Raw genomic sequence first — 72,089 nt, 5'->3', positions numbered from 1 at the left:
AATTATTTTTAGCAGCAAAACTATGGAATTTTTCAAATAGCAAGAAAATCATCCTCTTAATCACCAATGACCAATTTGCAGATTGGCTTGGTACCTGGTTACTTTAAAAAAATCAGGAGTTCTTCATTCAAACCATCACTTTATCCAGAAATATTTCTATAGAGTGCATAATGTTGCTATTATTAAAATGCATTTATACATAAAGGTGGCATGGTAGCATAGTAATTAGCATAATGCTAATACAGTGCCAACAGCCTGGGTTCAATTCCTGCCGCTGTCTGTAAAGACTTTGTATGTTTTCTCTGTGATCACATTGGTTTCCTCTGGGTGTCCTGGTTTCTTCCTGCATTCCAAAGGTGCACATGTTATTAAGATTAATTAGTCACTTGGGTGCAATTGGGCAGCATGAGCTTGTTGGGTTGAAAGAGCCTATTACCATGCTGTATCTCCAAATGAACCATAGAACCATGGAACATTACAGCACAGAAACAGGCCTTCTGGCCCTTCTTGGCTATGCTGAATCATTTTTCTGCCTAGTTCCACTGACCTGCACCTGGACCATATCCCTCCATACACCTCTCATCCATGTACCTGTCCAAGTTTTTCTTAAATGTTAAAAGTGAGCCCGCATTTACCACTTTATCTGGCAGCTCATTCCACACCATAAGACAAAGGAGCAGAAGTCGGCCATTTGGCCCATCAAGTCTGCTCTGCTGTTTTATCATGAGCTAATCCATTCTCCCATTTAGTCCCACTCCCCCGCCTTCTCACCATAATCTTTGATGCCCTGGCTACTCAGATACCTATCAATCTCTGCCTTAAATACACCCAATGACTTGGCCTTCACTGCCGCCCGTGGCAACAAATTCCATAGATTCACCACCCTCTGGCTAAAAAAATTTCTTTGCATCTCTGTTCTGAATGGGCGCCCTTCAATCCTTAAATCATGCCCTCTCATACTAGACTCCCCCATCATGGGAAACAACTTTGCCACATCCACTCTGCCCATGCCTTTCAACATTCAAAATGTTTCTATGAGGTCTCCGCTCATTCTTGTAAACTCCAAGGAATACAGTCCAAGAGCGGACAAACTTTTCTCATATGTTAACACTCTCATTCCCGGAATCATTCTAGTGAATCTTCTCTGTACCCTCTCCAACGTCAGCACATCCTTTCTTAAATAAGGAGACCAAAACTACCTACAGTACTCCAAGTGAGGTCTCACCAGCACCTTATAGAGCCTCAACATTACATCCCTGCTCCTATACTCTATTCCCCTAGAAATGAATGCCAACATTGCATTCGCCTTCTTCACCACCGACTCAACCTCGAGGTTAACCTTAAGGGTATCCTGTACGAGGACTCCCAAGTCCTGTTGCATCTCAGAACTTTGAATTCCCTCCCCATTTAAATAATAGTCTGTCTATTTATTTCTTCTGCCAAAGTGCATAACCATACACTTTCCAACATTGTATTTAATTTGCCACTTCTTTGCCCATTTTTCCAATCTATTCAAGTCTCTCTGCAGACTCTCTGTTTCCTCAGCACTACCGGCCCCTCCCACCTATCTTTGTATCATCATCAAACTTAGCCACAAAGCCATCTATTCCATAATTCAAATCGTTGATGTACAATGTAAAAAGAAGCGGCCCCAACACGGACCCCTGTGGAACACCACTGGTAACCGACAACCAACCAGAATAGGATCCATTTATTCCCACTCTCTGTTTCCTGCCGATCAGCCAACGCTCTGTCCACATATGTAACTTCCCCGTAATTCCATGGGCTCTTATCTTGTTAAGTAGCCTCATGTGTGGCACCTTGTCAAAGGCCTTCCACCACTCTCTGTGTGAAGAAGCCCCCCTTAATGTTCCCTTTAAACTTTTCCCCCTTCACTCTTAACCCATGTCCTCTGTGTTTTTTTCTCCCCTAGCCTCAGTGGAAAAAGCCTGCTTGCATTCACTCTATCTATACTGATCATAATTTTATATCCCTCTGTCATATCTCCCCTCATTCTTCCACGCTCCAGGGAATAAAGTCCTAACCTGTTCAACCTTTCTCTGTAACTGAGTTTCTCAAGTCCTGGCAACATCCTTGTAAACCTTCTCTGCACTCTTTCAACCTTATTAATATCCTTCCTGTAATTTGGTGACCAAAACTGTACACAATACTCCAAATTCCACCTCACCAATGCCTTATACAACCTCACCATAACATTCCAACTCTTATACTCAATACTTTGATTTATAAAGGCCAATGTACCAAAAGCTCTCTTTACGACCCTATCTACCTGTGACACCACTTTTAGGGAATTTTGTATCTGTATTCCCAGATCCCTCTGTTCTACTGCACTCCTCAGTGCCCTACCATTTACCTTGTATGTTCTACCTTGTTTTGTCTTTCCGAAGTGCAATACATCACACTTGTCTGTATTAAACTCCATCTGCCATTGTTCAGCCCATTTTTCCAGTTGGTCCAAATCCTTCTGCAAGCTTTGAAAACCTTCCTCACTGTCCACTACATCTCTCAATCTTTGTATCATTAGCAAATTTGCTGATCCAATTTACCACATTATCATCCAGATCATTGATATAGATGACAAATAACAATGGACCCAGCACTGATCCCTGTGGCACACCACTAGTCACAGGCCTCCACTCAGAGAAGCAATCCTCAACCACCACTCTCTGGCTTCTTCCATCGAGCCAATGTCTAATCCAATTTACTACCTCTCCATGTATACTTAGCGACTGAATCTTCCTAACTAACCTCCCATGCAGGACCTTGTCAAAGGCCTTACTGAAGTCCATGTACACAACATTCACTGCCTTCTCTTCATCCATTTTCCTGGTAACCTCCCCGAAAAACTCTAATAGATTGGTTAAACATGACTTACCATGCATAAAGCCATGTTGACTCTCCCTAATAAGTCCCTGTCTATCCAAGTACTTGTAGATCCTATCTCTTAGTACTCCTTCCAATAATTTACCTACTACTGACGTCAAACTTACTGGTTTATAATTTCCTGGATTACTTTTAGAGCCTTTTTTAAATAACAGAACAACATGAGCCACTCTCCAATCCTCCGCCACCTCACCCATAGATACCAACATTTTAAATATTTCTGCCAGGGCCCCTGCAATTTCAACACTAGTCTCCTTCAAGGTCCGAGGGAACACCCTGTCAGGTCCAGGGGATTTATCTACTCTGATTTGCCTCAAGATAGCAAGCACCTCCTCCTCCTCAGTCTGTATATGTTCCATGACCTCACTGCTTGTTTGCCTTATTTTCATTGACTCCATGCCAGTTTACTTAGTAAATACAGATGCAAAAAAAAATTAAGTTCTCCCCCATTTCTTTTGGTTCCATACATAGCTGACCACTCTGATCTTCAAGAGGACCAATTTTATCCCTTACTATCCTTTTGCTCTTAATACACCTGTAGAAGCTCTTTGGATTATCCTTCACCTTGACTGCCAAAGCAACCTCATGTCTTCTTTTAGCACTCCTGATTTCTTTATTAAGTATTTTTTGAACTTTTTATACTGCTCAAGCACCTTATTTGCTCCCTGTTTCCTATACATGTCATACAGCTCTCTTCTTCTTTATCAGAATTCCAATATCCCTTGAGAACCAAGGTTCCTTATTCTTATTCACTTTGCCTGACAGGAACATACAAACTCTGCACTCTCAAAATTTCTCCTTTGAAGGCCTCCCACTTACCAATCACATCCTTGCCAGAGAACAACCTGTCCCAATCCACGCTTTTTAGATCCTTTCTCATTTCTTCAAATTTGTCCTTTTTTCAGTTTAGAACCTCAACCCGAGGACCAGATCTATCTTTATCCATGATCAAGTTGAAACTAATGGTGTTACAAAATAAAATAAAAATCTATGATAATAATATTCAAAGTAGTCTTGATATAAAACAATTTTCAAATTCCTAACTTGTTTCTGGTTGAACAGGATAAGCATACATCTGCAGCTGGTTTGAATTCAATTAGTAAAGACGGTCAATCAAAAATTTTCTTCAGATTTATGATTGTTTTAACTTCAGTGATAGATTAAAGAAACTGCCAATTGACAATGTGGAACTGCATGAAGTATAGTTCAGGGTTTCCATAAGTCACACACACAAATCACCCAATGAAATTAAGTACACTTACAATGTGCCAAAGAAAACCTATCCAAAAATATGGAAATTACAAAACTCAATGAAATTCAAATGCTATTCTCTTTTAGAGATAGCTTATGATATTCACTGTTAAAAAAAACAGTTTCAGTCAACAAAGGTTCTCAGTAGTTCTCAGATCTTCATCTATTTTTCACAGAAATCAGTAAATTACAGAAGTAAAGCATAAATATCTTATAAATTATATAATCCATAAATAAATTACACTTTGCTGATGAAGAAGGCAAACAGTTAAATTAAATACATGACAAGTAAGAAAAAAAGTACAGTACATCTTCAGAACAATTCTTCTTAAAGTGTATTTTAACTTTATTTTACAGCCACAGCAATTCCGTTCTTACACAAAGATAGGTTTGGATGTTTTATGATCATCTTTAACACGGACAAAAGAGAACTTCAAGAATGATAGACAAAGTTACTAGATCTGTAAGGTGTTCCTTATGAATAATTAAATTTGAAATGTATTGCTATTGTCATCTGTCATTATGTGTCAGCTAATCAAATAATCATTGATTGTAGTCTTATTTGTTGCCACTTGATAATATAAAATGCAGACAACAGTTTTAATCCCAAGAAGCAGCAGGGGAGGTATCCCTCTTGATGACAGATTCACATTCGTTTAGTGATTAGTGAGACGGGCAAACAAAATGACATCGGAATAATCTCATTCATCAGGCTCCACGGCCTCCAAAGGTACTTCAGTAGAAATGATTTTAAACTATAAATGAAAACAAATTTCCAGATGTAGCACATCATGGAGTTACCACGACATCAGTTGCTATGCAGGCTCAGTGTTCTCTGCTCGAGTGGCAGAATAACATGATCGCACCAGTACGAGCAATTAAAATCAGAGACAAGGTCAGCAGATCAGCTTGTAACCCTCAACTGATACTATTAGGAAGCCAAATATTCAGTTTCTTCCATCCATTATTCAAGTTGCTTCCCATGTTCACTGATGTCAGATGGGGACCGATGAGTGAGTTATACTGGAGACAGTAAGCGGATGTTAACTTCCCACAGAGAGAATTTCTCCAGGTCGAATAAAAATGTTCCACTAATCATCTACCCCATGAAACTGCCAGCTGTGGCCTCTAGTAGGATTATAATTCTCATAGACCTCTTATGGAGCTTTTAGCTAAATGAAAAATCTGCCATAGCCTAGGGAAAAGGGAGCAAGCAGATAAGAAGCAGAGTGTTTACTAAGAAGCTGTGCGACATAACAGGTTTTTGTGATGTAAAAATCATAAGGAAACCATTAGGTTAAAAAAAAAGATCTATGTATTTACACGTTTCATTTGCAGCAGTTTTATGGGCTCATTAATTTAACATTCCTCTGTACTTCTTCTCAGAGTGCTATCCTTAGGGTGTCTCTGATTTGTTATTCTGTTGCACTTTTTCTGTAGCAACACTTGACTAAATAGTGTAAATCTCTGCATCTCTGTCAAATTTCACAAAATTGCAGAACACAATAGACCCTAATTTCCATCGGTATGGTTTCCAATTCCAGGCAAAATTTTGTGAAACTAAAGTACATCAAGGCAGCAGCAAAAAAATGCTCCAACAGCTGCCATGAAATAATTATAGCAACGATGTTTCATGAATTATACAACCTGTTTATTTCCTAAAGCAAGATCGAGTCTCCCCATAAGGTTTTAGTGGACCGTCAGGAAATAGCGATGGAAAACACAGTGCAAAATTAAACACTTATTAAAGGCATGGGCCCAGACAAAACGAGGGACAAAATTCAGGAGCAGATGCATTGGGTTTGCATTCAGTTGAGGTGTAATTTTCAGTATGCTGCAGAGGAGCTGAAGCTGCGTGCAAATCATTTACAGTTTCACTTATCACCTGCCACCTAGTACTTCTTCCTCCCCTCCCCCCCATCTTCTTACACTGACTTCTTCTTCCTTCCTTTCCAGTCCTGATGAAGGGTTTTGGCCCAAAGCATCGACTGTCTATCCCCATCCATAGATGCTGCCTGGCCTGCCGAGCTCCTCCAGCACATTGTGTGTATTGCTCTCGATTTCCAGCAATACCTGTCGTGTCCATCATCTGCAGCATCTATAGTTCCTGCTGTGGTAAATTCCATTCCTGAGAGGAATGGCCTTGGACAGATTAATATGATCCATGTGATTTCTGCCCCTCTTTTAATTTAATATCAGGGAAGGGAGAATTGTCCTAGCAAAGGGTGAATTCCCTCAGGGGGGAAACAGTCAATTCCACTTTTTTTAACATTTCCGTTGGACTATTCATTGGATGATGAAATTATTAATATATTGGTTACCCAGTACCCTGGTAACAGCATGTGAGTTTGATCTAAATTGCGTGGCAACCAAATCTATGCCAATGCTGTGCAATTGAAAGGAGCTGCCTAGTAGGTCCTTTGTGCCAATTGTAATAAATCAATACATGCCAAGCACTGGTTTCCTGTACTATTAATTTAAACTAAATAGAAATGTATTTTCCTTAGTGAAAAAAAAATCCCACTGTTCAATGTTATTATAGGAGTGCCAAACCCATTGGCCAATGTCTCCTACTTACTGCCTGTTACGCCACTGGCATTTAGCGCAGGAATGAAGGTCCTCTGTCTCTCTCTATTCTTGGCCATACTCAGATGTAGAAGGACTCTTCATTGCTGTTTCCGTAGCAGTTTTGTTTGACCGGTCAGGTTTGGTAGCCCTGAGCTGAACCACTGAACCTGGTGGACTGGTGAACCACTCTTAGTCTGGCTTTTACCCTTTGACCTGTTTGGCATGGGCGACCCGACCAACAGCCAAAACGTAAAGCCCTGACTCCAACCAGCAAAGCTCTCCAGGTCACTGAGGCACATAAGCCTTCAAACCAGATGTGGTCATCTTGGATGTTCTTCATTATTTCTGTTAAACCAGAACTTGAGGAAGTTTGAACTCAAGATTGTTTGGACTGTTATTCTGGGAAAATGCTGGGTACTGGAATCAAAGTTTCTTGATGCTTAACATCTATGGATACTAATCTCTCATGTGCTCAAGTAATGGTTTTCAAGATACTATTAAGTAGTCTCATTAGTAGCTTAAAGTATCTTAAAGGTGAATGTAGATCAGGGGTTCCCAACATTTTTATGCCATGGAGCCTTAACATTAACGAAGGTGTCCGTGAATCCCAGGTTGGGAAACCCTGATCTAGATCCTTGTAAGCATGTTCTAGTGTAGGACAAGAAAATTCCTCCCTGTCCTTATTTAGGTAATAAACACTTATACCAGCTGTACGAAGAGTTTTATCAGTTGGCTGAACAGTTCTTTTTGTTGACATATTTCATTGAAATCAGTGGGGTTATTGCTGTAACTGCACTCAGAGAGGTACCTCTGCTCTCAAGATAGACCACTTATGAGTGGGAACAGTAGCTGACTGCATCTGTAGAGCCGGTCCATGGCCAGTTAGTCTGAATTACCCTGAAACAGGAATTCTAGTGAGTTACAAAAAATTCCTTCATATCCTTCATCAACCAGTCCCAATGAAGGGTCTCAGCCTGAAACGTCAGCTGTTTATTCCTCTTCATATTGCTGCCTGACCTGCTGAGTTCCTCCAGCATTTTGTGTCAGTTCCATTATCTGCTGAATCGCTTGTGTTTATCCCTTATTTTGTTGGTGTTAACAAAGAACCGTGCTTCTTTCTGTTGAAACCAAAAAAAAAGAGAACTGTTATCAAGCACATAGTGATTGAGGGGTAGGCCAACCCTACCTCTTAAGCTTGTTCTGCCATTCAAAATGTCCTGGATGACCTGCCTTTAACATTAGTCCCATATTCCCTGTTTTCATCTGAGTTAAATTTGTCTTAACTTTCAATACACTCAATATCTGTGCAATAACAATACTACCAATGATTTAGCAATGCCTCTGGTCAAAGCAACGAAAAAGATATTTCATGTTAGTCAAACAGCGAGGCTGCTACTCCACTGATACTTGACTCATAGACTCCAAGATTCTAAAACTGTAAGACTCTATGAAATCTGATATTTTTCTGCTCACACTCTAGAAGGCACAAACATATTTAATGTTAAGTTACGGGAAAGAAAGGGGGCTGAATGAATGCTAAGATTGTGTGAACTGGAGTTAAAAGCTTAAAAGGAACCAGGCAAATTATATGAATGAGATAGAGTGAGATAAATTGATTACCGGAGGAAAAGAAAATTAGACCGAGTAAAACAAATGATTCTGAAGGGAATTGCCACCCCCTGCTTTTCGATTTTAGTGGCATGTTGAGTGCCTTTTCTGCCCATTTATATTTGAGGTTTATGTTTTCCAGAGCATTAAACGAGTCTCTTGGAGAAGAGCAATGCCAAACAGTAGGGTTGAGCCTCTCAGCTTGCAGACAGCTGGAGAAGATGGTGGCTCCTCCCCTCAATGGCTATGCTTAAATTTCCCACTGGGAAACTCGGCCTCCAGATGCTTCACTGAAACCCATCCACAGTCCCGCAGGTCGCAGTGCTGCTTCATTTAGCTCACAGTACAACAGGGGGAATCGGGTCTTTCACCAGTTACAGAGCTATGTGATAAATGCAACACAAGAGCTAGTCGATGCCATTGCACACTGGTTTATTAGTCTAAAAAAATCCACTAATGGACAAAAATGCCATAGGAGCCGTTGCACACTGATTGACTTTCTCCAGGTTAGACAGTGTTCAGATGTGGTGTTAAGCAACACAAACTTAGATAAGGAGCAACCCTACAGTGACTATTCCCCACATTGCATAGCATATCAAGGCTTAAATCAAATAATACTCTGCACACAGCTTTATAAACTCTCAGTTAAATATTAGTCAACACACAGTCTCCAGTGACGAGTGTGGAATATGCAGGAACCACTTGGATAGGAACAACAATTTCCATTTAATACCTGGAATATCAGTTCTCACCACTGAATCCTCATCTTTGTAAAGGATTTACTGTTGAGAGCTTGTAAACGAGATTGAAGAATCGGAGAGGGTGCAAGTGGATGCTGGTGGTATCACTGTTGAACTTGTTATACACTTAAACCAAAGTAGCTGATGAGTGTGTCTTCAGGACTGATGGACAGCTTCATAAATGATTTGTTTTCACTCCCTGGCAACGAGATTTTGGGCAGAACCCCAACGTGGGGCAATTTGCATAAATAAAACATCAAGAAAGCTCTGTGCTATTTTAACTGAGGACAGAGAATGCTAGACGTGTATATTAAAAGATGTACTGTGCTGCTTCAGTTGGAATAAAAACAGTAAATGTTTGAAACATTTATAGACACAAAAGATTCTGCAGGTGCTAGGAATCTTGAGCAACACCCACAAAATGTTGCAACTGAGCTCATATCTGCCACTTCTGCTGGCAACTAGTTCCACACTCACACCACAGTCTGAGTGAAGAAGATCATCAAGTTCCCCTTAAACATTTTACCTTAAATCCTTAATCAATTACTTTGAGTTCTTGCCTCACCCAACCTCACTGGAAAACGCCTGCTTGCATTTGTCCTATCTGTACCCCTCATAATTTTGTACAACTCTATCAAATCTCCCCTCAATCTCCTACACTCTAGAATGAGTCCCAACCTCTTCAACCTTTCCTCAAGTCCCAGCAACATCCTTGTAAATTTTCTCCGTACTCTTTCAATCTTACTGATACCTTTCCTATGAAGAAAGAGAAAAAAATAGAAAATTCAGTCGTGCCTCCTGTAGGCTGGAAAGTGCCCAGATGAAACATGAGGTGGTGTTCTTCAAGAGTGTATTAATCCTTCTAGTCATGGGGTGAGGTCCAAGTGGGATTGTGAATTAAATCAGCAGAAAACTGGTAGCTTGCAGTCACTACTGAAGATAGTACTCAGGCAATTCACAAAACAATCACCCAATCTGCATTTGGTTTCTCCAGTGTAGAGCAGGCCACATTATGAATTCTGAAATGCAGTCCCCAAGACTCGATGAAATGCAAGTGAATCATTGCTGTGTCTGGAAAGACGGTTTGTGTTCCTGGATGGTGGAAGGTGAAGGGAAAAGTATTAAACTTTCAATGGCTTCATGGAAAATAGCAGGGAGCAGTAAATGGAGATGGAAGAACGGGAAGGTAGGAAGGGAACAATCCCTTTGAAATTTTGAAAGGGGCTGTTAGGGCAATCTTCATTAAACCATCAGATAATCCGGTGAATGCAGAGGCTGGCAGCTGGAAGTTAAGGACCAGAAGGAGAAGGGTGAGAGGGGAGGTATAGAAAATAGATTACAGTTAACTAACTAGTTAAATTGGGGTTGCTGGAGTGTTTGATGCTTGAGTCCACAATGCCATATACGGCCTCTTCCACACTCAGTGTATCAATGGATCCCTTTTCTGCTGAAGGAGAAGCAGAGCTTCATATTTTCCCAGCTGTACTGCATGGATAATGTCACCAAAATTGTAGCCTGGTTAAATTCTAATAAACGGGTTTGCCAAGAAGCATTCAACTTGAATCAGGATTATTCATAGAGAAGAGATTCCATGAAATGCAGATAAAAATGGCTAGATTGAAAAGCTGTGCTGGAGCCCATTAAATTATTCATTCAGGAAACTGCATATAAACAAAAACAACACAAAAGAATGCATTTAACAAAGAAAGCGATCAGACTTTTAAAACGTGCTGTTATCGAAAGCTAAGGGTTGGCAGTGGTGTGGTAAGTAGAAGAAAGCAAATAATTCAGAATTGTTTGAGGGTTAAAGGATTTTCTGTGTGCGATAGGATCATCAGAAAATCACTGAAATTCAGCCTAACTAGTTCAGTCTATTTTAAACTGGTGCTTTTTCCTGCTGGAATTGGTCAAAAGTGTGTTTGATGCCTCTTGTACGATCAGTAGGAACACACAGGTAAAGTGGCAGTTTGAAGATCAGTGCGGCACATAGAAAGTTCTGCAGGGCCCTCCTGCAGTGATTACTATCGGTTTGCTTCAATAACTGTGTATAAACCAGACATATACACAAAAGAGTTGCTCAAGCATGATTTATGAAGTAGCTATATTGACCTTTTATAGCATCATTGTAAAATTCTCTCAGATGTCAGCGTGTAGTCAGAATCTTTTGTGGTTATTTGTAGCTCACTATCCTAATTGTAAAATTAGAGCACCCAAAGACAATAACATTCCTTTAATGGCATTCCTTAAATTAGACAGTAGATAGAAACAATTAAAATACATTTGGAATACTCAGTGTTTCACTACTCGTTCATTGTTACAGAATTCTGTGTAACTGTGACCTCGTGGCACACCACATTAATATACTGCCATACTGTGGCAAAGAAGAGTAGGATGTATGCTTTTGATTCGAAGAATTCTTAAACTTTCCTAGAGTTAAAGTTGGAAGGAAGACTGTCATAGCCATCTTTCTTTTAGCTTAAAACCAAAACCAAAGCACTTACATGATATCCGTTTTGATTTATGAACCTCAGACTTCTAGTTAACAAATGGATAGACTTTCAAATTTCTACCTCATTTCACCTGTGTCCTAACTACTAGCCTAAAAGATCTAACCTAAATATTTTTGGGCAGTGATCATTAATCAAAGATGCAGCAATTAATTCTAAGATGTCCCTTGCTCATGAAAAGCAACTTAGGAATATATGTTTTCCTTTTTACCTGCATCCAGGGAATTATCAGTCCTCTGGTTTACCAGACTGCTGCCTGGATTAGAGGGCAGATGCTTTGGATAAACTATGGTTGTTAACTCTGCCATGGCAAAGGTTTATAAAATTATGGGAGACATATATAGGCAGCTGGTATGTTTTTCCCAAGGTCAAAATGTCCAATTCTAGATGGCATTCACTTAAGGTTCAATAAGTTCAATAGGGTTCAATAGGTTCATTTAATACCAGAGAAATGTATACAATATACATCATGAAATTCTTTTTCTTTGCAAATATCCTCAAAATAGAGGAATGCTCCAAAGAATGAATGATGGTTAAACATTAGAACCCCAAAGCAACCCCCACCCCCATGATTTCTGTTGGTGACAAAGTCACAAGTACTGCTAATACTACTGTGGTTTGTTGCCTACAATCATAATTAGACAAAATGCTAAATTTCAGTCAGAGGTCAGTGAAAACAGACATGTAATTTTTTTTCCCATTGAAATTCATGGACCCCTGGAATCTATCCACTGAGATCCTGAGATCTGTGGACCTCAGTTTAAGAACCTCTGACATAAGTTGAGGGGCCAAAATTCAAATTCAAAAGAGAGATGTGGGGACAATTTTTTTAACACAGTGAGTGATGGCATACATTGGCATAGTTAGTTCAGTACAACATCATAGGACAATGAGTTGGTTCCTGTGCAGTACTGTTCTATATTCTATATCCTTAATGATGAGCTCCATCAATGAAAGGTATTACTTTCACTTGGCATTTCATCAGGTCCCTCAACACCACCTCTTTCGTTCAAAGTTCAAAGTACATTTATTATCAAAATATGTGTGCAGTATACAATCCTGAAATTTGTCTTTCTCACTGACGGTCATGAAACAAAGACAAACCATGGAACTAACCCGCCCAAAGAAAGCATCAAGCATCAGACCCCTTCCCCCACATCAAAAAATTTGTGCAAACAGCAACAAAGTCCAGCAAAAACGCAGAATATAAAAATACAAAATCAAAAGGCATATCTTGCAGTTCAGCTCAGTGTACATTATCAGCAGGCCAACCCCGCTCAAATATCACCCAAAAGTAGTAAGAAAAAGAGCAACCGGAGCTTAGGGTGCGTCATAAACCTGAGAGTCCAAATCCACAATCTGCGTCGATTAAACTGTGCTACGGCACCATTCGCCAGCAGTACTGAGGGGGAGAGAGGCCTATCGAATGCAAAGACCTTCCCTCGATAGCAGCATGTCAAGAAGGAACATCAGCATCTCTGGTTTCTGAGGAGATTAAGGTGAGCGAGGCTCCCCCCACAACTCCAACCCCCATCCCCCCCCCCAAATTCTAACCAGTTTTTACAGAAACGTCAGTGAGAGTGTCCTGACCAGCTGAATCACCCTTCTGTACAGGAAATACAAGGCATCTGGCTTCAAGTCCCTACAAACAGACTTGCTATGACTGCTGAGAGGATCACCGGGGTCTCTCTTCCATCTGTCAGAGATATTTATCAAGAGCACTGTGTACGCAGGGCTCTTAGCATTGTCAATGATCCCTCCCATCCATCCAACAAACTCTTTGACCGCCCCCCCCCCACCATCAAGCAGGATGTGCCATACCATTAGGACAAAGACTGTTAAGATGGGAAATAGCTTCTTTCCCCAGGCTGTGAGACTACCATGTCTCATCACATAGGAAATGCCAGTAGAACTACTAGGACTTAATATTTCAATCCCTATGGTAAGTCGGCACTCTCGATTTTGGCAGTGGGCTGTGACAAGGAGGGAGGGTAGGTATGTCATCGGGGTCATCAGGTGGGCCCCCTCCTTCTTTGACGTTTCGTTGATAAGCCCACGACATCTCCAGAGGGCTCAACGGTGCTACCTGGCATCCCAAATACACCCCCCCTCAGTTCCATACCCTCCTGTCTTCATCTTGCAGCCCAGTTGTTGTCTTTACTTTTAATCCAAATCCAATTGCTGCTTTCTTCTGCTACGTTTGACAAGGACTTGATTGCTTGTTGGAGGGAGTGACCCCTCACCCCTATCTTCTTCAATAGACTGTTGTATTATACTGTTTACTTTTTAACCTGTGTTGTAAATGCACCTTATTATTTTCTAATTGATTTGTGCGAATATTACCTTATGTGTTGTGTGTGTACTTTGTTGTGGTCTGGAGGAAAGTTGATTTATTTGGTGGTATAAATGTATTCAATTGAAGACCAAAAACTTGAACTTGATGAAAGTGTTTTGAGATTATAGTCAGTTTGTTGAGGAAGTTTGTACTTTCCTATCATGATGCTATTATCCTGACCCATTTTCAATTCTACCCCATTCACACCCAGTCCCACACCATCAAGGGGGCAATTCACTCACTGGTTGTGATTAAGAGATATTTTCTATCCTTGTGTTCACTGACCCCTTTCAGAAATCTTACCATAGATAAAAAGAAGCATGTAAAGCAGTTTGGGAAAATTGGTAAACTGGTTTACAACAGTCACATGCATCAAGATACAATCGAAATATTGGGCTCAAAGGCTGATTGCTTATTCCCCTCCATAGATGCTACTTGACCTGCTGAGTTACCCCAGAAACTGTGCGTGTTGCTCAAGATTTCCTCCCTCTGCAGAATCTGTGTAGATGACACTTCCCTTATGGATGAACCCAGGACAAAAGGGTAGAGCTTCAGAATATGGAGTTGTCCAATCAAGATGAGGGCAAAGAGGACTGTTTATTCTCTCAGAAAATTATGAACCTTCGGAATTCTCTAACGTTAGAGAACTAAAGAGGTTAAGTGTATGCAGGGCAGATTGTAAGCAGGTTTTTGGATTAGTAACGTTATAAGGAACAAGCAGAATGGTCAAGTTCAGATCATCATGATGCAAGGAGGTCATATGGTGCTTCTATTTCGGCTTTGACTTAATTAGCTTTGAGTACAATTTCCACTATGTCCATGCACAACATTGATTAGCAGGAGCAGGGAAGCTGTAAGTAAGAATGGCCTAAAACCCACTGAGAACCCAGATTAAGAACAATACAACAGATTCAAAAACTAGAATGAAGCATACACTCTGTAGCCATGATGTAAAGAAGGTCGATGACAAGATGGTTCACTGGAATCACTGCTGCCTGAAGAATGAAGCAGTATGACCTTCAGTGAAGAGACTGAGTAGATTCATGACTGGTTGAATTTAGAACTGTACATTAAGGTGAATAGTGGACCAATTATATAACTTTGAAGTTCAAGGTGTAAAGTAAATTTATTATCAACATATGCATACATTTTACAGCCTGGAGGTTTATCTCCTTACAGGCACCCACTAAACAAAGAAGTCCACAAGGGCCAATTAAAAAAAAGAAAATCAACAAACACCAATGTGCAGAGAGAGAAAAAACAGAAATTGTGGACATAATAAAAGTAAGCAAATAGCATTTAAAATGAAAGTGAGTCTTCAGACTCGAAGCCCAGAGCAGTCGGAGAAGGCCCAGACCCTCAGCCTCAGGTTAATTGAGAGTATGAGTTTGCTCTATATATAGCCCATAAATATATGTACAACATATTTAAAAACTTATGACTGATATATTGTTCTACCCATCAGTCTGTTCATTTGCTTCTGCAAAGAGCAACACAGAGGAATTTACCATTGCCATAAATTTGGTGCTGGAGTTATATCAAAAGTATAAATGGCAATAAGAGCGGCTAATTGTCATTCATAATGGAAATCCTGTGGTACTTCCTGACAGACCACTCAGAAGTCAAGGACTGAGGGTGCAATCTCCTCTACGGTATCTGGAATCTAACACCAGGCTCCACATCATGAATAAACATCATTTTGACGCTGTAACTTATACTTTGGCCAAGCACAACTAATTCTGGCCAGTATCTCAGCAGAATCCAGAACACACGGGTGAGTTAAGTCTTTTCAGAATTTACCTTTCAATATCTGCATGAATAATTTGCTTTGAATTTATAAGGATGAGCTATCTTGTTAACTTGCATCAGTGTTCAATAGGTTAAGCCATCCTACCTACCCCTCAAGAATATAAGCACAGCTGTTGCCAAAGCTGAATGTTTCATATTTATTAACAACACCAGATTGTCCAGCATCTGCAATGTTACAGAATCAGGGAGGACCCATAATCATCTTTTCTTCCTTTAGGAATTAAGCTGTTTCCTTCACATCAAGTGACCTAATACCAACAATTAAAAAGGCAACTACTAACTATGTCCTGAGAACGGTATGAATATGGAACGTGACTAATTATATGCTATCGCTTGATGCTCCTTCTGACACGTACATACCACTTTGGATGCAAATGTCTTTGACTCCCGGTAAACGCTGCTGTTAGCCAGTCGTGCCAAGTTTGATTCATTGCAAGCTGAACAGATAATTTCAATGATCATCTCAACATCTGTTTTGTTTGGTAAAGGATTTTTTGTAAAAGGAGGATTTCAGGTCTGTTAGAAGTAAACAATTTAAAACTACAGTAATGTTTCCAGCTTCAGATATTAAATAAATATTTTGCCCCAATTTTTTTTAGGTGCTCCCAGGTAGAGAGAGCAAATTTGATTGTTTGAAGCATTCCATAGAAATAAGGCTGGGGTTGAAACATTTAAATTGTTTCTTTCTGAGCTAATATCTTTGTAGGAATGGAAGTGACCCGGCAAAGGTCTCAGATATCCCAGTGGAAAGCTCGCTATTACACCTATGGATGACAGTCTGGCACAGCCAAGAGCCTCTGCTTCTGTACCAGAGACAGAAGCTCAAACCTGACCTCAGGTAATATCTGCATGGATGACTGCACACTTTCTTTGTGACCGCTAGGGTTAATTGTGAATGTTTTCTTTCCCCACATCTCAAAGATGACGGGTTACGTGGAATACTACCGCACAAGACCAGGCCCTTTAGCCCTCAGTGCTGTGACAAACCAATTAAAGGGCTACAAACACAAGAAAATTTGCAGAGGCTGGAAATCCAAAGCAACAGACACAAAATGTTGGAGGAACTCAACAGGTCAGGCAACATCTATGGAAAAGAATGAACAGTTGACATTTTACGACCGAGACCCTTCTTCAGGACTGAGAGGGAAGTGGGAAGATGCCTGAATTAAAAGGTGGGAGGAGGGGGAAAAGAGGTTAGCTGAAAGGTTACAGGTGATGCCAGGTGGTTGGGAAGGGTCCAGGGTTGGCGAAGAAAGAATCTGATAGGAGAGGAGAGTGGATTATAGGAGAAAGGGAAGGAGGAGGGGACCCAGGGAGAAGTAATAGGCAGGTGAGAAGAAATAAAAGGTTAGAGTGGGGAACAGAGGAAGGGGGTGGGTGGAAATTTTGCGTCAAAAGGAGGAATAGATATTCATACCATCAGGTTGGAGAAATAAAAGGGCTGGTAAGTTAATTGGTCACTGTATATCAGTGAGTGGTGGAATCCTGCCTGGGCATTGTTGGGGGTGGGGGGTGTTGATGTTGGTGAAAACATGGGAAGAGGTAAAAATGGAATTAATGTAGGATGGAGGGACAGAAAATTCAATCTATCATTAGAACCTGCTGAGTCCCTCTAGCATTTTATGTGTGTTACTCTGGATTTCCAGCTTCTGCGGAATCCCTTGTGACTAGAATCAATCTTGCAGGTTCAGATTTAGATTCTGATTCAGATGTTCAATATTCTGATGAGCATCATGGGCTTGCAATGTTCGTACCGGAAAACATATCGACACTTGTAGTCTTCCCCTAGCACATCCTTAGGAGTATTAGTTATTAATGCAAATGACACTTGTAGTCTGCCCCTAGCACATCCTTAGGAGTATTAGCTATTAATGCAAATGACACTTGTAGTGTGCCCCTAGCACATCCTTAGGGGTATTAGTTATTAATGCAAATGACAACATATTAAGGTATAGATCTACTGTACATGTATGTTAACACATGGTAGCGTAGTAGTTAGCACAATGCTTTACAATACAGGCAACCCAGGTTGGTAGGTTAATTAGTCATTGTAAGCTGTCCTGTGATTACGTTACTTTACTTTATACTTTACTGTCGCCAGACAATTGATACTAGAACGTACAATCATCACAGCGATATTTGATTCTGCGCTTTCTGTTCCCTGGATTACAAATATTAAATATTAAAAGTAGTAAAAATAGTAAAAATAATAAAAATTAGTAAATATTAAAAATTTAAATTATAAATCATAAGTAGAAAATAGAAAAATGGAAAGTAAGGTAGTGCAAAAAAACCAAGAGGCAGGTCCGGATATTTGAAGGGTACGGCCCAGATCCGGGTCAGGATCCGTTCAACAGTCTTATCACAGTTGGAAAGAAGCTGTTCCCAAATATGGCTGTATGAGTCTTCAAGCTCCTGAGCCTTCTCCCAGAGGGAAGAGGGACGTAAAGTGTGTTGGCTGGGTGGTCGTGTCCTTGATTATCCTGGCAGCACTGCTCCGACAGCGTGCAGTGTAAAGTGAGTCCAAGGACAGAAGATTGGATTGTGTGATGTGCTGCGCCCTGTTCACGATCTTCTGCAACTTTTTTCGGTCTTGGATAGGACAACTCCCACACCAGGTTGTGATGCACCCTAGAAGAATGCTTTCTACGGTGCATCTATAAAAATTAGTGAGGGTTTTAAGGAACAGGCCAAATTTTTTTAGTTTTCTCAGGAAGTAAAGTGGGATTAAACTGGGATTAAATCAGGAATTGCTGGGTGGCGGGTCTCAAAGAGTCAGAAGAACTTATTCTCAATGAAATAAAACAAAATAAATAAAATATGTTATCTAACCCTGAATGTGAACCTGAAACTTTTAGGTTTCTGACCTATCATCAATCTGAATTTTTAAGTCCATTTATGTCTCCACAAATACTGACTGACTTGTTAAGTATTTCTAGCATTTTCTGTTTGTATTTATCTTGCTGGCTGTGCTTGGATCAGCTGGTGAGTGATCATTTATAGGACTGAGAGTAACTTGCAAGCTCAGGTCAAAGTCTGACATACCCTGATTTCACTAAATAAAAAGGCCGTCTGCCACTTTTGTCAGAATTACTGGGAATGTGTGCAAGAGTTCCGAATTTTTGCTCATCTACGTTCATTAATTATCTCTGCGTTTTCAGTCTTTTCAAACTGAGGTAAATCAAAATCTGCATTTCAAATGACATTTTGCCTTGAAGTCAGCTCTGACTAATAACACCAACAACATTCCCCAGAGTATCAGTATATTATATTTTTAATGCACACTGAATGCTGTTGAATACTAGAAAATTGAAAAAGCTACAACATTTAAAAAAAAAATCATTTTCTATTTTCTGTTTTTATACCATGTTGGCTCATTTGTCCTCATTCTACTTCTCTAATTCTAGCCTATTGAGTAGGTCCCACTACGGTACTATTGACACCTTACATAGACCAAGAAGCTTAATGTGCTGCCAAATGATCCTATTAAGCCATTTGACTCATCCTACCATTGACATTCCCTTTGTTCAATGCTCCCTAATATTCTCCCCTATTATAAAAAAACCTACACCTCTCTCTTTCCCAGATATGACAAATGGTTTTGGACTTGAAACATTGCTTCTTGCTCTTTCTATATATGCTGCCTGAGTTTTCTAGCAATTTCAGCTTTTGCCACAGATTTGCAACGTCTCCAGAATTCTTTTATTTTCATTTTCTAGAAATATAAGTTCATCCCTTCAATGGTATTCAGAATATATCTTCGTGCTCCTTATCCAAAATCACAGTAGAAGTACCTTCACCAGCAGAAATGCAACAATTCACATAGGATGCTCCTCAGTAGTGATTAGGGATAGGTAATAATTCACGATCTGCTATCAATTCCTCTGTCATGGTCATAGTCATACTTTATTGATCCCGGGGGAAATTGGTTTTCGTTACAGTTGCCCCATAAATAATTAAATAGTAATAAAATCATAAATAGTTAAATAGTAATAAGTAAATTATGCCAGGAAATAAGTCCAGGACCAGCCTATTGGCTCAGGGTGTCTGACCCCCCAAGGGAGGAGTTGTAAAGTTTGATGGCCACGGGCAGGAATGACTTCCTATGACGCTCTGTGTTGCATCTCGGTGGAATGAGTCTCTGGCTGAATGTACTCCTGTGCCCAACCAGTACATTATGTAGTGGGTGGGAGACATTGTCCAAGATGGCATGCAACTTGGATAGTATCCTCTTTTCAGACACCACCGTGAGAGAGTCCAGTTCCATCCCCACAACATCACTGGCCTTACGGACGAGTTTGTTGATTCTGTTGGTGTTTGCTACCCTCAGCCTGCTGCCCCAGCACACAACCGCAAACATGATAGCACTGGCCACCACAGACTCGTAGAACATCCTCAGCAACGTCTGACAGATGTTAAAAGACCTCAGTCTCCTCAGGAAATAGAGACGGCTCTGACCCTTCTTGTAGTCAGCTTCAGTGTTCTTTGACCAGTCCAGTTTATTGTCAATTTGTATCCCCAGGTATTTGTATTCCTCCACCATGTCCACACTGACCCCCTGGATGGAAACAGGGATCGCCGGTACCTTAGCTCTCCTCAGGTCTACCACCAACTCCTTAGTCTTTTTCACATTAAGCTGCAGATAATTCTGCTCACACCATGTGATAAAGTTTCCTACCGTAGCCCTGTACTCAGCCTCATCTCCCTTGCTGATGCATGTAACTATGGCAGAGTCATCAGAAAACTTCTGAAGATGACAAGACTCTGTGCAGTAGTTGAAGTCCGAGGTGTAAATGGTGAAGAGAAAGGGAGACAAGACAGTCCACTGTGGAGCCCCAGTGCTGCTGATCACTCTGTCGGACACACAGTGTTGCAAGCACACGTACTGTAGTCTGCCAGTCAGGTAATCAAGAATCCATGACACCAGGAAAGCATCCACCTGCATCGCTGTCAGCTTCTCCCCCAGCAGAGCAGGGCGGATGGTGTTGAACGCACTGGAGAAGTCAAAAAACATGACCTTCACAGTGCTCGCTGGCTTGTCCAGGTGGGCGTAGACATGGTTCAGCAGGTAGACGATGGCATCCTCAACTCCTAGTCGGGGCTGGTAGGCGAACTGGAGGGGATCTAAGTGTGGCCTGACCATAGGCCGGAGCAGCTCCAGAACAAGTCTCTCCAGGGTCTTCATGATGTGGGAGGTCAATGCCACCGGTCTGTAGTCGTTGAGGCTGCTGGGGCACGGCGTCTTTGGCACAGGGACGAGGCATAGGAGCAGAAAAAAAGAATGTTCTGTATAATTTTCTAATCCTTAGTTCCATGCAAAGATGAGCTTTCAGTGTTTATTTTTGAGATACAGCACAGAGTAGGGCCTTCCAACACTTTGAGCTGCACCGTCCAACAACCCTGAATTAACACTAGCCTAAACACCGGTCAATTTACAATCACCAATTAACCTACCAACTGGTTCGTCTTTGGACTGTGGGAGGAAATCGGAAGATCCGGAGGAAAACCATGTGGTCACAGGGAGAAAGTACAAACACCTTACAGGCAGCAGCGGGAAATGAACCTGGGTTACCTGTGCTGTAAAGCGTTGTGCTGTCCCACTGCACTACTGTGCTGCTCTTTACAAATAAGATCTTAATCTAGGTAGAGATAATATTACAGAATATCACTCATTGTGAAACGCTAAGACAGCAGGACCTTGGTTTAGGTCAATCAGAAAAGGTTGGATTTCTCCTGATACAGCATGGTTTGATTATATAACCTGTTAGTAATTGCAGCACATCTGGGGGTGAAGGGCGAGGGGTGTTGAATGAGAAAGATCTGTCAACTGTTTTTCATTCACCAGTGGCCATACCTTTGCTTCTAAACACTTATTGAGTGCAGCTGCCTAAAGTAGTAGAAAATTGTGAGCTTGTGAGTGGAGTTTAATTTATCTTTCCCTAGACTTATTAGTTCCTTAAGCTTTTTTAAGCCATAAATCTGCTAGGTTGATCTCTGTTCCTGAAGATCAATCTGTCCTTTTTACTTAAGCATGAGGACAAATGTATTTATTTAAGAGTACGAGGAAGCTATCCTTCATTTGGAAAAGGGAACACTTCAAATTATGAGCATTTATATCTCTTTAAAGATAATACAATGTGATTAGGAAGAAAATATATAGTGACAAGATTTACCAAAATAATGTAGACTGCTACAAAAATATCTGAACAAATTTGTTTTGTATAATTAAGAACCCATTAATTATGTAACTTAAATAAAGCAAAATATTCTATTCTGTGTAAAGTAAAATAAAATTTGAAAAAGAGAAGCAGGTGAGTAATGACAGTTTTCGGGTGATGTTTTTCTTTCATTAATTTCAACACTCAGAGATCGTGCTAAAATGTACTTTCTAAAGTTAACCCCAATAAGAAAATATTGGAACTGTTAAGCCCTTGTTCAATGCAATCTAGAAAGACTTGTGGATTGTACATTGGGATCAATACAAAATTTATTACTTATTATAACTATTAATTAGCTTTGAAAATGAAGTTTAACCAGACTGCCAGGAGAATTGAGTTTTAATTATTTTATAGGGCAGCACAGCTTTCAAGAGAGGGAGGCCAGAAAACTCAAACCATAATAAATGCATTACACATGAAATAGGCCGTTCACCATCATAGAAACATTTCAAAAGTAATTCATGAGCTGCAAAGTACTTAGGGACATCCTGAAGGCTTGTAAGGTGTTATATTAATGCAAGCTCCTTCTTCCTTTTTTTACTCTAGGGAGTATATTTACAGCAATAAATCCAGCTATCTCACAGATAAACGGGGTATGAGGGCACTCAGGCTCAATAGGGAAGCTGTTATTTTTTTTAATGTGCCACTAGCCCATGATGGTCTGCAGGGACAGTCAATGAAGCACTATACCTTATAGCAGTAGAGTTGAGTAATATCTTCATTTTGCATGCACAAGGTCTTCTAAGTTACCCACAAGAGAAGTCATAATAGTAAGACACCACAATAACCACTACTTCATGAAAGAGCCATATCTATACTTTCATCTATGCAAACTTAAGCATGGACATCAACTGAGGCAAGGAAATACGTTGAGCTTTTTTCTAACTTACCCAAAGTGAATCATTATAGATCTTACACCACCGCTATTTTCCTTGAGAAATATAACAATGTTACTGCAAACAAAAATACCAAAGTTGGGAGTATTTACATTAATTCATCTGCACTTTTGAATCTAATATTATGAGTAGGTATTTGTCACCAATTATTAACCTAGTCTTAGAATCCAAGGGTATATATACAGATCCCATCAACTGGGAACTTTAACTTCAGTTACTTGACTGAACTTGGAATAAAACTGAAGAAGGGTCTCAGCCCGAAATGCTGACTGGTTATTCATTTCCATAGATTTTACCTGACCTGTTGAGTTCTTTCATCATTTTGAGCATTTTGTGTGTGCTGCTTTGGATTTGCAGATTTTTTTTTGTGTTTGGAATAAAGCTTGTCAGTAATGGAGACCATGAAGCACTGAACTTTCATTAAAAATAGCCTGGCTCACTAAGGTTATGTATGGAAGGAAATCTTCCAACCTTATTTAGTATGACCTGTGTATGCCCCCAAAATCAGAGCAATATCCCTGAAATCTACTGGAAAAAAACACTTTGCCAAATTTGATTTACATATATACCATAACATTCATATGAGTCCTGATGAAGGGTCTTGGCCCAAAACGTCGACTGCACCTCTTCCTAGAGATGCTGCCTGGCCTGCTGCATTCACCAGCAACTTCTATGTGTGTTGCTTGAAATTCCAGCATCTGCAGATTTCCTCGTGTTTACATTCATATGGTGTTGGCTTCGTCTAGTTTGACACAGATAACAAAAAAGGGAACAACCAGTTTGATCAATGCTCTGAAGTCCTTCATAGCAACATCTGGGATGTGCCAAGTTGGAGGAGCTGTCTATAGACAAGTTACCTGACAATTATTGACTTGCTATATCCCAATTCCAGCCAAAATCCCATGTTCTTCCATCAACAGCAATTAAAATACTTCCCCATCTTGAATAAAGTCTTCTAGAGGAAATGGTATGGTGTACTGGAGTGAGAAGATAATGTATATTTTCAATATCTCTTCTGACTACTAACATACCATGGATCCAAGTCCAATGTTGGGAAGGTAATCTCTTGATAATTATTTTCTTCCCTCAGCTGACACACTGTTGTACTGTAGCCTATCAGTAAGATAAATTAAAGAAGCTTTAAGAAACCACCTCCTCTTCCCAGCATTGTACTGACTGAAAATTGTACCATCATAACAAATATTGGGTCAATGTCTTTGAAATCTCTATCCAACCCATTAGATAGTGGGGTGGAGGTATGTCTGTACCAAAGGACGTGCAAGGCACTCCTTTTTTCCGCTAGCCTGCAGGTAACCATCAAGCAAGGTGTAGTACCTGCTTAGCACCACCCCCAACCCGATCAGGGTCATGTGACCACTGATGCCAGGCAGACAACCTCTGAAGTATTGATAACGGCTGAGATCAGCCATCTTGTAAAGGCACTGCCCAGAAGGAGGCAATGGCAAACTACTTCCATAAAAAAATGTGCCAAGAAGAATCATGGTCAAGGAAAGATTGGGATCGCCGACATCATATGACATGGCACATAATGATGATGATGATGATCCAGCAGAACTTCACCATATGGATTCCAAGGTTCAAGAAAACAGCACACCATTATCTTAACAAGTGTACTAATCACAGTCAATGAATGCTTGTTTTTACTGGTAACAGTCATAGTCTGTGCATTATTATTTATTAAAAGTAGGACTTCTGGGAACTTTTGTAATAAATGAAGTCAGCACTAACTTTGTAAAGCATTACCTATGCAAGATATAACAGCTGCATTGATACACTTTCCAAGATCGAACCAAAACTACTATTCTAGTAAACTGGTCAAAAAATTTAGGCAATAAAAAGAATAAATCATCCATCCTATACTTTTAGCTAACTGATATCCTTCCTCTTCCTTGAGAAATGGTTTTGTCAGCACTGATTTTTAAAGTAATAATTCTGTTTTTTATAAGGAAATCAATGAAATGTTCTTTCCCAGTGTAAATCAATGCCATTTTGTGTTTTGAGTTATTTTTTCTTTCCCTGGCAATTCTAAATGTCAAGAGTTAGAAGGTTAAGGGGAGACTTAATAGAGGTGCTCAGAAATATATGGGGTTTTGATAAATGGGGAGAAACTGTTCATAGTAGCAGGGGAACTAGAAACTAAAGGAGACAAATGTAATTTAAAAGACAAAAAAAAGGAGAGAAAGGAGATTTTTTTAAACATAGGAGATTGTTACAATTTCAAATACATTTGATTGAAAGGATGGAGATAATAGATTATGTAAGAACATTCAAATGAAATAATAACAGGGCAATGAGAAATGAAAGGAAATGACATCAAATTGACTGTTCTCTCAAAGAGCGAGTCATAGAGTTGGGTTGCTTGACCTTCCATTGTAATATTTCTAGTTCATACAATCTTTGAAGTTAATCCTCCATCATAATGAAATCCAATCAAAGTAACAAATAAGAGACAACTCAGTTTTGAGGCCTGGAGTTTAGAATCCTGTCATCAGCTAGTCTGGGGGTCAATATCAAAGATCAAGCAGAAGTTGATGGCTGAAGCCTGGACACTGGGGACTGAAGATTGGAGATCTGGAGGCCTGTCTGATGGCTGAATCCTGGAGAATGGAGATTGGAGATTGCAGGCCCAGAGATCTGGGTGGGAGGCAGGGAGAAAAGTGGCTTGTTTTGTTGATTGTTGTGTTCTGTGTTGTTCCGCTGAGCAATGTGGGAATGCTGTGATGGCGCTGGAATGTGTGGCAACACTTGGGGGCTGCCCCCGGACATCCTTAGGTTCTATTGATTATTATCACAAACAACACATTTCACTGTATGTTTCAATGGACATGTACTAAATACAGGAATCTGACTCTATATGCAGGATCAGAGGGAGTAAATGAGATTGGGCGCAAGGAAACAACGATTTGATGAGACCAAAGGGGAGCAGATGGGAGATGGTGAACTCAATATCATATCATAAAAGAATGTCAATATTTCTGTTAGTTCTATTTGACAGAATGTTCACCCCCCTCCATATCTTATGTTCATCTGCTCATGAAAGAATTGGTAGGAGTGATCACTGCACTACACTTGTGGAGACGAAGTTCTGCTTTTATAGTGAAGATACAATCCATTGTGTTGGATGTCAGCCTTATTGTGCTAATAGTGACAAATTGAAATTAGATTGAGTAGCTCAAAGCTGGATACCTATAAAGCACAGGCTGTCACCGGGAGTGCAGAAGTGCATCCATCACAATCTGTAGACTTATGGCCTGTCACATCTCTCGTTTTGCTATTATTGTCAAAGCCATTCGTGCTTCAAAGTTGATGATAGAAGAGCTTGCCAGAACTTGTGTACTGAAATAATGAAAAACTATCCTTATAAAGATATAACAGAAGACTGATGAACACTAACCAATCAAAGTGGTATTCTATAGAGAGTTTCATGATCCTACAACCAATAGATCTGGGCAAAAGTATGTGCTCTGCCACAGCCAGTAATCAATGTTTGCAGATAACTTAAAAAGTAATAAGACAAGAAATCTATTTGAATATTCGCACCTCATTTTGACAAAAAGAAACATTTACAACATAATGAAGAGTGGGGAGAGCTTTCTAGTAGCTGGAGATAGACAACATACAAAAGAGGTTGTGGTAATTGGGGACCAGTCCACACAGTGGGGATACTACTCCAGGAGTTCAGCTGCTTCGCCATCTTAAATTCAGATGTTTTTCAGTGCATAGATAAATTTACAGCTGCTCAGGTAATAGTCTATGTCCAAGTGAATGAAAACCTGGACCAGATTCAAACTTAGATTTATAAGTGGCATATAACATTTCCATTACACATATGTGAGCCAATAAACCTCTTCAAATAGGAAAATTCTAACCCCTTTCCTTGATATTTAATAATATTGCCATTGGCAATCAGCATCATGGAAATCACCATTGATTAGAAATGTAACAAGTCCAGCTATGGAATTACAGTACCTTGGCTGAAAGGGTACATCAGAGGCTTAATGTTCTGGGATCAGAGATTTAATGCATTTCTTCAATAGCTTTCCCACCATCCACAGAGCAGAAGTTAGGAGAATGCTGGAAAATTCAGATGAACTTATGAATGTCAATACAAACTCACAACAATGTTCCAATTTTTACCTCCATTGCCAACACACCATAGCTGCACTATGCTTTACCTTTAAGAAGCGCAGTGGAACTTCGCTAAGATACTTTAATAGCACCACAGAAGTTTTCCACGTGGAAGGTTCATGATCGGGCACACAGAAGCACCTCCATCCCTGCCGTCATATGGTGCCCCTTTGGAAACGTATCATCATTTCTGCATTGAATCTCCAGTAGAATCCTTGAACTTGCTACATGATAACATTAAGAGTTCTCAGACGTCATGAAGTGCATTGCACTGAAAATGAAAATCATTTTCTCAGAAAAATTGTTGATGGCTATAAGTGCTGGCATTGTCAATAATGCTCATATATCACAGTAATTAAAAGCATATATTTTATAAATCTTACCTTTCATTTTCTTTGGCACTAGGGATGATTACAAAGATTAAAGTGAAACTGTTTGGTATTTGTATTGGAAGGTTTCTGGTATTGATCTGAGAATATTCCAGCCAAGGCTCCATGTATCCACTTGATAGAATATTCTTCTCGAGTGGCTAGCCAGAGGAGTCTGTCACAGGGCATAAATGGCAATTCTAGGGGGTATTATGTTAAAGTAATTGGCAGAAGGTACATGTGGAGATGTCAGAGGTAAATATTTTTACGCAGAGATTGGTGGGTGCACAGAACACCCTGCTGAGGGTGGTGGAAGAGGCAGATACATGGTGGACATTTAAGAAATTCTTAGATTGGTACATGGATGATATAAAAATGGAATATTATTTAGGAACGAAGGGTTAGATTGATCTTAGAGTAGGTTAAAAGATTGCTGCATCATCGTGGGCCAAAGAGCCTGTACAGTGCTATAATGTTCTATATTCTATGCTCTATGTTTTCACCACTGCAGTCTAGGGAAAAACACTTCTGGTGGTTGCCAGCTCTTAGATTGTGCTATCCGAAACTATTGCAGTATCTTTGTCCTTTCCTTGCCAACCCCCAGTTTTGTCTCTTACTCAGTTCCAACTATTTGTCCAATTTATCTATAAAAGAACAAATGTTCTGTGATTGAACCACTCCCTGTGGTAAAACACTCCATGTGGCTAGCAATCAGAGAATGCAGGAATACTGCCGGGCCAGCGAAAGAGCTACTTAACTGGTATAAATGGTGCTCTGTGGGCCAGTCCGGCAATGGAGCATGAAATTTCTGTGAGAAATGAAGTTGAATGAGGCAAGATTTATAGTGCAAGATCTGTAGGTTCTGGTAGATTTGACAACACAGACTGTGTTCTCTGTAGAGTGATAAGCAAGCCACTGATGTTCAAAGAGTGCAGAAAGCAGACGCATCCATCATAATAGAGGTTGAAGTGAGGTTACAAAGCAGGAGTGCGCAATAAAGAATCCAGGAAGAGCTGGGCTCTGGGATAACAGACACAGCCTGTGGAGTACAAGTTGGAACATGTGAAGTACCACTGTGACCAGAAAAATTGGACTTGAATCAATGTAGCTTCATATGTGATGACGTTGTAAACGTAAGTGTCAGATGAGAAAAAAGAAAAAGAAGGCAACCATTTATGCAGCCCCTTTCATGACCTCTGAATATCCCAGTACACTGTAGACACAATTTCTTCAGTATCTTATTAAATTTAATATAACCCGATGCATTAATATGTTATGAATACAACATAGAGGGGAGTAATGAAGATAATTGAGAACAAGAACATCAGAATCAACCAGCAGAATACAGAAAGTAATGCTGCAGAGAAAGACTGGAAAAGAAAACAGAAATACAGCTCACTATTGTTATACAAACAGTAAATCACGTGAATATTGTTGTCTTAAATTAACTTGTTCAAGAAATGTGGGCACAATCAACAAGGCTTGTATTTCTTGTCCATCTCTCATTACCCCTGTCATCGGTGGCATTGGAAGGTCTAGCATCACCTGCAAGTGTTTTGGGGTTAAAATGAAACATTTGCTTCCATGCAGGATATCAGTGGACCAGCTGTTTTTTTTTCGTGTGACAGTTGTGTAAATTCTAATTGATGGGATTTACATTTGTATATGTCTCCAGATCAAAAAATCCAATATTTAACCATGGTGCCATCATTCCCCAAATCACTTGGCAAGCTACTTAGCATTTAGGAAAGTTGCAGCAATGCCACAAACATGTGTTTCTGAACTTATCCACCAGAAATAAAAGCATTTCCCATTTCTTACAGAACGTAAGAAACCAAAAACAAAAGTTCTAACGATTGACTATTCATAACATTGGTAGAAAAAATGTGTATATTTTTTAATGCTTTCATTTGCAGCAGAAGTGATATAAAGCAGTGTGCCCCTCTGTATTTGCTTGGTCTTACCAACCTAGGAACAGCGTTCTTAACTGCAGATGTCCATCAATTTGCAGTATTTTTTTTTCTTTAGAAGTGACTCACTTTTAGAAATAGACACCAAAACACTCCCATTAACAACGTCACTACTGCCCTTATCATGGGCATTGCTTCAACTAAATATCAACCCAACTAATATACGAAATGATTGTGACTGCTGAGAAGTGGAGCGTATATAGTCTTCCTAAACTGTTTTGAGGATCTGAACTTTGGGAATGGCTACGAAAGAAGGTATACTTCATAAGCACAAACAGCTGAACAAGTAAATTGTCTTTTGATACAATAATGCATATGGTTCATAGAAATGTTACCAAGACAAAGGAATTGGTTGTGGGCTTCAGGAAGAACAAGTCAAGAGAGCACACAGCAGACCTCATTGAGGTGTCAGCAGAGGAAAGGTTGAGCAGCTCAAATTCATGATACGATCATGAAGAAGGCACTTCAGTAGCTCTACTTCTTTGGGAGTTTGAGGAGATTTGGTATATCACCAAGAACACTTACAAATTTCTGCAGCCGGGTATGGAGCCGTCAATGCACATGGTTGCAAGGCGTTGCAGAGGATTGTAGACTTAGCCAGCTCCATCATGGGCACAACCCTCCCCACCATAAAGGATATGTCCAAGAGATGGTGCCCTAAGGAAGTACCACCCATCATAATGGACCCTCAGCAGCTGGGACATGGTCTCTTCTCATTATTACCATCAGGGATGAGGTACAGAGGCATTGAATTATTCAAAAGCAGCTTTTTTTCCCTCTACCATCAGATTTCTGAATGGTCCATGAATCCATGAGCACTACTTCATTAATCATCACTTTTGAACATCTCACTTAATTTTGAAATTTATAGTAATTTTATGTCCTTGCTTTATATTGTAAGAACTACTGAGCACATTTACATGGAGCACTGTCACGAAAGTAGCATCCAGCATCAAGGACTCCTAACATCCGGACCATGCTTTCTTCTTGCTGCTGCCATCTGGAAGTTGGTACTAGAGCCTCAGGACTCACACTACCAGGTTCAGAAATAGTATTACCCCTCATTCATCAGGTGCTTGAACCAGAAGAAATAATTTCACTAAACTTCACTCACCCATCACTGAACTGCTGTCACAACCTCTGGATGCACTTTCAAATTCAAAGTTAAAAGTTCAAGTTAAATTTATTATCAAAGCACATATACAGTGCTTATAAAAGGTATTCACCTCCCCCCTTGGAAGTTTTCATGTTTCATTGTTTTGCAACATTGAATCACAATACTCATTAACAGAAAAAGACTCTTCTGTGTCAAAATGAAAACAGATCTCTATAAAGTGGTCTGAATTAATTAAAAAGATAAAACACAAAATAATTGATCTCATAAGTATTCACCCCCCTCCATTAATATGATACACCAAATCATCACTGGTGCAGCCAACTAGTTTAACAAGTCACATAATTAGTTAAACAGAGATCTGATTTTGGAGACTTGTATGCAGTCAAGGTGTTTCAATTGATTGTAGTAAAAATATGCCTGTATCTGGAAGGTCCAACTGCTGGTAAGTCAGTATCCTGGCAAAAACATTGTCATGAAGACAAAAAAGTACTCCAAGCAACTCCACAAAAACGGTTATTGAAAAGCACATGTCAGGAGATGGATCCAAGAAAATTTCCAAGTCACTGAACATCCCTTGGAGTATGGTTAAGTTAATCATCACAAAATAGAAAAAATAGGGCACAGCTGTAAACCTGCCATCCCTATCATGAAGTATGGTGGTGGCTGCATCATGCTGTGGGGATGCTTCACTTGCAACAGGCCCTGGAAGGCTGTCATCAAAAACTGAGTGACCGTGCAAAAAGGGACTAGTTATGGAGGCCACCAAGAGATGACAACTCTACAGAAGTTATAAGCTTCTGTGGCTGAGATGGGAGAGTTTGCACATACAACAACTGTTGCTAGACTGCATACTTCACCAGTCACAGCTTTGTGGAAGAGTGGCAAAGAGAAAACCACTGTTGAAAAAACTCACATGACATTTCTGCTGGAGTTAATCAGAAGGTATGTGGGAGACTCTAAAGTTAGCTGGAAGAAGGTTCAATGGTCTGATGGTACCAAAATTGAGCTTTTGGTCATCAGACTAAATGTTATGTATGGCGTAACTCAAACACCTCACATCAAAAACACACCATCCCTACTGTGAAGCATGGTGGTGGCTGCATCATGCTGTGGGGATGCTTCACTGCAGTGGGCTCTGGAAGGCTTGTGAAGGTAGAGGGAAAAGAAAAGCAGTATATAAAAACAGGGAAATATTGGATGAAAACCTAACATCATCTGCAAGAGAACTGTGACTTTGGAGATTTATTTTCCAGCAAGGCAATGACTCCAAGCATAAAGCCAAAGCTACATAGAAATGGCTTAAATACAACAACATTTATGCCCTGGAGTGATCAAGTCAGAGTCCAGACCTCAGTCCAATTGAGAGTTTGTGGCTGGACTTGAAAAGGGCTGTTCACTGATGATCCCCAATCTGAGAACTCAAGTATTTTTGTAAAGAAGAATGGGGGAAAATTGCAGAGTCCAGATGCAAAGCTGATAGAGACTTACCCACACAGACTCAAGGCTGTAAGGCTGTAACTGCCGCCAAAGGTGCATCTACTAAATACTGACTTAGGGCGGGGGGGGGTGATGAATATTTACGCAATCAATTATTTTGTGTTTTAGATCTGTAATTAATTTAAATCACTTTGTAGAGATCTGTTTTCACTTTGACATGAAACAGTCTTTCTGTTGATCAATATAAAAAAAAGCCACATTAAATCCATTGCGATTCAATGTTGTAAAACAATAAAACATGAAAACATCCAAAGGGGGTGAATTATTTTTATTGGCACTGTATATTACCATATACATCTCTGAGATTTATTTTCTCATGGACATACACAGTAAAATCCCAGAAACACAGTACAGTCAATGAAAGACCACACCTAACAGGACAGACATACAGCCAACATGCAAAGGACAACAAAATATCTAAATATGAAAGAGAAAAAAAACAAATAAATTTGTAATAAGTATTGAGAACATGAGATGAAGAGTCTTTGAAAGTAAGTTCATAGGTTGTGGAAGCAGTTCAGTGATGGGGACAGTGAAGTTGAGTGAAGTTGTCTTCTTTGGTTCAAGAGTCTCATGGTTGAGGGTGATAACTGTTTCTGAACATGATGTTGTGGATCGTGAGGCTCTTGGACTTTCTTTCTGATCACAGCAGCCAGAAGAGAGTATTACCTGGGTGGTGAGGGTCCTTAGTGATGGATGCTGCCTTCCTGTGACAGTGCTCCATGTAGATGTGCCCAATGGTGGAGAGGACTTTACCCATGATGGACTGATCCATTACTTTTTGTAGGATTTTCTATTTAAGGACATTGGTGTTTCCGTAACAGACTGTGATGCAACCAGTCAATAAACACTCCAGCACACAGCTATAGAATTTTGTCAACTTTTTAGATTGATGTCAGCTCTTCACAAACTATTAAGGAAGTAGAGGTGCTGCTGTGCTTTCTTCATAAATACACTAGGCCCAGAACAGATCCTCTGAAATGATACACAGAGAAATTTAAAGTTGCTGATTCTTTTCACCACTGATCCTCCGATGAGGAATGGCTCATGGACATCCAGTTTCATCCTCCTGAAGTTCCTAATCATCTCCTTGGACTTGCTGATATTGAATGAGAGGTTGCTTTTGTGGCACCACTCAGCCCAATTTTCAGTCTCCCTCCAATATGCTGATTCATCACCACTTCTGATCCAGCCAGTGGCAGTGGTATCATCATCAGACTTAAATATGGCACTGGAATTGTGCTTAGCCTCAAAGTCATAAGTATAAAGGGAGTGGAGCAGGGAGCTAAGTGCACAGCCTTGTGGAGCACCTGTGCTGATGGAGATAGTGGAGGAGATGTTGTTACCAATTTGAACTGACTGCAGTCTGCAAGTGAGGATCGAATTGCACAAGAAGGCCAAGGTTTTGAAGCTTATTGGTTAGTTTTGAGAATGATAGTATTGAATGCCAAGCTGTAGCTGATAAAGAGCATCCTGATGTATGCATCTTTGCTGTCCAGATGTTCCAGCGTTAGGTGACAAGCCAATGTAATGGCATCTGTTGTGGAGATGTTGCTTCAGTAGGCAAACTAGAGTGGATCTGCATATTTACTCTTGATGGCAATTGGAGTGGACCCTAGTTGCTTCTCCTTCAGAAGATGATATGCTTCATTACCAACAGAAGACGTAAGTGCTACTGGATGGTAGTCATTGAGGGAGATTACCACATCCTTCTTGGGCACTGGTATAAATAAAGCCTGCTTGAAGCAGGTGGGTACTTCAAACTGCCAGAGCAAGAGGCTAAAAATATTGGAGAACACTCCAGCCAGTTGATCAGCACAGGGCTTTAGTACTTAACCAGGTACTCCATCTAGGCCAAAACCTTTCCATGGGTTCAGCCTCCTGAGGAATGCTCTCACATTTGCCTCAGAGACAAAAATCATAGGGTCATTGGGGATTGTAGGAGTTTGTGAAGGTTCCTCCATGTTTTGCAATCAAAATGAGCATAGAAGGCATTGAGTTCATCTTGGAGTGAAGTGTTATTATCATCCATGTTGCTTGGTTTCACTTTATAAGAGGTATTATTATTACAGTTTATATTATTCAAACCCTACCACAGCTGTCGAGCATTCCCTTGTGACTCAAATTTGGTTCAGAATTGTTACTTAGAAAATGTGATGGCTTTTTGGAGTTTGTATCTGGAACTCTTGTATCCTATTTGTTCACTAGACCTGAATGCCACTGATCTGGCCCTCAGCAGATTGCAGACCTCATGGTTTAGCCAGGGCTTCTGTTTGGGGAAGACGCTGAATAAGTTTGTGGGAACACACTTGTCCATAACTGTTCTATAAAGAGTGCAACGAGACCAAGACTGCTGCGCCTGAGCACCACGGAGAGTTTATCATGAAACATCAGACTTCCATCTTTTGTCTTTTTCGAATCAGCATTTTGATCCAACCTATGTATCAAAAAGCCCTCAGGTCTGATTGCCAAATCCAGTGTATTCAGAGTGAACCATGTGTCCGTGAAACACAAAATGCACCAATTCCTCATTTCCCTCCAATACTACAGCAATCATGTCCATAGATCTTCATTCTTGTTTTCCAGTGACTGTACGTTCACTAACAAGATGCTGGGTAGAGAAATGTTCGTTGCTTGGTGTTTCAGTCTAGTTTGCAGTCCTCCCCTCCTCCCTCGCTACCAGATATGGTGAGGTACCTTTGTCCGCTTACAGGTGCCGTACCTGCACGCATGAGAGTTAAGTCCGTCGAATCTTATTTATCTCATCTTCTCAATATTTATCACTTATTTATTTATTTATTATTTATTTCTTTTCGTATTTGCACAGTTTGTTGTCTTTTGCACATTGCTTGTTTGTCAATCGTGTTGAATGCGGTCTTTCACTGACTCTATTGTGTTTCTTGTATTTACTATGAATGCCCGCAAGGAAATGCACCTCAGCTTTTTAGATGGTGCCATATATGTACTTTGATAATAAATTTACTTTGAACAAAACAACGAATATCACATCATTATAAATCTGATACTGAAATTGGGTGAAGTTACAGAGACAGGATTCTCTAGCCTGGAGATACAACATCAGTGGCATCTGCAGGTCAGACTTGTGACATGCAGTTTACAAGCTCAGCCAGAGCAATACTCCAGACTATGTTTCAGAACTCCGTGATATGTGTGTGGGCACTGCGATGTGCTTAAACAGCGAAGTAGCCAAACATAAGAGTTCAGCTACCAGCAGGGGGTATGCAGCTGGGAACACAGGTGGCTCTGAAGTTGTTGCCAGTTCATTGCTTGCAGCTGGCTCTGGGCAAGTGATAGGAGAAGGCAGTGTAAACAGTTACACAAGCTCTTCTGACTAGTATAGGCTGTTTCTGGGACTCATGCAGATTCACCTGGGTCTACCACGTATCAGAGTAAACAGCCAAATTTATGTAGGCAACTGACTTTCAAACTGCTTCGACATTACCAGATGTCCTTGAATCCTGTAGCTGAATGCAGGACAATATCCTGTCTTATGGATCATATTAAAAACATGTTGCACTATCAAATATTATTTTAAAATAAGTTCATAACTACACACTCTGAATTTTGAAGTCTACATTTAATTACAATATGATTTCTTTCCACAAGTATAGAAATCATGTTCCTAAAGTATGTTCACTAATAAAATAAATTCCACAAGAAATTCCAATAAAATTCAAAAAAAGCTTAATCAAATTATGACTCTTTCCTGAAGTGCTATTGAATTTCCATGAGTTCATTCCTGTGAACTGCAGTCTGCGTAGGTCCAAAGGATGCCTTTAAGAGCTCTATATATCACGTTGCACGACCTTGATACGTTGTTGTATTAAATGCTGTGACTTACTTGAGAATTAATTCCATCAATAGAGGATGTCCTGTTAAGTGTTTTATATATGTCATCTGCTTTTATGAGCAACAACACATAAACCTACTGACATTACACTGGCATGTGGGATGGACTGTTACTGCATGAGGAAGTAGCAAGCAGTGACTAGTGTTAAAAAATAAAGAGAATGGAATTCTTTCTCTGCATTGTGATTCACTAGAACTAGCATGGAACTCAAAAAGTAAGAGTGGAGCCAGCCATGTGGAATGAGTGAAACGTGAAGATCTTGTGGACTGGATATGGAAACAAGAAGTTCAGTATTTCTTAAAAGGAGGTGGAGTGAACTGATGATGGCGTTAAATGGCGACTCCTTTGTTTTCATCTTCAGGTTCTTTTGAAGACTCTAACCTGGAGTAAGACTCTGACTTCGGTTCTTTGCAGGAATGGAACCCGCTCTCAGGGCCTCACAACCAGCCACTTTTCGCTATCACAAGGACCTGGCCCGGAAGACTAGCGCGCCTTCAGGGAGATGGATTTTTGTGGCTCTGGAGACAGGCTGATTCAAGGCCAGTGCCCCTGAATGAGGTGTCATGAGAGAACACAGAACATCAGGAGCTGTGGGTTATCTGCCATGGGCTGTGAGTCCAGAAAGAGAACTGAGATCTCTGGGGCCAACTCTTGGGGCGCAGAACTCGGAAAAAGCGACATAACAGACTCTTAACATCATAAATCAAGTTGCTTGTTATGTCTCACCTCTTCTTGTGAAACAGGGACACCTCTTTTTTACTTATTAGGGAGAGAGAGAGAAAGCCTGTGGTATGTTGAATTATTGGGTGAACATGTAGTTTTTGGGGTACTGCAAGTCTGTGTCTTTATTGATAATTGCTGCATGCTTGAGTGCTCGGTGGAGGGTGCTGATGCTTTTTTGCTCATACGGGTGGGGAGTGTCATTGCCTTGCTGCTGCTCATGCATGGGAGGGGGGAGCTGGGGAGGGGCTTTGGGGTTCTAACATTTAACTGTCATTCATTCTTTGGGTCACTCGTCTGTTTTCATGGATGTTTGTGAGGAAAAAGAATTTCAAGATGTATATTTTATACATTTCTCTGACATTAAAAGTACCCATTAAAACCTATTAAGCCTTAGACAAGGATCTGCATCATAGGCTAGCCCTCTGCTGCCCTGTCCTCTTCAATCGTTTTGGTCATTCCTTCAAAGATCTTAGTCAATTTTGTGCAGAAATGATTTTCCATTGCCATGCTGACTGTCTCTAATCAGTCCTTGCGTTACTAAATCCAAATACATACTGTCTCTCAGAATATTTACAATAACTTTCCCACCACTGATGTGAAGTTCACTAGCCTGGCTTACCTCAGACTGGGGTACAAGCAGCAACACAGGATGGTGAAGAAAGCCTCTGTCATCAGGCAGTGGATATATAAACCTGAAAGTACATACAACCAGGCTCAAGGAGAACTTTTAGCCTTTCAATGACAACCTGTACGATAAGATTGTCTTGGCCTTACATTCTACCTCATTATGATCCTACATTTTATTGTTTACCTGTCCTGCACTTTCTTGGTAGCTTCTACACTTTATTCTACATTATTATTGTTTTACCTTGTTCAACCTCCATGCACTGTGTAATGATTTGTATGAACAGTATGTAAGACAAGCTTTTCACTGTATCTCGGTACAAGTGACAATAATTAACCAATACCAATACCAATATGAAATGCTTGACATCATTGGCCAAGCCACTGAGTACAGCAAATGAGGAGTCATGTTGCAGTTATAAAAACATTGTTCAGACCATACATACAGTTATTATGTGCAGTTCTGGTTACAATGCTACAGGAACTCAGGATGGTGAAGAAAGCCTGTTCCATCGGGCAGTAGATACAAAAGCCTGAGAGTACATTCCACCAGGCTCAGAACTATGGGATTGAGCTGGAGACTGTAGAAAAAGAGTCATAAAGATGTTAAGCAAAAACTGAGTAGCTCAGGAATTCAGTGCTTAGGTAGCATCTGAGGAGGGAAATTGACTGTCAATACTTAAGGTCAAGACTCTTCATCTGACTGAAAGAGTAGAGAGATGAGAGCCTGTATAAAGAGGTGAGGAGAGTGGCTGTGCAAAAACTCACAAGCTTCAGATGGATCCAACTAAATAGGGTTGATTGGCAGATGAAGTCAGGCAGGGGAGGAAAGGATTCAGATAGTTGTTGTGCATTTAACATTTAGGTAATCTTGTAAGTATATTGTTTGGTTAAGCATTCTTGTTTGTTTAATTAATTCCTTATGGATTATATGTAAAAGTACGAGAATGGCATATGTTATCACACCACCATTGTCATACATGTGTGCCTTGTTTAAGGTAAAAGCAAAACCAAATGTGCACGGGTTATCTCCTGGCTCTGTGTTTTTCTTTCAATTAGTTTTTTTTTATGTTTTGGAGTTACAAAACATAACTATGGCAACGACGAAGTTTTAAATGAATCCAAGATGACTACTTACTTACTGAAGCTTAGTGAGACACTTGAGTTAAAATAAAACAGTGCAACACGTGGTTTCTTCAGAAAAGGAAATGGTTGAGTTAAAAAAAAAGGCAGAAATGGATGTATTCAAAAACAATGAATACCTGGTGAAAACTAAAAATAAAAGAAACAGAAGTTGCTGGCTACATCAGACAGATGGATGAGTTTGATTGCACAAGGGATAACTGTAATATGTATACTGAGCAAATTGAGTACTATTTTAAAGCAAATTGAATAGCCAACGAGAACAAGCAGCGGTTTTGATGCAATGGGTGGAAAAGCATACAGTTTGCTTAGATGTTTGACTGCTCCAATCAACCAAACTTGCTGATCTGAGCTTTGATGATATTGTGAAAGAAATGCAGTGGCATTTAGATCCGAAACAATTGTTGATTTTAAGAACACTTTAGCTTACATAGCTGAATGGAGAAGATAGTCTGAGCATTGACAGTTCAGTGATGGGCTGAGAAATCATTTAGTTTATGGAAGAAAGCATTCAAAAATTGCTCCTAACTGAAGCACAACTGGCATTTAAAAGAGAAGTTCAAATAGCTCTATCAATGGAAACAGTAAGCAGAATTGCAATTGAGTTGCAGTCAGGAATTAAAGTGAGCGTGAACAAAATTGCAATGTTTAAGTTGAAACCGGCCTAGCTGAGCAGATTGTGTTCCTGCTGTGGCACGGGCTCGCGTGCACAAGACAACAGAAATGGTGATGTCAGATACTGTACGATATTATGATTCACATCATCCAGTAAAGCTTGCCTCTGATGCGTCGCCTTATGGTATAGTCATGCTGCTTTACAGTGCAGTCATGTCACATGTTATGAGTGATGGCATTGAATGCCCTATAGACTTTCCATCAAGTTCCCTACTACTGCAGAGAAAAAGTATGCACAGATTGACAGAAAGATCTTGAGTGTGTTTGGGGTATAAAACATTTCAACCAGTACTTGTATGGGAGAGAATTTACCCTTGTTACTGATCATCAATCACTAGTGTCCATTTTCAATCCACAGAAGAGTGTTTTGCTAACAGTAGAAGAATTAATGCAAAGATGGGCTTTGTTTCTGGGAAGACACACTTGCAAGATTGAATTCAAGAGGACAACTGATCATAAAAATACTGATATATTATCTCATTTACCCTTGGAAAAGGAACTACCTGAAAAATTTACAAAAGAGGACATGATGTACTTTCTCTTATGCAAATCAAAAGTCTCCCTATTACGTCAGAGAGATCCAAATGGAAACCAGACAAGACTCTACACTGTCAAATGTCTACATGGCCACCCAAAATGGCGGGAATGTGCAGCAGAAACTCCAGTTCCCCATTTTTACCCACACTGGGATGAACTTGCCCTTGACAGAAATTGCCTTTTATGGGCATACAGAATTATTTTACAATCCAAGCTGAGAGCTGAAGTTTTGTAGGAGCTGTATGCCACTCATCTAGACATGGTCTAAATTAAAGTGTTGACTTGAAACTTGGTCTGGTGGACTAGAATAGATCAGCAGATCGAGCAGCTTGCCATCCACTGCTTGGAATGCCAACACATTAAAGTCACCTACCATTGCAACACCATTATTCCTAAATGTTACTTTTCTATGTATAGAGTCATATAGTTATACAGTAACCCACCTTGTTAGGAAAGATGATATCCTACAACAATAAGAAATCCTCCATACCAATTAAATCTTTAGGCCTGAATGAGACAATTTAAAATTTACTATATAGTCTGTCTGTCTAGGTACAATCTCCGATGTGGACTTTGGTGACCATGGTTTTCCATATAGATCTATCCTTTGTTCTATGGATGACTTCCATTTCCTCGATGTGTAGCCACCTGGCTATGCTTTTGATGTACATAAGCCGAGGTCTTCCTCTAGGTTTACTTCCCTCAATCTTTCCAGAGAGTATGAGTTTTTCTAGTTCACCTTTCCACATGATGTGTCCGAGGAATCTGAGTTGTCTTTCTCTTATTGTTGATATGAGTGATCGAACTGCTTAGGCTCTCCTGGGAACTTCTTCATTTGATGTGTGTGTGGTCCATGATATTTTTAACATTCTCCTGTAGAACCATAATTCAGCTGCTTCTAGTCTCTTTTCCATTGCTGGAGAAATGGTCCAGCATTCACTTCCGTAAGTCAGGATAGAATAAATGTAGCACTGCAGTATTCTGTTTTTAGTGTACGTGCTCATCTTTCTGTCTGTTAATATGGTCTTCATTTTTATATAGTAGATGTATTATATAGTATACACACACACACACATATATATACAAAGATGCATTCTATATTGAGTTGAAGTTTACAGCTAATCTTGGAGTGTTGTGTATGTAATATTTCAGTAATATTTTAGTAATATTGTAAAAACATTATTTGATTAAACATTGTTGTTTAAATAATTCATTACGTAAAAATTATGTAAAAATAATTAAATGGCATACATACATCATCACATCACCACCTCACATGTGCATGCCTCACTTAAAGTAAAAACAAAACTAAATGTTCTTGAGTTATCTCCTGGTTCTGTGTTGTTTGTAATTTTCTTTACATTTTGGAGTTACAAAATGTAACAATAATAACAGAGATTAGGAGATGATAAGTGGAGACAGGTTCCTTAAGATTGTTATAGCTGAGAATGGTCATGGGGATAAACTCCCACTACTTATTAAATAATCCCAATGGCATGCATCTCAAATGGCATCTGATAACCAAGTCCAGCTCTTGGCCTTCACATGTGGCTTAGCTACTAAGCCCAGCAGAATCGTTTCTACTGACAGGGGAAGGGGAAAGGGCTGGTTACTGGTGCCTTAAAACCAGTCGCTTCAGGAAGATGGGACTCACCATCCATGGTTGGCAGCTCATCTAAGAGAAGGGAAACTCTGGTCTCAAACCTCTGCTGCCTTGTGTCTAAAACTCACTCATGGGGAAGGCTTCAAGACTAAACCCTGTGGAAAATTCCAGAGCTGGAGTTCCTAAGGCAGCTCTACATGGATTTCAATGCTGACTGGCATTTCCTGTGATGCCTCTCATACCAAACTGTATTGGTTTCTGCTGTTCCTTCAGATTCATCAGCTGCATGGAGAGGAGGAACCTGAGACCTGGGCAACAGCTTGCTCTCCATATCATACTAGCTTGTGTATCCCGTAGACAGCTGGGATGCAACATCCATGGCTGATCCTGACCAACGGAGGTCCTCAATGACAAGTGGAGACAACAAAGGTCTGCATATTATGAAATCTGGTAAGAAAGGAAGGTGAAGAAAGCTGGAAGCGATAGGGGACCCAATGAGAGAAGAGTATATGCAATGGACAGATGGAGTAGGGAGAAGTGGGGAAAGAAATGGGCTGACAGAGGGCATGGAAAGGGGGGTGGATTTGGTCAGGAAAGAGGGGATGTGGCTAGGACGGAAGGGCAGAAAAATGGAAATTGGAGAATTTAATTCTCATGCCGAATAATAGTTACTGCAGTGTGACAGAGAGCACTCGAAAAGCACACTCCTTACACACACAAACACTGCCTTGTCATTCTGCTGGCATGCTGACTGTACACACTTCAATGTTTCCCTGGTGTATCCTCGTCATGGGTCCTAAACTGAACTCTTCACTCAGGTTGGTTTTATGGTGTCTTTTCCAGCATATAGGGCAGAAAATTCCATTTTTTTAGTACAAGGTTGTGTAAATGCGTAGATGTTGTTTGTATACTTCTGGTTATTTTGTAATATGATTGTAACTACATTGTGAGGTGCAGCTAATTTTTGTAAGTTTGATTTTTGAAGCACCTGATAAACACCCTTCAACAAAAGTGCTAAGCGACTCCAGCCATTTTATTCTTTGGTCATAACGCACGCATCTAAGATGAAGTTTCCTGAATCTCCAATCACAGAGATGTTACCTGGATTTGAGGGTTAGAGTTGTCAGTCAGGGGAGATTGGCAGGCTGGGTCCTTTTCCCTGGAACTAAGGAAGGTGAGAGATGACATAACATTTCTGAATCTGAATCTGAATCAGGTTTAATATCACTGCCCAATGTAACAATATTTGTTATTTGGTGGCAGCAGTAGAGTGCAAACCATAGAAAATTACTGTAAGTTACAATAAAAAAACCTATCATGCAAAAGAGGTACAGTGAGGTAGTGTTCATAGGTTTACGGACAGTTCAGAAATCTGATAGCAGAGGGGAAAGAGCTGTTCCGAAAATGTAGAGTGTTGATCTTCAGTCTCCTGTACCACCTCCTTGATGGCAGTAATGAGGAGAATGTATGTTTGTTTCCCCTCATAGGGGTATCTAATACTTGAGTGCAGAGATTCAGTGTGAGAGGGAGGACGCTTTCAAAGGGGACCCAAGGGGTAAATTTTTCACACCATGTGTAGTTGGTTGTTAAAATGAGCTGCTAGAGGATGTGTTGGAGGCAGAAACAGCAAAACGTTTAAGTGGCATCTGGTCAGGTACCTGAATAAACAAAGCGTAGAGGAATTAATGTAGGCATGGGATTAGTATAGAAAGGCATGATGATTGACATTGATAGGGTGGATTGAGGAGCCTGTTTCTATGCAATGAAGTTCTGAAACAATAACTCTAATTTTTAAGCAACACACTTCCAAGTTGCTGGTGAACGCAGCAGGCCAGGCAGCATCTCTAGGAAGAATCTCTAGGAGGACTCTAATTTTTAATTCATCATGGTCAGACATTTTTGATAACTGAATATTTGACTCATGGAACCTAGACAGGAGTAAATGACTGAACATACAATCAGGCTACTCTTTGACAAAAGGTGTGATTTCCTCGACTGGATGCTGTCAAATTCCTTGGTGGATGAAGTAAGTTTAAACAAAACCAAGGAGCACTTAATGCTCAACAGACCACATTGATTGTCTGGTATGATGGAAATGGTGTCTAAAAATATTTGGCATTTCATTCTGTGTGTGATTCTGAACTGTGCGCATTGGGCAAGAAAAAAGGCTGATAAAGACAGGAGCCCCTCTTCACATAACCTCTTTCAGAGATACAACATTACAATTCCTCAGTCTTTGCAGCGTTTAATTTTTCCAACATTGGGGTGTGCTGAAGCAAGCCCAGATGACAATTCCCAGAATAAGAATGTTGCCCTGCACCCTGCCTTTCTTTGCTATCAAAAGACATATTGCATATTTGGAAGCTTTAGAGACAGTGCGGAGGAGATTTTCCAGAATGCTGTCTGGATTAAAAAGTGTGTCTTATGAGGGCTGTCTGAGTGAATTAAGGCTTTTCTCTTTGAAGGATGAGGCGATAAAGGTGTACAAGATGATAAGAGGAATCGATCAAAAATGGATACCCAGAGATCTTTTTGCAGGGTGGAAGTGGCTAATACAAGGGTGTAAACTTTTAAGATGTTTAGAGAAAAGTATGGTGGAGAAGTCAGAGGAAATTTTTTTTTTTACAAAGACAGAGATGAGTGTATGGAATGCCAGGGGTGGTGATAGAGGCAGGTACATTAGAGAATTTTAAGATAAGCACATGGATCCCATCCATCTTGGGTACTAGCCTACAAAGTATCCAGGACATCTTCAGGGAGCGGTGTGTCAGAAAGGCAGCACCTATTATTAAGGACCTCCAGCACCCAGGGCATGCCCTTTTCTCACTGTTACCATTAGGTAGGAGGTACAGAAGCCTGAAGACACACACTCAGTGATTCGGGAACAGCTTCTTCCACTCTGCCATCTGATTCTTAAATGGACATTCAACCCTTGGAGATTACCTCACTTTTTTAATATACAGTATTTCTATTTTTGCACATTTTAAAATCTATTTTTGCATATTTTAAAATCCATTCAATATATGTATACTGTAATTGATTTAATTAATTTATTATTATTATTTTTTTCTCTTCTATATTATGTATTGCATGGAACTGCTGCTGCTAAGTTAACAAATTTCATGTCACATGCCAGTGATAATAAACCTGATTCGGGTTCTGATTCTGATCATAAAAATGGAGGGCTCTATAGGAGGGAAGGGTTAGATTGATCTTAGAGTATGCTATCATCAGCTGAATAGCCTGTGCTGTGCTTCATTGTTCAATATTCTATTTATTAAACAGGATTACACTAACAGTGGAGTGATAGCATAGACTGTTTATCGTTAAAACTTAACAATATTTATAAAAAATTCTGTTTGCACTCTCTGCAAATTTTCTCCTGTCTGTGACATAGAGAGTTTTTTCTGCAATTCCAAAGTACAATCATTAAGACTTTGCTGAAAAAATTCTCTATGTTCTTTGCCTGAATGTACAGTGCTATGCAAAGCTTTTAAGCACATACACTGTATTTGTCACAGTGGAATGGAGAGTGAGTTTGTAAATCTGGCAGCAGTGAAGGGTGCTAGGTATGGTGAGGGTGGAACACCATGGGAGGGGGGGTGGGACAGATGGTAAAGAAAGAGTGCGGGGGCAGGGGTGGGGTTGGCAAGACAGCAGACACTCCCAGCCCTGAGATACCAAGCAAGTTCATTTATTGATCATTACAGAATATCTCTCACTCCCTTCCCCTTTTCCCAAACACGATTCCCCTCTCCCTGCCCTCTTCCTGCACTCAGTCCACAATAGGGACCCACAGCAGAATCAGGTTTATCATCACTTACATATCTCATGAATTTTTTTTGTGGCAGCAGTACAGAGCAATACATAAAATCACTTCAGTACTATGCAAAAGTCATTGGCACCCTAGCTATATACACAGGTATACACTTAAGACTTTTGCACAGTACTGTATGTGAACTGTGTTTTGTAAACCTATATACAATTTTACACAAATCAGCAACCACAGGAATTCTTTTCCCGGAAGTCAAATTTCAAAATCTTAAGCAACAAAACTTGTGAGCCCAACCAGAATTTTCTCCACAAGATAAGAGTGTTACTTATTTGTTTACAGAACACTTCAGTGGAAAATGTGCTTAACAGCTTCACAGTTTAAAGCACCATGTACATGACTGGATAAAAATAAACCCCTAAAAAAAACTGACTGTTAATTACAAGATTAAGTTGTTCAGCATTAACTTTAAGAGCAAAAGAACAAAAGGACAATTAAATGATTGAGATTTTCAAGATCAGAGGTAAAATTGACTGAGGAAAATTAATGTTGTGCTGGATGGCCTGAACAACTGTTGACTGAAGACTTAAAACAAGGACTGAGAAAGAAAGGGTGTCAGGTAGAAAGTTATGTTTGTGAGGAAGGCAATATATTAGTTGAATAAAATATCAAGAAAAGAGGTTTATCTTTTCAAATGGGAAAATCTCTTTTCAATTAATTAATTAACATATAATTAGTTTACTAAAAATAAAAATATTATGCTTCATATAAATAGAATCCATGAGGTCTCAACTTCTTCCTTTTTCCCTCCAGTCCTATCTTCTTATTCATTTTCCTTGATATGGTACTATTTGCTTTCAAAGTGAAATTTATTTAAACCAGAATGAAAAGAAATCAGAGGCAAGATGGGTTTCTCATTCTTTCTGTGTCTCACATATTCTGTGCCAAAGGTATTTTTTAAAAGGTTTAGCAACAATTGTTCCATTGGTTGACCAGTAAAATCCCTGTGGGACTAAGTTCTGGATATCTGACTTCCTTTCTCAGAGCTCACAGCCACAGACTGAGATTACATGTTGCAGAAATATAAAACATTGGTCAGACCACATTTGGAGTACTCTGTGCAATTCTAGCTACCCTATTACAGGAAGAATTTGGAAGCATTGGAAAGAATACAGAAGAGGTTTACCAGTATGTTAACTGGATTGGAAAGCATGAGCTATCAGGAGAGTTGAGGCAAACTTGGGATATTTTCCTTAGAGCATCAGATGTCCGGGGGAGACCTGACTGGAGTTTTCAAAATTATGAAAGGCATAGATAGGGGTAGATCGTCACGATCTTTTATCCAAAGTAAACATGTCAAATACTACAGGGTGTGCATTTAGCAGGGATTTCTACACTTTTTATGCCATAGATCCTTACTTAGATCTGTTATGGAGTTGTGGTACATAGCAAAAACTAATTTTACCAGTAGCTAGTCTTCAGACCTGAGTGTGGATTGCAGGTTGAATTTATTATGCAGCTCTGAACAATGGTCTTCCTGGAGTTGTATTTCAGGGGTTGATTGCAGATTAAGAAACACACTGTGTGATCAAAGAAATCTGCATATGCATGTATGAGTCAGTGGGAATTAACATTCATTTTGGGCGTCTAGAGTATGGGTGTGAAAACGGAGGTGTTTGAAAATTATATGTAATTCAAAGGAAGCATTGCTGATGAATTGTAACTATTTACTGACTTACTGCACATTATGCCACTGGCGTTTAAGGCAGCATTGAAGAACCTCCAGCTCTGTCTGTTCATACCGTCGCACTCAAATATAGAAGGATTCTTCATTGCTTTTTCCGTAACAATTTCTTTTGACCAGTCATGGTTGTCAGCCCTGAGCTGAACCCCTGAACCTGGAGGACTGGTGGACCACTCTTAGTCTGGCCTCTGCCCTTTGACCTGTTAGGCATGGGTGACCCTACCAAGAGTCAAAGCACAAAGCTCTGACTCCAGTCACCATAGCTCTCTGGGTCATTGGAGCACACAAACCTCCAAACCCTACAATAAGGTTGTGATCCTCTTAGAGGTCTTTCATTATATTTGGATCAAAATCCTGAAAATTCCTTAACCATTACTTCCAGGGCACCACCAAAAAGGTGACTGCTGTATGCAGCTCTGATGGAAACCATCAAATATTCCTGTTTCAGTCTGCTACAGCTGAGAGCCACAACTACATCTAAGGTCTGTACAGTTAATAATGTCATTTTAACGTGACTAAAAAATCTATCGCTACTTAACATCAATGGAACCTGAATGGCCTCTGGTCGATGCTGCATTTCTCCTTTAAGATGGCAGAAGAGGGAGAAGAGGGGATGCCAAGCTGGACTAAAATTTAGTTTAAGGAAGTGTGGCATTTGGCTCCAAATGCCAACCATCTTGCAGACAATCTTAGTCTCTGGTAAGTAAAATTGAGGATCTCAGAGCTACAGTGTTGTATTAGAGGGACATTAGGACCACCTGAGCCTTTTGTTTCAGGGAATCTTGGTTAACCACTTCCATTCTGGATACAGCGATTCAGATTGATGGGTTCACAATACACCACCATAATGAGACTTTCAAAAGCAGGGGAGGAGGAGTATGCATCACAATCAACTCCTCATGGTGTACATATGTGGTGATGCTGTCCCAGTCCTGCTCAACATTAAAGCTGCTGGACTACCTTACCAAAAAAAATACTGTTCATGTAAGGGATTACTACCGCCTTTGAGAAGCAATTAGGGATAAGCAACTCACTTAAATAAAAGTGATTGTTTATTGATAATTGAATGGCAATATATAAAGAAAGGGACAATCTTTCTCACTCATTCTAGTTCCCCTTACTCTTTTTAATCTTCCTGACTTTTCTTCTACATCTGTCAAACAAAAGGCTAAATTTGGATGATTAGTGGCATGTGGTGCTCATTCGGCACTGTAGTTTAATCAGACTGCAAGAAAAATGATTTACAGTCACCATAAAATAGCAGCTATTGTGTGTAATACAGAGTGACACCTTTACCACTGATAGCACCTGCTTAAGTGCATGGTATAATGCTCTAATCATCATAAACAGAACATCCTTCAACATGAGAAATCTGCAAAGGGTGCAATCTGCCACTCTTTCAATGTGCTGTGTGATCTAGCTTCTAACTCAGTCTGCTATTAGCATATTATGAAGGGAGGATCTTCTGAATGGTTGGAAGACACACCTGCACACAGTAGGAAACTATAGCCTTTCTCCTCATGTTTTGCTGTGGAGCAATTTTGGCAAATTGGCTCCATACAGTGCCATCAGATTGATCAATGAATATGAAATGAAGATTGAATGTAATCCAGGTGTTTCTAATGAAGGTAACACTGTATAACATGCAGGCAAATAGATTTTTAGCAGAGACTATAATCAAAGAATTAAAAGCTAGAAATTATGACGAGCAATTAAGCATTAACGTCCAAAGTTGCACACTATAATTTTGTAACATAAAGAATATTCTTCCTGCTTTTGTTTTCTGAAAGTCTGTTGACTTGCCCACTATAGCTGAGCAATTGGTGGTGGTGCAGTACTTCAGGAAATACTATTTGAACAGCATTTTCATCTAGGTAACATGGTCTTATGTCTGCAATACTCAAGCACTGCTTCAAACTTAGTTCACATCTGCTTACTAAAATTTTCCACTGGGCGATTTCCTATCCTTTGTCAACCAGGTCACCTAACATTCATTTGCTGAAAAAATCTGCTATATCAACTCCAGTATTCTTTCTGCCCATGTTTTCCATGAATCAGAATCAGATTTAATATCACTGGCATATGTCATGAAAAATGTTGTTATGCAGCAACAGTTTATTGCCATACATAATTAGAAACTGTAAATTACAGTAAATATATATATATATTTAAAAAGTTAAATTAAGTAAATAATGCAAAAAGAGAGCAAAGAAAAACAGTGAGGTTATGTTCAATATCCTTTCTGAAATCTGATGGCAGACAGGAAGAAGCTATTCCTGAATCATTGAGTGTGTATCTTCAGGCTCCTGTACCTCCTCCCAGATGGCAGTAATGAGAAGATGGGATGTCCTGTTTGATGGGGATCCTTAAGAAAAGATGTTGCCTTTTAGGGGCATCACTCCTTGAAGAAATCCTGGATGCTGGTGATGCTAGTGTTAGGCTAATGGAATTGTCAGAGTTCACAATTTTAGAAACATAGAAACCTAGAGCACAATACAGGCCCTTCGGCCCACAGTGCTGTGCCAAACTATTTTCTGCAGCTTATTTTGATCTTGTTCTCCACTGTACATCTGTAGAAATTGGCAAGTGTCTTTGGTGACATACCAAATGTCCTCAAGCTCCTAATAAAATATAGCCCTGTTGTGCCTTCATTGTAACTGCATTGAATAGATCCTCAGAGATGCTGACACCCAGGAGCTTGAAATTGCTCACTCTTTCTAATACTGATCCCTCGTGTGTGTGCCCTCGTCTTACTCTTTCTGATGTCCACAATCAATTCTTTGGTCTTACTGATGTTGAGTGTAAGGTTGAATAAGCTTATGATCACATCTCAAATCTAAAGTCCTTCTCATGTTTGCATCATTCCCATTGTTTGATTTGATCAAACCTTCTCCAAACCAACCAAACTATGCAAACACTGTCATATCATTACTGTTACATTTCATTAATCTAAGTTTTATGCTCTGAAGTTCTCTCCAAAATATCCATCAACCATCCTCTCCTTTAATATTCTTTTCAAAGCACAATATTTTGTACAAAACTTTTATTGTTCTTTTTAACATTCCCTCAGCACACACATTTCAATGATATTAAACATTTAGTATAAATATATAATGCCCTGTTTCAAATATGAATGGAAAGTAATGCCATGGAAACTAAAAAAGAGTTTGCCAAATGTTAGTCCAAAAGGATTGATTGCTCAAAAGCTAATTAAGTATAGGTCTGTATTGCAAAGGAATGGAGGATGAAAGAGAAGAGGTTATGTTGCAACTTCACGAAGTATTTTGCATAATTTTGTTCTTCATTTCATGGAAACATATACTGTACTTAATTTGGAGATAGTGCAGAGAAAGTTCATTGGGTTAATTCCTGGGATGAAGCTGTAGAAATATCAAACAATTGGTTGAATAGATTAGGCCTATAATTTGCATCATAGAAGAATAAAAGTTGAATGCATTGACGTACAGAGAATTTTGGAGAGGGTTGACAAAGTAAATGCTGATTGAATGTTTCCCTCTTCAAGGCAAATAGAACCAAAAGTCATGGTGTTCAAAAATGGGGTCACTCATTTCATATAGTAATAGGGTGGAACATCTTTCAGAGGGTTAGGAGCCTTGGGAATTCTCTACCCCAGAAAGGTATGCCGGTGGACCTATTGAGTATGCTCAAGGTAGAAAATGATGGATATTTAAACTTTTGGGAATATGCAGAAAATATAAGGATGTGGAGTTGAGAGTTTACTTTCACTGAAATGGAAGATAGGTTGGCATGCTGACTGGCTTAATCCTCTTCTATTTCTTATCTTCGATTTGTTCTCATACAATCTGATAATACTTCATCAAAATTATGCTTTAGAAGCACACTGGTACTCTGACCAGAGAATACAGAAAGTACCCCCCTTTCAAAAGCAGCTTCTGTAGTCTTTGCAGACACACAAGAGATTCTGTCAGTGTGAGAAATCTGGGCAATACAAACAACATGCTAGAGGAACTCAGTAGGTCAGGCAGCATCTACGGAGGAGAATAAACAGTCAACGTTTCAGCCTAGAGCCCTGATGAAGGGCCTCGGCCTGAAACATTGACTGTTCATTACCCTCCACAGATCTGCCTGACTTGCTGAGTTCATCCAGCGTCCTGTGCAAGTTTCCAAAATTTTCGCCCTTGTCTTCTGCTGCATTATTTATTGGCAGAAAATTCTCCCAATATTATACTTCAGGAAATCTTCTTGGCTAGCATTAGCTCCTGATCATCTGGGATTAATAATTCATCATACTCCAACCCTTCAAAAGTGGAATCAGTGGTGGGTCATTTGCCAGTCACTGAGCTGCTTTTGATAGCATCAGAGTGATGCACGTTTGGGACATCTGACCGAAGTATCTTCTGCACTTTTAATTGACATTTTTTTTTAAATGGGAAGCAGTGGATGGTTAAAATCAAAAGAAGGTAGTAACAGATGAAAGACAAAGGTCGATTGTAATGAAGAAAGTAGGAAATGAAAGGGGAAACATCTTGCTGTATGGATCATTTATGTCCTCCTGCTGCCCTCTCTCCCTCTTTCAAAGAAGTTGTAATGGCTTTCTCCAATTCAGTCCTGTGCATTTTCCATGATCACCTTTCAAGATTACTCATGCTTGCGGCACAAGTTGCCTCTACTGTTGGAACCTATGATACAAGAAGAACCAGGCTAACTTAGAATTCACCCTGAACAAAATCGCAAAGCAAAGTATGGATGCTGAGAATAAGCAGCAACAGATGCAGGAATAATGGGGGAGTCATTGTGAGGTGCGAAGTTGTTGTCAAGTGCAAATTAAAGAGGTGTTGATGTGTCCTGCTGTGACTTCAGCAGCAGAATGGAAATTGAAAGTGGAATGGATTATATTAGTACTTTCCTCGTGCAAGTCATGCAGACTGAAGGGACATGGGGCAACAGTTTTACATTACTGTCCCGGTAAGCCATTAACTTTTATCTATTCTTGGTGAATTCTCAAATAGTATCAGGCCAAATTGCAATGATAGCCCAACGAGATTTCTGCAGGAAAATATGGGCTATCCACAATGCATGCATCAGTGCATGACAGTCATCCACAACTATGCAGTGCAATGTGGAAGTATTGATAATGAAGCAAGTCAAATGCGGATGAATCTAATCACCCGTTCCATTCTTGAATACAGCAGTGAATACTTGAAGTCATAGTCTTTATGTAGGTGCTAGAGTCAAGATTCTGGTGAATAATGTTGGACGGGATGTGAACTGTAGAGGACTTAGTGAATTGAATGCTGCTGAAAATAACAATTAGTGGTTACACGCTTGCTTATCTGGTATCTGTGTAGTATTAGAGAGGGTCAAGGTAATTAATAAAGATGTTAAAAACAAGCTGTTGGAGGAACTCAGTGGGTCTGGCTGCAACAGTAGAGGTAAAGGGATACTCAAAAGTTTTGGATCAAGCCTCAAACTATTGACTATTTTTTTACCTCTCCAGATGCTGCCTGATGTATTGAACTCCTCCGGCAGTTTTTTTTTGCTCCTGATTACAGCATATGCAATCTCATGAGTCTCTCTTTTTGATGAAGTTATTGCCAAGATTAGAAATAGGGAAACCATTGGATAATCTTCATGTAGAGAAAGCTGAAGAGGAACTTAAGAGGTTCTATACTGTTTAAAATTATAGATGGGGAGAACATATTTACCTAAACAAAGGACTCAAAAACCTGAGGAAATAGATTTAAAGTAAACAATAGAACACATGAGCCATAGGGTGATGTGTGTCTGAAAGGGAGTTGTTGAAAGGTAGGTCATGACAGGAACATTCAAGATATTTAAACTATTCTTAGATATGTACAGTATTTGAAGAGCAATGACCTACAGAGTTCTCAATCAAATGCTGGAAGCTGGGATAAGATGGTGTCCTTCTTTTATGATGGGTCAGGTGATTTTCCTCCTGTCGTGGATTTTCTATGAGTTTATGATTCTAGAAATGTTCATTGCTCCTGGTTTTAATCATCACTTCCCCAATCAAATTGGTAAGCTTCTTGTAATATAATGGCACATGGGCATTGCAGTATTTCAGTTACATCCTAAACTAAGCAGTTGCTGCTTCTGGTACATCCTTCCTGCCAGCAAGGTCCTACTGAACACATGATAGCTCTCTCCCCTCTGCTCTCCCTTTACTTTCCCTTATCCCATTGCACCTGTTTTCCCTCAGTCCCCATCGATCTGCCCATCATCAACAAATTCTTCCCTCCTCACCTTCTTCCTTTTATTCCACGGTCTTCTGTCCTCTCCTATAATTTTCTTCCTTTGTCACTTCCCAGCTTCTTACATCATTCTGTCTGTCTCCGCTACCACCTGCCCTTCTTCCCCCTCCACCTGAGATGGAAGATATGCTTTCCTAAAGACATCAGTAGGTGAGTATAGCATTCAAATTTCCAGCCAGATTCTACAAAAATATCTGTCTGATTTTTTGTTTAGTTGTACTGCTTGTTTGATTGATTGGGTCTCACAATAACCAAAGTGTTTGAGAGTAGCATCTTAAACAGAACATTGTGAAAATTGTGTGAAATCAGACAGGCACATGGAATGGTAACAACCTCTCTCTTCTGCACCCAGAAATCAGGAAAAGATGAAGTGCACTAGAAAGTTGACCGTGCGGGTCTGTTTTATTCTACATTTTAAATTTTGCTTACATTTTTATTGCTCATTGTATTTCAGGAGAAACTTGATAGATGTACTGAACAAGATTGTTTTTGGATCTGAATTTCTCTCTATTTCTGACTGAAAATAATCATGATCCCAACCTTTGGATCAGATTCATCCACCCTGTCAGCAAACATATTGAGCAAAAGCATGAGTTTTAAATGTCTGAAATCTGCTGATGTCTTTGGTTGAAATGTTGTAATTGATCTACTTAATTTAATGTTCTTAGCATTCAAAGTTTAGATACTTAGCAGATGTATGTCAGGCTTTTAAATTTAAAGCTTATACTTGGATCAAGACTCCAGTGAGTGAATGGGGCATGCTTGGTGCATTGAATATCCATCTATGAGTTCTTTTACGCTTGGCTCATATATTTATATGAAATAGATGGTTTTCTTCAAGCAGTGAAATGTAACTATTTGTAGCATCTCATTTATAATAACTTGGTGTGGGTATCCAACCCTATTGTCTGCCTGTGGAATATGTACTGATCGACTTTCAAATGCCAGTGTAAGCTATAACAAACAAACCAACATTAAACACATATGAACCCTGAAGAATTTTTAGTCAACTTCATTCACAATCACATTTTCAGGAATGATTACTCTACTTTATTTGGGTAGACAATAAACATCCAACAGGAAAGCCAAATATGCTGCCTCTTAAATGGAGTCAGGTCTTTTTGTTAATTGTGCCTCACTGACCTATCCAACCAATGTATTAGAATGTTCTATTTTACATTTACTTACGTTAAATTTAATCTGCCATTTATCTGCCCACATCGAAAAGGTTGAACAATATAGGATTGAAGGCATTGATATTTGAATGACGCAGTATGCAGAATAAGGTGGACGATCTTGTAGCACAATTTGAGACTGGCAGGTACAACGTCGTGGGTATCCCTGAGTCGCAGCTGAAAAAAACATCATTGTAGGGAGCTTAACATCCAAGGATACACATTATATCAAAAGGACAGGCAAGTAGGCAGAAAGTGTGAGATAGCTCTGTTGGTAAAAAATGAGGTCAAATCCTTAGATAGAAATGACATAGGATCGGAAGACAAAACCTTGTGGGTAGAGTTAAGAAATCGCAAGGGCAAAAAGATCCTCATGGGAGTATATACCAGCCTCCAAATAATTTTCAGGATATGGAATACAAATTACCATGGGATAGAAAAGGCAAAAGTGCAATGTTCTAATAGTCACGAAAGATGTAAATATCCAGGTAGATTGAGAAAATCAAGGTTGTGCTGGTTCCCAAGAGAGGAAATTTATAGAACGCCTATGAAATGGCTTTTTAGAGCAGCATATGATTGAGCCCACTAGGGGAAAAACAATTCTGGATTCAGTGTTGTGTAATGAACCAGATTTGATTAGGGAGCTTAAGGTAAAGGAGCTCTTAGGAAGCGGTGATTATAATATAAACATTATAAAGTTTTTGACAAAACAGGCCATGTGACCCAACAAAGCTTGCCAAATCCCTAATCACATAATGTGTTCAAATAACTGATTTGAAAGTCTTCAAGGTATTACTGTCAATTACAGAACTAGGTAGTTTGTTCCATGTGTCCACAATTCGCTGTGAAAAGAAATGCTTTCTGATGTTAGTCTGAAATCTCCCTTTATCTAGTCTTTGGCTGTGGTCCTGTGTCCTCATTGAAGGACTGATCTTGAAGTAGCAGCTGGCATCGACCTTACTTAGATCCTTAATGATTTTGGATACTTCTATCATGTCTCCTCTCATTCTACATCTACATAGGCTAAAAAGATTTAAATCTTTCAACCTTTCTCATAACTCATACCTTGCTGACCTGGAATGAGTCTTGATGCCCTTCTCTGAACTCTCTGCAGGCCCTTCACATCCCTCACACTATATGGAGACCAAAATTGTACACAGTACTCAAAGTGTGGCCTCACAAGCGCATTATACAGATTAAGGGGAATGTCTCTAAACTTGAACTCCACTGAGCACATTCTCTAGCCCAACATTCTATTAACCTTCCTAATTGGTTCTGTACATTATCAACATGTTAATAGTGATGAGTCTACCAGGATGCCCAGATCCTTCTCACACAGAGCACTCTCTAACTCAGGACCCCCCATTGTCAATTTTTATCTAATATTTCTACTTCCTATATGTAACATTTTAAATTTATTTATGTAAGGGGTTTCTTCTTTTATGTCACTGCAAAGACTAACAAACTAGCTTCTTTGTTATGGTATAATTAGAATGGCTTTTCTGTAATAATAACTGTGATGTAAGGAGTTCTCTCTCTCTCTGCTTGTTTGGGTTATATTACTGATAAGAGAGGAAACGAACCAATTGGGATAGATGTTCTTCTTTCTTGTGTGTCTGTAAGCTATTGTATTTCGCGGGCTTTAGAGGAGAAGGCGGACGGGGGTAGAGAGAGGAGATGCGATGCTGTAAGCTGGGTGGCGGGACGGATCCCGAGCGGCAGTCCGAGGCCCAGGGTCTTCGGCAAGGAGAGCAGACGAAGACAGACTCGTGTAGAGCGTCTGGACGACCACCGTGGTTGGTACCAGGCAGCGGGTCGAGGAGGTTGGAGGGGATCGAATGGGGGAAAGTTGACTCGGTTAATTGAGCTCCAACTGTGTGCACAAAGTGGTTGAACTTTGATAAGTTTGGCGCCTTTTACTTTCCTTTTATATTTTATCTCTATTAATTACATAGTTCCAGTAAGATCTATAAAGAGTAATCATTTAATCGCAGACGGTGTATTGTCTGTTATTTGGCGGGGTGGGGTACATCACACAGCATCCACACAAACTTGATTACCCAGATTGGTGGGGCTGAAGGCCGCGCCCCCTAGACGAAGGCGAGTTGAGCGAGCCTGAGACGTACCGGGGGCTATACTTACATTAACTTTCATCTGCCGTATCTGGATTTAGTTTAGATCTAACTGTATTGATTCTGCTGCATGAATGTTATCAGCCTGTCCCCCTAATTTGGTGTCATCTGCAAGCAAACTTTACTAGTTTATTTGTGATGTGCTTATCCAAATCATTAATGTAAATGAAAAACAGCAGCAGCCCCAAAACCAATCGCTGCAGAACTCCACTTTTAACATCTTCTAGGTGTGAAAATGATCTTCTCACCATAACATGCTGATTTCTGATTTTGAGCCAAATCTGCACCTATTTGTACACCTTACCCTGAATCCCTGCCTTTTGTAATTTGATTATTAACCTCTTGTGGGGTACCTTGTCAAAAGCTTTCTGAAAGTCCAAGAAAATGATATCAACTGCTCTATTGTTATCATAAATTTTAGTTGCCCCTTCGTTGAACTCCAGCATATTAGTAAAACATGATTTCCTCTTTCTGAACACATGCTGACTTCTGCTAACATGTCTGTTCTTATCAGCTGCTTTTCCATCCTGTTTTTTTATCAATGTTTCCATTATGTTACCTATAATACACTTTAAGCTTACTAGCCTATAGTTACCAGGGTCAGTGTGGTCATCCTTCTTACGTACCGGGACGACGTTTTCCCTTTTCCAGTCCTTAGGGATTCACCAGTTTTCACTGACTTTTGAAAAATACATGTTGGGGGCTTGTATGTATAATCACAGACCTCTTTAATATACTTAGATTGTATGTTGTCTGGCGCTGGAGATTTATTAACATCCAGCCTTTTCAGCTGAAGCAGGACCTCACTTTCTAAGCTCCCCAAGTCATTTAAAACAACCTTATTTCCTGATAGAATTCACACTGCAGTTTGAGAGGGAGAAAATAAAGTCAGATGTATCAGTATTAGAGTGGAGTAAAGGAAATTACAGGGGCATAAGAGAGGAGTTGGAAGAAACCACTAGCAGGGGTGACAGTAGATCAACAACGGCTGAAGATTCTGGGGACAATTCAGAAGGTGCAGGATAGATAAATCCAAAATACTAAGTATTCTAAAAGGAAGATGAGACAACTAAGGCTAACAAGAAAAGTCAAAGACAGCATAAAAGCAAAAGAGAGCACTTATAATGTAGCTAAAATTAGTGGGAAGATGGAGGATTGGGAAGCTTTTAAAAACAAGCAGAAGGCAACTAAAAAAGCAATAAGGAAATATGAAGGGAAGCTAAAGAACAATATAAAAGAGGACACCAAAAGTTATTTCTTCAAATATATAAAGAATAAAAGAGAGGTGAAAGTGAACTTTGGACTGTGGAAAGTAATGCTGCATTGGAAATAATAGGGGATAAATAGATGGAGGGCAAACTTAATAAGTATATTACATCCGTCTTCACTATAGAAGACACTGGCTGCATGCCAGAATTTGGGAGTGTCAGGGGGCAGAGGTGAGTGTCGCTTTATTACTAAGGAGAAGGTGCTTGGGAAGATGACAGGTCTGAAGGTAGAAAAATCATCCGGACCAGATGGACTACACAGCAGGGCACTGAAAGAGACAGCTAAAGAGACTGTGGAAGCATTAGTAAAGATGTTTCACAAGATTCTGGAATGGTTCTGGAGGATAGTAAAATTGCAAATGTCACTCCACTCTTTAAAAAGGGAAGGAGGCAGAAGAAAGGAAATTTTAGGCTAGTTAACCTGACTTCTTTGGTTAAGAAAATGCTTGAGTCCTTTAATAAGGATAAGGTTTTGGGGTACTTCATGCTCATGATAAAATAAACCAAAGTCAGTATGGTTCCCTTCAGGGGAAATCTTACCTGACAAATCTATTGGAATTCTTTGGAAAAATAACAGGTAAAGATTGACAAAGGAGTGTCATAAGGTGGGTGTTGATGGCAGACTCAAATGCATGACACAGACACTGAAGTACTAGGAACAGGACTAGGTTTGTCAAGAAAGCAAGGGAAGAAATGACACTGGACAAGACTAGGGTTCAGGGCCTGGGGTAGGACTTGGGCTAGAAACACAGGACCCGGATGTGAAACTAGGAACATGGAGCCTGGACTAGGAACACAGAACTCCGGAACCAGATCCTGGACAAGGACCTGGAACCTGGGTCTTGACTCAGAACCGGAGCCCGGGACTAGACTAGGACTTGGGACTAGGACCTTGGCAAGGACAGGACGTGGCTACAGGACAGGATGAGGAATCTTCAGCACCGGACTGGGTGAGGAACTCCTGGGCTGGGCAAGGAACCGGAATTAGATAAGGACAGGAAGCTCAGATTTGGACAGGGCTGGAACACGACGCCTAGACTTGGTCTTGGAACACAGGAACACAGAGCCTTGTACGTGGATTGGATGCTCAGAGGCTTGGATGTGGTCTGGATGCTCAGAGCCTTGGGCGTGGACCGGACGAGGTACTCCAGGGCAGGACAAGGCTCTTGGACTAGGTTTGGCTCAGCTCTTGGACTCAGCTTGGTTATGCTCTTGGGTACGGAGCCGGTACTCCTCCTTGGAGCGCAGGGCCGGGACCCTTTCTAGGACGCAAGGCCAGGATGACTGCCGAGGGAACTGTCGAGTTAAACTGCCAAGGGACTCCTAGACTGGACGAGGCACATGGACTGGACAAGAACATGAAGCCTTGACTTGGACAGGACTGGAATACGGTGCCTGGAACTTGGAACACAGGAACACAGAACACAGAGCCGAGACCCCTCCTTGGGAATAGGACTTAGGGCCGGGGCTTTACACAGAGTCAGGACCCCTTCTTGGGAGGAGGACCTAGGGCTGGGACTCTTCTTTGACCAGAACACTAAACATGGGGACACAAAGAGATAGTTCCAAACTCAATGATAGATAGCTCCTTATCTTGGCATGCAAAGGCTCCAATTTCACTCCGGCAGTTGAACTTGATGGGGATGAAGGCATGGCTTCAGAAGGAAGGGGAAGGGAACAGTCCAGCCCTGTCCAAATCTGAGCTTCGTGTCCTCATCTAGTTCCGGTGCCTCATCCAGCCCAGTGCTGGAGATTCCTCATCCTGTGCTGGGGTACCTCGTCCTGTGCTGGAGTACCTCACCCTGTCCTGTAGACATGTTCTGCCCTTGCCAAGATCCTAGTCCCGAGTCCTCGCCTAGATCCGGGGTCCATGCCCAAGTCAAGACCCAGGTTCCGGGTCCCTGTCCAGTCTCTGGCTCGGAGTCCTAGCCCAGGTTCCCAGTTCCAAGTTCCTTGTCCTGGTCCCGCTTTCCTACTCTTAGTCCTAGCCCAGGCCCAGTGCCCTTGTCTCGTCCAGGGCCTGTGACCATGTGCAGCGTCGTTTCTTCCTGACTCCCCTTGCTTTCTTGATAAACCTTGTCCTGTTCCTAGTACTTCAGTGTCTGTGTCTTGCATTTGGGTCTGCCATCAATAACCACCTTGTAACAAGGAGAGTCAGTGAATGCTGTTTACTTGGAATTTCAGAACCCTCAGACTAGAGTGATGTCCATATAGGACAGAGGTGGGGAAGAATTTCCTTTGGCAGAGGGTCTATGAATCTGTGGAATTCATTGCCACATGGCTGTACCATCCAAGTCAATGAGTATATTTAAAGCAGAGGTTGGTAATTTCTTGATTTGTAAGGGTGTCAAAGATTACAGGGAGAAGACAGGAGAATGGAATTGAGAGGGATAATAAATCAGCCAAGGTGGAGTGGAATCAATGGGTTGAAAGATCTAATTCTCCTCCTGTATCTTATGATCTCATCATCCAAAACAAGGTTTCCCAAGCCTCTTTAATGTCTATGACCCCTACCATTAAACGAGGGGTTCCTGGACCCTAGGTTAGGAACCCCTAGTCTAAAATATGTACATTGATATATAAAAATGCTACAAATACTGGAAATCTATAATATAGAGAAATCATTTTGGAAACATGCAGGCAGTCAGACAAATTCTATGGGAAAAGAATCAAGGGTAGTGTTTTGGGTTGGTGATCCTTCAGCTAAATACATACGATTGTCATATGTGTAATTATAAGCCCTGATTATCTACCACAGATGCAGCCTGCCTTGCTGAGAACTTTCTGACTTGTTATTGTGTGTTTTTTTTGGTGTATTCATGATTGTTAAATGATGTCATAAATAATATATTAATGTAATTAAGATTTGATGCATAGGACTTCGTGAGTCCATATATATCTTTTCTTCCTTGTGTACCATGTCATTTGATGGTTGGTGATCATATATATCTCTTTCAGGATGCTTAACTATCAAGGGATCATACAATGTACAGCAATTCTCCTGCTTTTGTTATTACACTTTTTCAATCTGAGTACTAAAACTCTGGGTGAATTACCATTATGCATAGAAAACCAAGAAATATAGAATTGCATTCTTCATCCATAAAAATAAATCATTTCAAAATCTTTTGCAGTATCTTGGGTGTTAAGCAGTTCTGTCCTTGCAGCTACCTTTTTCATGTCTTAGTCTATGTTCGCCATATTGAAGGATTAGCAAAAAGACCAAGCAGTGACAAGTCGCCACTGAACATCAGATGTCAAATATCATTGTTAGTATTTGAAATGTTTCTGTTTATTTCCAAAAATGTAAAATGTAAATACTGTCAGTGGAAGTAAACTGAAGATTTTCTATTTATTTCCAAAAGAATCAAATCAAAAGTACAGAAATACTAGAAGGATAAACAGTGGTGCTTGAATTGCGGCCAAGATACTATGGTCAAAATACCATGTGCAAATACTCAGCTTTCTACAAGTGACCAACAATCCCAAATAACACTCCTACCACTACCACTAGAGCTACAGGTGGGCAATTTTTTAAGCTTTCCCCATGCCACAGGGATCCTTCTGTCAGGGCAAGTCAGCCCATCAGGCAAGGAGTTGTTCTCTTTCCAAACATGAGGCCAGCCTCATTGAGTTGCCATGAAGCTGCAAACACTGCTCCTGCAGCCTTGTACAGCAAACAGGAAAATTCAGTCAGACTACACATACAACTCTCCGAAGTTTAATAACAAGGAAATGAAAATTTTGAAGCAAAACAATAAGATCAATAATCTGTGTGTGTGCATTTTGTATCCGATTCAGTCATCATGCTTTCAACTTACAACACCCACTCCAACACCCCTCCTTTTCTCCACATCCTTCCTAAGTGCATACTGACACTGAATAAGCACAAGTCTTGTTGGAGTCTGTCAGAATTTTTTGTCAGACATGATGCCATTATCAAGACACATCAGGTTGGGATAAATTGACCTAACTGACCACAGACTTACAAATATCTTGGGAAGAAGGAGACGGTGAATCAAAAGGTAGCTTTGCTATATTTTCCTAAGGCTGTTTTATTGACAAGAATGACAAGGGTCCCAAGATGCACCATTATCCACAACTGGCTACCAGACATCAAATGGTGCTGAGCTGTCTGTGTCAGAACAGAGAATGTGACTCACTATGTACCATAGAGAGCAAGGCTTATTACATTTTGTACAACTAAGGTTTGTCAAAAGACAGGGTCAGTGTTTGTGCTGTGCCCTAAAGGGAAAATGTTAAAAAAAGAGATACACAACCATCTTCAAGATCTTTGCCTAGAAACAGAGCTCAGAGTAGAGAGATGACTAAAGCCTGGAACTTTCTTCAAATCAAAAGAAACAGAAGTCATTTTCCTTCAATCATAAATAAACCAGAAAGGCCGTCACTTTATGAATCAAAGAGCGAGCATAAAACAAGCTGTTAGATTGTTGATTTGCCTCTGTATTCAAGGTCAGTAATACTTTAATCATAGTTTCAGTTTCTCTTTTTACTTCTGGCTTTCAACTAATTATTAAAAATGAGCTACAATATATCTGTAGGCACTGAGATGAAACATAGATATACCTCAAGACTACTTTAAAAAATATTGGCATACTGCTTGGAATGGACGAAGGAAAATCACAATTTATTTTTTGATTTGTCTGAACTGAGAGAGATAAAAGGGAGAGAAAATTTTCTCTTAGGTCTAAGAGTAACCTAATTTACACACGACTATTCAACTTATTTGCTGTTTCAATAAAAAAAAGTGCAAGAAATCTTTGTGGGAGAGAATAATTTTCTGCTTTGAAAGGTTTGAGTATATTTGAGTGGTCGGAGGCAATGTTACACTCATTTACCTCCCTTTTTTGTCTATATTCTCTCCTGTTTTTTTTATTTATAGATGTTGGCTTTTATGCCCAGCATTATCTCACCTAAACGGACAGGCACCAAACAGGAAACTATCCCTTAACTACTATCCTCTGCCTTCTATGAAAAAAACAATTTTAGATCTGATTTAACAACTCACTGTAGTTCCTATGTAACTGAATTTTCTGAAGAGACCTGCCTTTTAGTCCTCCTCAGATCTTGTTTAAGTTTATTCTTACTTTTTTGTATTCCTCAATGGCTTTATATAATTTCAGCTTTCTAAACATTTGAAAATTTATTTTCTCCATACCTTGTGCAGATAAATATGCTGCATAAGTTTATTAAAAACCTTCACTCAGAGGGTTGTGAGAGCGTGGAATGAGCTACTAACACAAGTGGTGCATGTGAGCTTGATTTCAATGTTTGAGAACTTTGGATGGGTACATGAATGGTAGGGATATGAAGGGCTATGGTCTTGGTGCAGTTCAATGGGAGTAGGCTGTTTAAATAGTTTCGGCATAGACTAGATGGGTTGAATGGCCTGTTTCTGTGCTGCATTTTGAGAGCTTCTGATTTAAACTTTACAAATACTTACCCGTTTCACCCAGCCATCATAACAGAGATAGAGTTCCACTTATAATCATCTTCCACCCCTTAAGATTCCATATCCAACTCATGATTCTCCAAAACTTCTGCCATCTCCAATGGGATCCTACCACTAAACACATATTTCCCTCTACCCCACACCCCCTAATCTTTATGCAGCTCACTTACCCATTTTTCTCTCCTCACTGATGTCCCTATGGCACATATTCTTGCCAGCGAGGTAAGCCTAACGGTTAGCACAATCCTTTACAGTACCAGTGAACCAGGTTTAAATCCTGGTCATTGTAATTTGTCCTGTGATTAGGCTGGGGTTGAATTGGGGGATTTGCTGAACGGTGCAGCTCGAAGTGCTAGAGGGATCTATTCTGTGCTGTATCTCAATAAATAAACAAATAAATAAATAGCTACTCATGTCCCTGCACCTGCTCCCTCATCACCATTCAGGGCCCTAAGCAGTTCTCCCTCTAAACAGACAACACTTCATCTGCAGGTCTGTTGGTGTCATCTATTATACATGGTGCTCTAGGTGTGGAATCTTTTATATCAGTGATACTCAACACAGATTAGGAGATAACTTCATCAAGTACTTTCACTCTCCCAACGCAAAAGGCAGGATCTCCATTTCAATTCCACTTGCCATTCCACTCTGATATGGCCTCTCCTACTGTCACAATGAGACCAAACTCAGGTTGGAGGAGTAACCTCTATCTGGATAGCCTCAACTTGACGGCATGAACATTAATTTTTGAGCTTCTGGTAATTACCTCCCTTCCCCTTTTCCCTCTTTTTCATTTCCTATTCTAGTTACCTCTTCACTTCTCCTCACCTACCTATTATCTCCCTTGGGTTCCACTCCTTCTGCCTTTTCTTTGAAGATGCACAGTCCTCTCCTATTAGAATACTTCTTCTTCAGACCTTTACCTCTTCCACCTATCACTTCCCAGCTTCTTACTTCATTCCCCCTCCCCCACCCACCCACCTTCCTCCTCACCTGGTTTTACCTATCATCTGCCAGCTTGAGCTCCCTTCCCTCACCCCACCTTTTTATACTGGCTTTTGCCCCCTGCCTTTCCAGTTCTGATAAAGGGTCCTGGCTCAAATCATGAAGTGGTTATTCCTCTCCATGGATGCTGCTTGACTTGTTGAGCTCCCCCAGAAATTTGTGCATATTGCTTGAGATATCCATCATTTGCAGAATCTCTTGCCTTTATATTTCCACTGGTTGGTTTTTGACTGTACCTATGATATCACCTGTCAGCCAAGGATCTGAAATTTTGCTATTCTTATCTTTCATCCTCACAGAAACAGACTGGTCACAACACAAATCAATTTGTGTTTAAAATATCCCCACATTTCAGACATACTGTATAATGTAAAACGTAAGAACAACATCATGGGCTGAAGGATCTGTATTCTGCGGTTCTGTTCTACGTTCTAACTCAAGCCACTGAATATTTGGCTGTTAATAGAATAAACCTGCAAATGCAAGTCTAGCTTATTAGGATGAGTTTCATCAGAAGATTATCACACGAATGACCATCTGAAAATGAAGCATTCTGCCAGAGGATAAGAGACAGTTAAAGAAAATGTATTTTCCCTTGTCCCCATTATTTGAGTAATACCATTTCAGAAGAGTCACAAAGATGTGAAGCATTCTGCTCATGTTAACTGGTCAAACATGTAATGGTAAAGTTGTGAATGTCCCAATGTCTAATAAAGAAAATTGAAAATATATAAACAACATAATATTCACCTAATTGAAAATAACAGACAGATCTGTTCAGTCAACTCACAGCTGAAGGATAAATGACAGAAAAGGCTCAGTCACAGAAATATTGTTTGACATGATTTAGTCTGTCAAACTGAGGTTTCATCCATTTTAGGCAGGAGTCAATGATAACCTCATCAATTAGGGCGTAATTCAGTCCACGTATCCAGCTAAAATATGAATGTTCCCATGACATCCCAAAGGCATTATTACTATAAGTTCCAAAGTTCAATTTAGATCTGTTTTAATGAGCTGACCTTTGAAAAGATGAAGCAATTATGGTCAAGAAACAATTTAAATGAACATGGCATGGAATCACGCTGCATTCAGTCTCTGGTTCTGTAGAGAATTATTGGCTTGCAACATCAATGAGCTCTGTAGAAGTCAAGAGGGATCAGATTTCCCACGGTGCTGCTGAACTGACCTAAAGTGCCCATCAGCTTTATGTCAGCTAAGACTCTGAGCATGCTCAGAGATTGAGTACTAAGTCATAGTCAATGTACACTGAAGCATACATAGGTCAGCAGGTTGAGTAGTGTTATAACAAGAACTTTATATTCAACTTCAGCAAAAACCAATCTTTACATAAGGTGACTAACAAGAAATGATAAAGTAGTGGTGCTGAGGGGTGTGGAAGAGTGGGTTAGTGGGTGGAGGTGTTGATCAGCCTTACTGCTTGGGGAAAGTAGCTGTTTTTGAGTCTGGTGGTCCTGGTGTGGATGCTACGTAGCCTCCTCCCTGTTGGGAGTGGGACAAACAGCCTATGATCACAGTGGCTGAGATCCTTCATGATGTTACTGATGCCTTTTTGGCAATTTTCTGTATATATGTCCCTGATGGCGAGTAGGCTGGCACTGGGGATGCGTTGGGCAGTTTTGTAGCGCCTTCCTGTCTGTTGCAGTGCAGTTTCTGCACCATGCTGTGACATGGCTTGTTAGGATGCTCTGCACATCTATAGAATGACAAGAGTATAGATGTGCATAATCAGCTCTCTTCAGGCGCCTCAGAAAGTAAAGGCATTGGTGGACTTCTGTAATTGTGAGATTGGACAGTAGATGGGGAGGGGAGGTTAGTGGTGATTTTATAAAGGTGTATAAAATCATGAAGGGTAGAGATCTGGTGAATGCACTCAGACTTTTCCCAGCAGTTGGGAATCAAGAACAGGAGGGCATAGGTTTAAGCTGAGAGAGGAAAGATTTAATAGGAAATTGAAGGGCGACTGTTCTACACACACAATGGTATTATACTGTACAGCTGCCAGAGGAAGCGATTGAGACAGGTAAAATAATAACTTTTGAAAAGTATTTGGTCAGGTACATGGATTGCAAAGATTTAGAATAATATGGCTAAAGTGCCGGCAAATGGAACTAGCCTGGATGTGCATTTGGTCAGCATGTATCAATTGGGTCAAAGGGCCTCTTTTCCTGTTGTCTGATTCTATGTCTCTATGACTCGGTGTGGCCCTGCATTATGGAGGAGTTGTGCTCCTGGTATTCCATCTGTATCATTATGCTCCATAATGCAAATTCCTTTTTTTCCCATTGAATTCAATGTTACAAGTGAAGATGGTTTCCAATGGGAAGGTTTTCTCTCAATGGTAATGGCTCTACAGGTGCGCAGTCTAGTGGCAAGGGAATTCTGATTTTACTGTAGACAGAAGAGAAAAGGTTGCTGCTTAATTAACCAGAAGTTAATGTTGCATTGTTTAATAAATTTTCATTTTACGTGCAACAGTTTCCAAAGCAAATCTCTTCAGTAGCCTCCCACTATGAATTGCAGCCTACAATTGTTGCCCTTGGTAAACTGATACACATGTAAGAACAAACCAGTAACCAAGGACAATAGTTCTTACAGAACTTATGTAGGGATCAGATTTTATTCTATATCTCAATATTTTTGGTAGAAATTTGAGAATTCTATCCTGTAATGTGAACTACCATAATGTGGGATACACTGTATATACAAGTTTTCCAACTTTACTCCTGAGGTGGCTGACAGAGTTGTTGATTGAAGAATAAATGTTGGACAAGACCATATTTGAAATCCATTCTTCTCCATGGATAGCTCAAAAGGTGGACTGTTCCTATATAATGGGTGTGCAATGCCATGTATGTTCTTCATATAAGATGGATGGAAGACATACAGAACAGAAACAGGCAATCTGAGTTTGTTCTGACCATCAACCACATTTTTTCTCACATTTTCATCAACTGCCCCCCAATTCTGCACACTTGGAGATATTTATGGTTCCGACCGCAGAATCTCAGAGTCAATGGAGATTCTGTTTTCTTTCAAGGAGGCTTTGAACACACCTTCAATGTTTTCCTTCATCGCCTGGTAATCTCCCCTCATGACAAAGCTCAAAACAGAGTTCGTATTCCAAGAGTCTGCTTTCAGGCTTATAGACACTGTAACTGGGTCAACAGGACCAGCTTCAAATAATTAAGTCCTCTTCACTGAGGATCTTCGCCTGAAGGAGAACACTGATGTTGGTTTGCTTGTCCTTATGGTGAATTTGGAGAACTGTGAAGATAGTGTTGATCGAATTTTTTTGGTGCTATGACATGCCTACTGTAGATAGTACAGCAATCGGAAGTGAGGAGGGCTAGGATTGCTGCACCCCACAGGTTTTGTCCCAGACCTAAACACTCGATCTACAAATACTCTTTTCCTCAATTGCTCAAACTGAAGGTGCTGGTGAGCTTCATCACTAATGTCTGCTGAGCATTGGTTCCGGAGATCTAGGGTATGATCTGAGACCTTGCTGTGAAATTTTGTCCTTGGAGACCAGTGCATTCACCAGATCTCTACCCTTCCTGATTTTATACACCTTTATAAAATCACTACTAACCCTCACCCCCCATCTACTGTCCAATCTCACAATTACAAAAGACTCAAAAACAGCTACTTTCCCCAAGCAGTAAGGCTGATCAACACCTCCACCCACTAACCCACCCTTCCACACCCCCCAACACCACTACTTTATCATTTTCTGTTAGTCACCTTATGTACAGATTCTCTTGTGTCTAGTGACACTTTATGGACATACAATCAACCTATGTATATCAGCAAATTTATGTATTTATGTTTATTGAGTTGTTTTATGATTATCATTCTTTATCTTATTGTGTTCTTTTGTGCTGCATCAGGTTCAGAGTAATAATTATTTCTTCTCCTTTACACTTGTGTACTGGAAATGACATTATACAATCTTGAATCTTGAATAACACAGTCCCCTGGGTCTAGCAACATCCTTTTAAATCTTTTCTACACCCTTTCCAGTTCAATATTATCTTTCCTCTAGCAAGGAAACCAAAACTGAATGCAATACTCCAAGTACTAATCAACATCTTATAGAACAAAACCTACCCTCCCAACTTGTCTCCTTGTCACTTCACTTCCAGGGAACCATGTACCTGAATACCAAGAGCCCTCTGTTTTAAAATGCTCCTCTGGGCTCTACAATTCCCTGTGAAAGTCCCATCTTGATTTGGTTTTCAAAAGTGCAACGCCTTGCATTTATCTGAATTAAACTCCATAGATGCTGCCTGGCCTGCTGAGTTCCTCCGGCGTGTGTTCCATTTGCCATTCCTCAGCTGACTTTCCCAGCTGATATAATTAAATACTGCATTCCGTTGAAATTGAGAACCAAGTTGCAACATAGATTGGCCATGACTGAATTAAGTGGTCTTAAAAACAAGAATAGGATTGATCCCGACGAATGTATTTAGATCTATTATATCAAGGGAATATTTTTTTTCTTTTGTAATAATAGGAATGTTAAATATTTAACAATTAATTATTTGGCAGAGTATGTTGGATAGCTTTAAGAGATTGTTGAGTGACCTAAGTAAGTGATTTAAGAATGAAAATAAGATTTGTTAGATTAGACAGAGGGGAAACTATTTCTTCTGATTGAAGTGTCTAAAATGAGTGGACAAAGGACTCCATTGTAGTGTAGTGGTTAACGCAACACAATTACAGCTTGGGACATCAGAGCTCAATCCTGACATGGTTGTATAAGGAGTCTGTACACCCTCCCTGTGGAATGTGTAGGTTTTCTGTGGGTGCTCCAGTTTCCTTCCAGAGTTAAAAGACATTCTGATTGGTAGATTAATTGGTAATATTAAATTGTCCTGTGATTAGGCTTGGGTTAACTCAGGGGTTCCTGGGCAGTGTGGCTCTAAGAACCGAAATCGCCTACTCCGTGTTGTATCACTAAATGAATAAATAATTCTGAAAAAATACATTGCTGAGGGATTGAAAAATGGCACTAGGAAACAATTTTTTTCACTCAATGAGCACGGGAAATCTGAAGAACAGTTCCAATAAACTCAGAACGATAGTTCAATTCAAGATTTCATAACTGTGAACAACAGACTTTTCTGAGATATCAACAAAGTTTGACTGTTTGTGACCAGGCAAAGTTCAGCCACGCTCTTATTACATGGCAGAGAAAGCTCAAGTTGTTAATCGGATTGCTTATTTTATACTTGATCCACCAAAATAATGAATATGTTGTATTTCTATTGATGGAGATTTCATTGTATGCTCATTCATTCAAACAATGTGGTCACCATTGGAAAGCCAGCATTTATTGTTAAATCCTAATTACTTCTTGATTTCAGTGAATGAACAATCTGAAAAAGCAGCTAAATTTTAGGCGTATTCATGTGTCTACCTTTACATGGAGACCAAAAGGATGGCATCCATTTTCTCTTGAAGGAAATTTGTGACTATTTCATTTTCATCATTACATTGTTTCTGGCTGGCTGTTCTACATGCGTTTATTTATTTGGAGTTTGAATTCTTCAGCTGCCATGGAAGGAATCAAGCTCAATTGTCTGAATTAATTATTTTGGCCTTGTGTTGCCTGATTACTTGACCATAGGGCCACCGTATGCATAGAGTTATAATCGCTGTAATTCATGGTGAGGCTGGAAATGAGCATGATTTTGATTCAGAAAGGTCTGCTATAGAAGGTCTACCCTGTCCATCATGAGATATGCAAACTCATTAGACAGCAGTACTTATCTGGTATCAATAGGGAGCCTTCTTTTCCATTTAATATTCCATTTCATGTGGCAGGCAAGCCAGAACACTTATGAAGTTGACAAATTGGCCTACATCTCTTTTTTGTTGTTATTATGTTTCTTTATATTGTGGCTGCCTGTAATGAGAAGAATCTGAAGGTTGTATAAAGAATACATACTTTATTCTCAAATATTGAAAGTACATAATAAATGTACTTTGAAATTTGAATGGTCTGGATGAGCAGTAAATAAATCCACTATTCTTTTATTCATACCTGCAATCTACAAGTTGAAAACAACTGGCCATTAAAAACACTGGACAACAAATTTTCAAAAGCGTTGCTTCCTCAGAATTTATTTTTGTTTATGGTAGACCATTTAAATCTGAACATGAATATAATTTCAGACTGCTTGTATCACATAGGACTTTGGAGAAACAAGAAAGTTACATTAATTGAATATATTGCATTTAATTACATAACAGCGCTGAAGCTTTACAATAGTTCAACTGTGCTGAAAATATTTTGTTGATGATTTTCATTCACACTCAGTGTCTGAGGCTTCTCACTTAAGTGTCCATCAACTAATCAGCCAGCACTGATGGATTCCAGTTGGCCTGATACTGTTTCTCCATGACCACCTTTCACCATGCTCATCACTGGCAGTGGCAAGATTTGCAGGGGAGTCTAAATGGGGATGCAGAAAACTAATCTTTGGTGCCATGTTGTACATTATGGTATTGTATGCTTGAAGCATGTTGTTAACTAGCTGCGTGTGGTTTGGTGCTCTGTAGTTGCCAAGAAAATTTTCAACAACATCCTTGAATGCCTTCCATGTGATTTCCTCCAGTGCCATTAGAAGTTCTTTGAATTGCCTTTCATTAATGACTTGTTTGATTTGCGAACCAACAAAAATGCCTTCCTTAATCTTGGTATCAGTGATTCTGGAAAACATCTGTCTCAAATATTGAAATCCTTTAGAGAAATTCATAGCCTTTCTAAAACCTGTCCTACCATGCAGCATCTGTCCTGCTTAAGCACACCCAGGCATGCCTGGATGAGATAGAAAACTTTTCAGCATATATTGTAGGCAGCATTTTAATTGACTTGAATTATGAATTGATATAACAAATATAGGTGATTTAAAAAAAAAAGGTGTATGATAGGGAAAATTCATGATCAGCAGCCCAAAATCCATAAGATACACCCAAAGGTATTCAGGAAGCAAAATATTTGTTGTCCCATGAAATCAGTCTGCATTCTTTAATAGCAATTTGTACTGGAAATTTTTAATGGTCAGATTGAGGAGCTATAAGTACATTTTTTGCAATAACAACTTACCTTTAATATTCCACAAACTATCAAATGTGATGATTTAAAAAGTGGGCAGCTGTTTCTTGGAAAGCTTTTAAACAATGGTTAATCTCTGTGAAGCAGAACTTCACATCCGTTTTTTTTGTCTAAATGAAGCATCTAATATAAAATAAAAAATCATATCAAGCTCTGATTTTTATGCTACGTTTCTAATGCACCTAATTGACTAATGTCAGGAAAAGGATACAGGCTACCATTGCTAAATTCATTTAACAACCATAAATGCCTAATAATGAGAAAAGCAAAATGAATGTTTCGAACAAAATTACGTTCAATTTGTCTAACACTTGCAATGTCTTGGGTATATAAATTTCATACGGTAAGTAGGCACATTTAAATTAGGTGTAGCCAAAGTACGAAGGACGATGTGAATATTACATCAATGTAATTATTGCTCTATTCAGTGTAACATTATCATTCAGTGTAACCTGTCATTATTGTGTAAAAACTAACTACACAGAAACCCATGAAAGCCACTTTTATACAGCCAGATGTAATGCTTTTAGAATTAAATACTGCGATACGGATAGAAATGGAGAATTTCTTGCATACACTAGTAATGAAATCTTAAATCCATTTATAAAGAACAGGTTTGTAATTTTGTTACACTCAGTGCACAGAGGAAGTGTCTTCCCTACACATTAAAACCTGATGCTTAAGAGTTCTTGATAAAAAATCTCCTCAGAACTGATCCCAATGATTAATAATTTTGGATCTATCTGAAACGATACTTTAGAATGATTTGTGCCTCTAGATTCTGCTTCTACTTTTGCAGATTGGCAATATTTTTGCACATTTTAATTCTTTAAATAATTGAATGATTCTATAGCTACTTTGAAGTGTTATGCATTACTAAGATGATATCTGATGAAACATAGCACAGGAAAAAGTCCTTCAGCCCACAATGTTGTGTCAAACTAGCTAAAAAGCAAATCAAAAACACCCAAATGCTAATCCCTCCTATCTACACAATGTCCGTATT

This window comes from Mobula hypostoma, chromosome 5, assembly GCF_963921235.1.
Source record: "Mobula hypostoma chromosome 5, sMobHyp1.1, whole genome shotgun sequence".
In the NCBI taxonomy this organism is placed as follows: Eukaryota; Metazoa; Chordata; class Chondrichthyes; order Myliobatiformes; family Myliobatidae; genus Mobula; species Mobula hypostoma.
The sequence above is the reverse complement of the archived record's forward strand: the minus strand, read 5'-3'. Positions refer to the sequence as shown.